The sequence below is a fragment of the Drosophila tropicalis genome, unplaced genomic scaffold (assembly GCF_018151085.1).
Source record: "Drosophila tropicalis isolate 14030-0801.00 unplaced genomic scaffold, ASM1815108v1 contig_158, whole genome shotgun sequence".
In the NCBI taxonomy this organism is placed as follows: Eukaryota; Metazoa; Arthropoda; class Insecta; order Diptera; family Drosophilidae; genus Drosophila; species Drosophila tropicalis.
The window spans coordinates 2657050-2729138 of NW_027172602.1; the positions used below are offsets into that span (position 1 = coordinate 2657050).

General features: G+C 35.8%; 1 protein-coding gene and 2 long non-coding RNA genes across 3 annotated transcripts in view; 2 read left to right on the forward strand and 1 right to left on the reverse strand.

Moving 5' to 3' along the window:
• The first annotated feature begins 4938 nt into the window (after positions 1-4938).
• On the forward strand, positions 4939-47889 carry LOC137587476 (uncharacterized). Its single transcript, XR_011033933.1, has 4 exons — positions 4939-5188; positions 7936-8868; positions 27903-28840; positions 47875-47889. It is a non-coding gene; the product is annotated as an uncharacterized lncRNA (long non-coding RNA).
• LOC137587267 (uncharacterized) lies at positions 15308-16622 on the reverse strand. The gene is made up of 2 exons (XR_011033906.1): positions 16387-16622; positions 15308-16298 (listed from the first exon to the last, which is right to left on the reverse strand). It is a non-coding gene; the product is annotated as an uncharacterized lncRNA (long non-coding RNA).
• A 15994-nt stretch (positions 47890-63883) lies between the features above and the next one.
• mamo (maternal gene required for meiosis) overlaps positions 63884-72089 on the forward strand; it is an 81010-nt gene continuing 72804 nt past the window's right edge. Inside the window, 1 exon segment of the mRNA XM_068303904.1 lies at positions 63884-64034. The gene's annotated coding sequence lies outside the window, so the exon portion shown is untranslated.

Genomic DNA, 72089 nt, shown 5'->3' on the forward strand with positions numbered 1-72089 from the left:
AAAATAGACAAAAAAAAAAAAAAACATTATAAACGTACAGGATAATGGGATTCATGGGCGTAGTAATACTTAAAAACCTTTTTTTTTCGGGGAGGGAGAGGAAGTTTCTTTTCCTTTTTCCCTCCGAAAGATTTCATTACATTACATTGAGAAGAATTTCTCCAAGAACTTTCTTTTTCTCTTTGTGTAGGATCAAGATTATTTCATCGAAGGACTCTTAGGAGACCCCGTAAACAGGATCCAGGGGAATCAGGGGATCATTTTGTTGCGGGAAAAGAAAATTAAGCAGTTTCTTAAGAATTTCTCACAACAGTTTTAAGGATAATAATAATTAAATTTCAATTTACGTTTTAAAAAATCGCCAAATTTTCATAAAAATGTTTCGAAAATGTGTATATAATATCAAAATTTTTGTTATTCGCCAATTTCTTAAAGTGATTTTTGTATTTTAAGCGTTGATCCTTACGGTCCTTGATTTTTTAGTAACTATAATAAATATTATAAGTTTCTCTAAGAGTTTCCAACTCCTGATGAAGCCATACTGAAAGGATAATGGAAAGGCAAGGATGGAAGTTAAGTAAAGTGTCTGAAAGGACATTGCAACGACTTTGATCGACCATGTATCAGGTGAAAAGAGTATTTCAAAGTTTCATAAGATATCAAATTGGGATCTCACTCACTCTTTTATACAATTTGATCAGTTTGATGAAGATTAGAAGATTGTCCTTTATTGATGGGCGATCAAATTGATCCAATTTTCTTTCAATTTCAATGAAAAATATCTCATTCGGCGGGAAATTCAATTCACTTTCTTAGGTAGTTCAAGAAAAAGGATACTTTAATACAAATTAGTGTCGCAAAATGGCCTCGTCTAAAAGGATCTAATAAAATTCCATAAAAAATTTATTTAAGATCTTCAGATTCGAAAGTTGGGGATAAACTGTAATCTTCTATAAAGATTTCATAATTCTATCTAAAAACATCTTAAATATTTGCGAAAGAATAGAAAATAACGAAGTTATTGACAAAAGTCACTGTTTTCGATCGATCGTTCCTATGGGAGCTATATGATATAGTCACCCTATCTTTTTGAAATTCGGAACAGTTATTAAGAGATGTATTAAACTAAGAAATGTTTAATTTGAAAGCAATCGCGTTAAAAGTAACGAAGTTATGGACAAAAGTCACTGCTTTCGAACGATCGTTCCTATGAGAGCTATATGATATAGTCACACGATCTTAATCAAATTTGGCACAGTCGTTCATAGGTGTAATTAATTCACCAATATTAAATTTCATGACAATAGCTCAGCAAGGAACGAAGTTATTATGAAAAGTCACTGTTCGTGACTTTGGCGTTGTATGTATATGATATAATGGTCCGATCCGGCTGAATCCGAGATATACAAACTGTGCAGTATATACATTCTATGAGGAGGACAGAAAGACAGATGGGTAAGGCTATTTCAGCTCGTCTTGTCGTGCTGATCAAGAATATATATACATATGTACTTTATATGTTCGGAAATACTTCCTTCTGACCAAAATTAATATAAATATTCCATTAAATTCCGAGAAAATCAGAATCATAAGGACGAATGCCTTTGTTTTCTGTTTCTTGAAGGATTTTCATATGACATTTTCCTGCCAGGGCGAATTTCGGCCCCAAAATGATCGCCAAGTTTGTTGGATGCAATAGTTTTGAAGTCAATGTTTCTCAAACTGTAACTTCCACTTTTGCCACGATCTCATCATCATTCGTCGTCGTTGCTGTCTCTCTCTATCTCTCTCTGCACACACATAACTAACCAGGCCGATCCCCAATCTGCCCTCCACCTCCCCCCGCCAACTACTACTATTACTCCTATAGCCACCCACCCATCACATGCGCGCAAAAAAAAAAAAAACAGAAACAAAAAATATTTGCAAATTTTTTTCTTACACATTACTTTTTTTTTTTTTGTTCTTTGCACTCAATTTTATTTGCTCGCATTTTACCGAAAAAAAAAGAAGAAAAAAAGTTAACTTGTTGTTGTTGTTGTTGTCTCTCTCGCCGTGTGTGTGTGTGTGCGTGCGAGAGAGAGTGTGCTTTATAAGTTTTCTAATTTTATTTTTTGCAAATTCTTCGTTTTTGTTTTGTGCAAAAAAAAAGAAGCAGAAAAAACGCCAGCGACGTCAACGCCAACTTAGCAGCAGATCTGCTGCCTAAGAGATAGATAGATAGAGAGCGAGCAAGTGAGTGAGAGAGAGAGAGCGTGTAAGTGAGTGAGTGAGAGAGAGCGGGTCAGGTGTATCAATGTGTGTGTGTGTATGTTGGCAAAAAACGCGCGCCCGCAAAAAGCACACACACACACACACACACACGAACGAACGAAAGAAAAAAAGAATTCGCAACAAAAGAGAATTCGCAAAACTCTCGCATACAGTTAGTTGCGTGCGGCTTAGCAACAAAAAACAACAACTACAACTACAAATGTTGCCAGCAACATGCCCAACACACACAGAGGATCTCTTGCACACACACACACACACACATGGACACATGGAGAGGGCCACTCTCTCAACTTCTAACTTTGACCAATGCAACTTTTGCACTTTCCATATGTGTGTGTGCGTGTGAGTAGGCGGCCTGTGTGTGTGTGTGTGTGTGTGAGTGCGAATGGAGCACTCTGTTAGTGATTCTAAATGTTTTTTTTTTGTTTTTTGCATTGCGAATTCTTTTTTTTTTTTGCCCATGCATGTAACTGTGTCTGTGTGTGTGTGTGTGTTTGATTTGGTTTGCTTTTGTTTGGAGCTCAGTGGACGCTGACGCTGCTTTTGGCTGGACTCTGCCTGCCTCTCAACGTCGCCGTCGCCACCGCCGCCGTCGTCGTCGTCGTCGTCGTCTATGTTCGCCTCTGTCGACGTTAAATTTGTAGTTGTTGATTTTTTTTCTTTTTTTTTTTTTTTTGTTTTATTTTTTGTGTGTGTTTTTTTTTATAAATTTTTTTTTTTTTCTTTTCGGTTGCCTCTCAGTCAGTCAGTCAGTTGGTTTGTTCATTCGGTTGTATCGTTTACTCCTCGTCGCTTGGTGTGTGAGTGAACCAAAAAAACGAAAAAAAATTTATACAAATTCGCAAAATATTCGCAAAAAATTCGCCAAATTCAAAACAAGAAAATCTACGAAATTTGCAAATAAATTTGATTTTTTTTTTTTTTTGTAATTTCAATTAAAATCCTTGCCATGTGAGAGGATTTCTAATACGTTTTTGCTAGAAGATTTTCTCTCTCCATGGTTTGTGTGTGTGTGTGTGTTGTGCGTGTGTGTGTGTAGTTATAACAAAAGAATCTTTCTTTTATTAAGATTTTTTTTTTTTTTTTTCATGTTGAATTTGATAAAAGTTTATGTGGTTAAAATTAATAATTTGAAAATGGATCGCATTTGATTTTGCTCCACTTCGACTAGCCAGATACTCTATGAAATTCCACAAATGGACTCTTTGATCCTTCGATCTTTGATTAGAACAAGTGTAAATGCAAGGATATACAAGGGACAAAGATATTGATTCATGGAATTATCAAGCATTTTTGAAAACTAAACTTTGGAAGATGGAATATTTCAAATATTTCTTTAAAATGATCTCCTATACTTTTTTTTTATAACAAAATATTCAATATTAATCATGATATTCGAATATATTCGAACAGTTCTAAATGGAATCCAATTGAATTGTTTAAAATTAGTTTTCAATTTCTCAGAATTTGGCTTAGAAATATTTCAAATTGGTTTAATTTAGTTTTAAATTTCTCAGAATATTTCAAATTGTCTAAAATTAGTTTTAAATTTCTCAGAATATTTCAAATTGTCTAAAATTAGTTTTAAATTTCTTAAAATTTGATTTAGGAACATTCCAAATAGGATTCTAAACAGATCAGGATATCATTGAAGGAGTTTTGGCATTTCATATCAAATTTAGTAATTCAAAATTCCTGTTGGATCTCTTTCTTGGTGTATATATATTATTTTTTTTTGGAGGATCTTATTCCTCTCAGGATCTCAGTTTGAGTGTTGAAAATGAAATTGGATCGAATCTCAAGGTTCTGATCGTCAAATAATCTCATTCTATTTGAATATTTTGAGATTCTTTAATCTCATTTCATTTCTAAAACTTTCTAAAACTTTCATTTGTCCTGATTTTGTTTAGTTTTGAAACGAAATATTGGAATATTTTTTTTAGTTTAGTTTGAGAACTTTTGTTGTTGTTGTTGAGCATTTGAGTGAAGTAGGCGAATGAGTGACTGTCGATGAGTGAGTGAGTGAGTTAGTTAGTGAGGGTGGCCCCACTCCGGCCCGCCCCGCTGGCTCCTTTCTCATCATCCGTTTAGTTAGTGTGCAGCGGCGACGTCAGCGCAGTCGGCATAGAGTTCTGACGCTCTATCTATACGTGTGTGTGTGTGTGTTTGTGTGTGCAGCAGCAGCAGCAGCAGCAAGTGCGTTTTTGTTCGTTTCTCTTAACCCGAAGAGTTCACTCAGCGCGTCGTCGTTGTCGTTGTCGTCGGCCATCGTCATCGCAGTCGCAGTCGCAGTTTGCTGCCTCTGTCGCTGTCGCTTAGCCTAAGCTATGGCGATGCTGCACTGTGTGCGTGTGCCTCTCTATGTCTCTCTCTAAGTGTGTGTGTGTGTGTGTGTGAGCCTTTTGCGCTGCCGCCGTTGACGTCGCCAGTCATTCCTGGCCTGGCCTTTTCTTCCTCTTATTATTATTGTGTTTCGCTGTATTTTTTTGCAATTTTTTTTCTTCTCTATGTTGTTGTTGTTGTTGTTGCTGTTGCTGTTGGTGTCTTTTTTTTTTGTTTCTTTCTTTCCATTTTGCTGTGTGTGTTGTCGTTGCCGTTGTCGTTGTCGTTGTCCCGCCGCGTGGTCCGGCGCAACGAACGAACATATCGAAAACGTATTGAATCATAACAGATCCGCACGTTGTCGCGCACGTACGCAGCTCGCGGACGAGGAGCATCCTTCTCTCTCTCTATACATACATATACATATATGTACATATAATATATATATATACATATATATAGAAATAACAACAAAATTTCAGCAACTCAAATTCGACTGATCGACCGACCAACTCTAAAGCCAATCCACATGAACCAACAATAACAACAACAACAACAACAACAAACCATTCACTACGACAACAATTTGTTGGTATATTGAAAATCCAAATCCAAATCAAAATCGAAATCGAAATCGGCAAATCGCGTCGTGTAAACAATTAATTAATAAAATATTTCATTTTTTTTTTTTTTTGTATTCTAAAAACTTTTTTTCATTTCATCAAACTGAATGCAATTATTTGTTGATTTTTTTTTATAGTGCAAAAATCTGTGTTAAAGTGTTAAAAAAAAGTGTATATCCAAACTAGTAACATTCTATATAACAATACATATATATATACATATATAGATTTGTATGCCTGAAAGAAGAACAAGAAGAAGAAAACATGAGCAAAGTTTTTAGCGTTTTAGCCGTCGGCTAAATGTTTAGTTAAAAAAAACCGTTTTTTTTTTTTAGACTATATTTGTTTTAGGCGTGTGTGTGTGTGTGTGTGTGTGTGTGTGTGTGTGTGTGTGTGTGTGATCGGCATCAACAGGCAGAGTTGTAATTTAGATCCTTATCAATGATCTAAACAGGACTCAAATGCTTATCAAAGTCTTGGACTTTATTTGCCATTTTGCTTTGTGGTTTTTCTTTCAGAGCAGTAAAAAGAGAAATTTAAGGACTTTATGAAGGACGATTTTCCCTAAAACTTGAAAATATAGTCCAAACTCTGCAATTCCTGCAAGTCCTGTGAAACACTCACTGAATTCTCTCCCAAATAGATAGTAGGATCAAGGCAACGTCAATTCTAAGCAAAAGTCCTGCAAGTCCTTCGAAATGCTCACTGAATTCTCTCTCAAATAGATAAGGCAACTTCAATTCTAAGCAAAAGTCCTGCAAGTCCTTCGAAATGCTCACTGAATTCTCTCTCAAATAGATAAGGCAACGTCAATTCTAAGCAAAAGTCCTGCAAGTCCTGTGAAACACTCACTGAATTCTCTCTCAAATTGATAGTAGGATCAAGGCAACTTCAATTCTAAGCAAAAGTCCTGCAAGTCCTTCGAAATGCTCACTGAATTCTCTCCCAAATAGATAGTAGAATCAAGGCAACTTCAATTCTAAGCAAAAGTCCTGCAAGTCCTTCGAAATGCTCACTGAATTCTCTCCCAAATAGATAGTAGAATCAAGGCAACTTCAATTCTAAGCAAAAGTCCTGCAAGTCCTTCAAAATGCTCACTGAATTCTCTCTCAAATAGATAAGGCAACTTCAATTCTAAGCAAAAGTCCTGCAAGTCCTTCGAAATTCAGCCTCAAATAGATGTTTAATATGTCAAATTCTCACAAAGTTAAATTTTAGCTATAATATCCTTGAAAAGTCCTCGTAAAGTTCTCTTTGAGGCGATCGCCAAGAAAATCCCCAAAACAAAGAAAATGAAATGAAATGAAAACAGATTCTAAATTGAAAAAAAACAAAACGAAACTTTTTCTTTATAAAATTTTTAATGAAACTTTTAAAAGGAGTAAAAATTATAAAATATGTGAATTTGTTGCTTAATATTTTGTAGTTTTAATAACTTTCATTGAAGTTTGTTCTAAAAAATCCGAACCATATAACGGTATTACTTTGTCTTTGTCTTTGTCTTTGTTTTTTGTCTTTTGGCCAACTAGAAGAAAAGGATTATTTTGGGCAATTTGTAGTGAAAAGTTTTTGTTTTTTAGTGGCAAAACATATTGCTGGACCTTTTTTCTTAATCACTTGCACACACACACACACAGAGACACACACACACACACACACAGAGAGACAATTGGTGTGTGTTTAGTTGTAGAAATATATTACGCATACGCCTCATTGAGAGTTTGTTGGAGTTGCAGCTGATGTGAGCAGCTGGACTCTAGCTCAATTTACATTGAGTGCAAACAGCGTATGAATGAGTAAAAGAGAGCGAAACCATAAGGGAGAGAGAGAGCACAGAGTGAGAGAGAGATTGGGAGAGTTAGTTGAGGTGCATTTCGCTGCTGCGACTGCTTTTTGTGTTTGCTGCGTTTCGCTCTTTGGTTGAAGCGCGTGCCGCGCTCTTAGCACAAATACACCCACATATGCACCCACTCACACACACACACACGAACGCATACACGATGAGACGAGCGCACGCAAAGCTTGCATGGCCAAAGCCGACTAAAACGAAGCGCAGCAGTTGACGCTGCCGTTTGCTGCGCCGCTCGCTGCCTGCCTTCGGTTTTCCTATAAGATGTGTGTGTGTTGTGTTTTTGCACGTTCTTTTTGGCTTTGGACTTTCGCAGAGATTTCACACGCGATGCGATTGCAGTTCTTGCAGATACTTTCATACGTTCGTACTTGCAGCGCGGCGCAACAAACGGCAAAACCTTTAACAAAATAAAATAATATCAATAGCAGCAACAACAACAACAACACAACATTTTTCACGTTGCCAACAATTCTCAAAGATTGATTAACTAATATATATATTAATATATATATATTAATTTCTTCTTCTTCTTCTCTGGCCAAATCCAAAATTGAATGAAACTTTGTTTGTTATTTTTTTTTTTTTTTTTTTTGGGTTTTTTTTTTTGATCACGGTTTTTGCTCCTGTTGTTGCGCGCGCGTCCTTTGCGTTTCGTGAGTTCAGTTTTCGGTTTCAGTTTTCGGTTTTTTTGGAAAAGAATTTCGAATTTTTGTTTATTTGTGTTTTTTTTTTTGTCCGTCCCATAATAATAATAAAATCAAGTGCATACAAAAACCAACTTAAAAAAGGGAAAAAGAAATCAAAAAAAAAAAAAAACGACGACAAAATATTCATAAATTTTGTTTTTTTTCAAACTTTTTGCAGGCATACACAAAAAATTTAAAACAAAAAATTTTTAAAAATAATTATTAAAAATAAAACAAAAATTTTTAAAAATTAATTCAGAAAAACACACACCAAAAAAAGGAAAAATTTAACAAAAAAAAAAAAAAAAACACATAACAAAATGTACAAGATATGAATAAAAAATAAAAATTTCTAATTAAACAACAACAAAACATAAATAAAAATTTTCTACAACAACAACAACAAAATAAATTATATTAATTAATTAAATTGAAATTCAACCATGCAACAACAACAACTACAACAACAACAACAGCAACTGCAACTGCAACAACTCCAACTGCAACACCAACAACAACAACAACAACAACAACAACAACAACAACAACCAAAGCTGCTCCATTCATCGACAAGTGTGTGTGTGTGTGAACAACAACAACAACAACAACAACGACAGCAACAACAATAAAAACAATTCATCTATAATTTTTTGTATTTCTCCATCTGCCCCCACCCCACCCCCCTCACCTCACCTCACCACCCCCCACACACACGGCCAAAATTCCGTTCTCCCCCGAACCACAAAAAAAAAAAAAACATAAATTATTAGTAAAAATAAAACAAAAAAAAAATTGTCTAAAGGGTTGTGTTTGGCTACGAAAAAAAACCGTTATAAAGAAATTTAATTTGGGTTTTTGTTTAGTAATTCTTTTTTTATTGGATTTTGGAGAATTGTAAAGAAAAAAAAAACCCAAAAACAAAAAAAAAAACACAAAATTAATAAAAATACAAACAAAATTGAGGAAAGGAAATGCAAAAGTAAAGTGCAACAACAACAACAACAAAGACAAACATTCGCAACAACAGCAACAACAACAACAGCAGCAGCAACAACAACAACAACAACAACACGAACAACAACGGCTTAAACTGCGGTGTTTGGCGTTTATGGTGAGTGAAAGAAAACAAAAAAAACTATTAAAAACAAAAACAAATACCAAAATATATTTCAAAAAATAACGGAACAAACTTGAAGAGAAACAAAATTTGTATAGAAAAAAACGAAAAAAACAAATGAAAATTTATGAAAATCACAAAAAAATCTTCTTAAATTATTCACTTGAAGGTTTTCCAAAGGAAATTGTTTTAAATTTTAAAAGGAAATTTTTTACTTTGGCTATGCAATTTGAAATTGAAAATTGAAAATGAGAAGAGATTTTTGTTTTGAAATTTTGTTCGTATTTTTTCATATTTCTCATTACACATTTAAAATTATGAATTTTAAATACAAATTGTTTCTAAACATTCAGAATTTTGAAGGAGTTTTATAGTTAATTTGTTCTAAAAGTTAATAGATTTTTGTTTTCATGAAATTTAAAAAAAAATTATTAATGAATTGTTTTTATAGTTTCATTCTGAAATTTTCCAATTGAAAACATTTAGTTTAGTATACTTAAACCCAGTTAAATTAATAACTAAAGTTAACAATTTCAAAGTTAGTGTAAATTTTTTCAATACCAAGAACGAAAGGTTATTTTTTTTTTTTATATATTTTTAGTCCCAATTTTAGCTTTAGATAAAGCAAATATTAAAAAAAATAGTTTCAATTAGTTTAACATGTAAAAAAAAAAACATTTTTCCAAATTAAAAAATAAAAAGCACTGCATATTTTGTTAGTTCATTGTTAAAAATAAAAGAAATTACAAGACATTTGGAATTATGTTTAAAAAATATATTTTGTACGTTGGTTTTTCTCTACAAAATAATATATAATAAATTTAAATATATTTTAAAGCTTTTTTCAATAAATTTAGTAAATTTCAATTCAATTTACACTTCAAATTTAAGCAGTGGTATTAATTTTTTTGAGGTTTTTTTTACAATAATAAATTAAACACAAATAAGAAAAACTTAACTAAAAAAAACAAAAAAAAAGGGAAACTAATTGAAATTCTATTTAATTTTAGAAAATTTTCAAACATTTTGTTGGAAAACTTTTTATAAAAATTATTGCCAACACGACTTCTAATTAAGATTAGTAACTTCACCTTACTCTTAATTAAGATTAGTTAGTCAAGACTAAGGTGAATTTTTTTTTTAACCTTAACTTAATAAAAATAATTATATCATTTCGGCATTGAAATTCTTTTTCGAATCAAATACTCATAAATGAGTTAAATTTTCCTTTGTCGAGAGAAAGTGGTAACATAGCCAGGACTTCTCTTGTTATCCTACTCCTTCTTCTAAATTCTTTCAAACTCTTTCTTTCACTAGTTTTAACGTTTAATTGCTTGAGAATCTTATTTTTTTTTTTTAAATCAAAGACATAATTTAATAATGAGAGGGTTCAATTTATATTCAATAGAGCTTTCTAAGCAATTTGTAATTGTAGCACTTTATAAGTAAATCGAGGACTGTAAATTGGGGGAAATTTGCGCCTTAAAGTATGCAATAAGCAGCCCAGGAATGCGTCTTTTGAATCTACTGTTCAACACATCGACTCGTTAAACAAATTTTGAAATGGAGTTGAGCCCAAACAATGTCCAATTTATATTCAATAGACCTTTCTAAGCAATATGCCAATTCATAGGTGGATCGAGGGCTGTAAATTGGGAGATATTTGCCCCTTAAAGTATGCAATAAGCAGCCGAGGAATGCGTGTTTTGGAATCTACTGGAACAATCTTTGAAGCAAACATTGTTGATAGAATGCAAGGCATACGAAAAGTTCTAAATTGCATATTGCCTACTTTAAGGGGCAAGTTTCCCCCATTTTACAGCCTACGATCCGCCTATTAAACACTTGTAACACGAATAAAAAGTTGAAGATCTTTTTGTCCTACAATTAGTCATAAAATGTTGTAACGATAATTACCTGGCACTACCACTCCCCCTCCCCCCCACCAATATGCGAGGAGAAAACATGAAATTTAATGGAAATGGAAATAGAAATGACTCCCACTGCCCACTGCCAGTTGTAAACTGTACCACGTTGGACGATGCACGTTGCAGTGGCAAGTCCCCTCATTAGTTGGCAACGCCGCAATTATGTGAATTGTAATGAATTTCTGCATTATTAATTTTTTCACTTTTTTTTTGCGCTTGTGTTTGTTTTGTATTTGTTGTTGTTGTATGGAACATTGTTGCGTCTGCGCCGCTGTCTTGTTGGCTTGCCACCCGCTGCCTCAGCTGCCACAGCCCATCAGTGGGTGGGTGGGTTGGTTTGGTGGGTGAAGAAGTTCAACAAAACTTTATCTAAACCGCAAAAGAAAGAGACCAAGACAAAGCAAGCAAAAGAAATGCTAAGGACAACAAAAAATCTATACACATACACACACACACACACACACACACAGATAGATTAGGCGCCACTTTTATGGCGCCGGAAGTGAGTTTTATTTGAAAATGACTTCCTATGAGCAATATATGTATGTACATACATATATACGGTCTTAAGTGCAGACATTCATTTTCTGTCGATTCTTGTCTTCATTTTCAATTTGATTTTCTGTCAATTTGCAATTTTCCTTTTTGTCATTCCCTTTCTTTTTTGGATGGGTTCAGCAATATTTTTTTTTTTTGGTTTTCTTATACGTTGCACATCCGGTTATTAATTTTTTAGGAAATAAACAAAAGAAACAAATTTGTGCCAACATCAGTTTGGAAAATGGGTAAAGTTAGTTTTTGTTTTTGGCCAGTGTTGGTAAATGCAAGTTGAGTGTATAACAAGAAATGAAATTGTGCGAAATTTTGCTATTAACTAGACTGGAAATAATATACAAAAATCTATAACAAATATCACTTAAGTGTTAAAAGATTCTCAAAACGGGTTTTGGGTTAGCCAGTGTTGTGAAAGTACTTAAAAAGCCACAAACAGTGTTTGCAATATCATTAGAAAATATAAATAACTTAGAAAATGTATGAAAATGTTGTTTTTTTAAAGATTAAGATATTTCTGCTTAAAAAATGCCAAACTAGTGTTGGTAAATGCCACTTAATACACTAAATGAAGCACTAATAACATCAGAGACATCAATCTAAGTAGTTTTTGGGGGGAAAAACTAAACGAAAATCTATCGAAAACTAAAACTCATTTGAATCATTCTCATACAGATAAGACAAATGTTAAGAAATTATATATCTGAAATGGTAAGGTAACATTTTTGGAAGGCAGTGCTTAAAAAATGCCAAACTAGTGTTGGTAAATGCCACTTAATACACTAAATGAAGCACTAATAACATCAGAGACATCAATCTAAGTGGTTTTTGGGGGGAAAAACTAAACGAAAATCTATCGAAAACTAAAACTCATTTGAATCATTCTCAGACAGATAAGACAAATGTTAAGAAATTATATATCTGAAATGATAATGTAATATTTTTTGATGGCAATGCTTAAAAAAGGCCAAACTAGTGTTGGTAAATGCCACTTAATACACTAAATGGAGCACTAATAACATCAGAGACATTAATCTAAGTAGTTTTTGGGGGGAAAAACTAAAAACTAAACCCGTCTAAACGAATCTATACCAAAGACTGAAATTCATTTGAATCATTCTCATTCTCATAACTAATGGAAGACTGAAAATTTTCACAATTTTGTTTTAAATATATATTTTTTTCGATCATTTCTCTTCGTTTTGTTTGTTCGAAAGGGTTTGCTCGCATCCCCAGACAAATCAATATAATCGCAGACGAAAGCTCCAAGCAAACAAACAACCAAAAAATAAAATACCTTTTCTCTCTATGCAGCAGAAGTGAAAAGGAAATCAAAAAAGAAAATATTACGCATTCGCCGGGCATTCGCTCTCATACCATACCAATTTGGCATTTATTGTGCGAGCTCAAAAAACTGCAGCAAATTAAACAATTTTTAGATTTTCCAACAAGCAGACATCGGGAAAGGACAGAGACAGAGTGAGAGTCGACGGTTCCTGTCTGGCTAGCATATACATACATACATACATAAGTAGAATATGTAAATAAATATATATAAATACATATATAACACACACACACACAGACACACATATAAAAACGTCTATATTTGCATTTGACAAAATAAGTGCAAGGGAAAAAAAAGCGTTGCTCGTTCCAACATTCAGCAGGACTTCAGGACTCTCTCACACACACACACAGGGATAAAAAGTGGAAAGTGAAAAAAAAAAAACAACAAAAAGACAGAAACGAAAATGCCAAAACGGAAGGTGAGATACGGTACGGAATGAAAGGCTGGTGCTCCATGGACTCGTCTGATGTTGGTGGCCTGGTCTGGAATGATTCCTAGTGGGCAATGTAATTTGGCGGTGTTTCGGTTTTGGTTGCAGATTGATTTGATGTGCGGGTGCAAATGTTTGGGTAATCTTCATATACATATGTAGATGTGCGAATGAATACATGTGGCAAATATATTTTAGAGCTTTCATTATAATCATTATAATGCCGCCAATGTTGCTTAGTGCCCCTTTCCCACTCTCTCACACTCTCTCTTGTTGGCCAAAAACTCGCACTTCAATTAATCAGACGCTGCGCTGCCGACGACGACGACGAGGACGAGGCAAATGTGTTGCAAGTGGTGTGTGCAAGGAGGAAAGGGAGCTAAGAGAGAGAGAGAGAGGAAGAGAGATGAGTCTACTTCTACTTTACAATCCTTTACCTTCACCCCTTTTTCATTTCTGGACTTTGTTTCATGCCAAAAAAAAAACAAAAAAAAAAATAGATTTTATATATATAAAATATATAAAAAGGGGTTTAAAAACAAGATGTGTATAATTTTTGTGTGTGTGTTTTACTATATACTTTCTTCTATGTCGGTGTTTTGTAGAGCCTTTGTTGTTGCTGGGGCTCAACTGGGACCGAGACCAAATAGTAAACGGCCAAAAAAACGTTTGCAATGTTGCCTATTTTTTGGCAAACATTTTATTTGAAATTTGTTCTTGGTTTTTGTTTTTTCCTCTACTCTCTCTCTCTCTCTCTCCCTCTTTCCTCTCACTATATTATATGCATATATAAAAATGTATTTCTCGTCCTTTGTCTAAAAAAAAAATAGCAAATGTTGGTACAGTTTTTTGGTTTTAACATCAAATGTGTAGCACATTCTTAAGGGGGGCGTGGAGTGGTGAGGGGGGGAGAGGGGGGGCATCATCGTCAGAATCTTATTGAAAATTAAGAGAAATTTATTAGCTTCAAACGACTTTTCCATTATAATTATAATATCGATTTAAATAATAATAACTAAAGAAAAATCGATAACAAATTTGATTTTAATTTAAAAATATATCGATTAGTTAAAAATCGGAACAAAATCGAAGAGAAGTTTAATAATTATTATATTTAAAAGTTGGTCAATAAGTTTGGAAACTTTTGTTAAGAAAATTATCCAAACGATTATGCAAAGAATTGATATATTTATCGATATTGAAACGATTATTAAAGAAGAGCCAAACTAATGTCAAGATGACAAAAGTAAATTTCATTTTGGAAATTGTTTTCCCAGGATTTTTTCGAAATTTTCACTACTTCAAAAGAAAGTGAATGAGAGATTGGTGAAAAAGTGTCAAGTTCATTTAGCTCTCATTTCATTTTATTAATACTCGTATTCCGGCCACAAGACAAACACACAGAGAGTAAGACAGAGAGAGAGAGAGAGAGAGTAAGAGATCAATTATGATATAATTATCTGCTGCACACTATTGACAACATCGGCCCAACGAGAGTGAAGCAAACTGAAATGCGCACATGCGCACAAGTGTTGCTTGTCATTATGTTAATTGCATTTAAGCGGCAAACGGGAAGACCCGGGCCCGTCTCGGCCCGGCCAGTTGCAGATGTAGGAAGCAAGACGACAAGAGGCTTGAGTCTTGAATCGAGTCGAGTCGAGTCGAGTTGAGTCGGAGCCGTGTTGCAGTCGCTTTTATTATATTAACTCGCTGCTGCATATAATTGATGATGATTAAATCAATGCTACCGCAATGCGCCTTCCCCACAATCAAACAGACAGAAGGACAGACAGACAGACAGAGAGACAGACAGACGGACAAGACTTATGTGAGATTTGGTACATATAGCCGATTGCAGATGGAAGATAGAGAAGCATGTTGGCTCTTCGTGCCGCTGCTTCTTTCTCGTTTCGTTATGAAGTTGCTGCTGCTGCTGCTGCGGCTGTTGGTGGGGGCCAGTTTCAGATTTCATCATCATCAGCAGCAGCGGCGGCAGCTCCCAGCCGCATCAAGGTGCTTTTTCATCTCTTCATTCATTCATTCATTCATTCAGTTTTTGGCTGCCCTTTTTTCGCACTTTGAAGGCTTTGCAGCTGCCGATGTGTGGTTTGTTTTTTGTCTCCTTTATTTGTTTTTGGGGTAGGACTGAAAATCGGTCAAAATATGAAATAATTATAATATAAATATGAATTTCATTTAATTTTGAAAAGAGTTTCAAGTTAGTTTTCTCTTTCTCATAAGATCAGCTCTGTTTTGAATGTTCCTATCCCACAATTCCTCATGGATGTGTTCTTTATCATGAGGATATCAAGTTTGACATATTCTGTTCGTCCTTTCTTTTCGGTATATTCGAAAATCCATTACGATTGATCAACATTTGATATTCCATATTCCTAACAAAGGGAACGGGGGGGATTGTAATTTGTAATTTTTTGGTGGTCACTTTTCACATTGGTCAAATGCAGATGTTAATGGAAGTTTGTGTTTTGTTTGGTTTTCACTTTGAATTTCGTGCAACATTTCTCCTGTTCCCCGACTGAGTAAGTGTGTGTGTGTGTGTGTGGTAAGTGCCCCATACCTTTAGCGACGGCGACGGCGACAACGACCACTGCCATCTAGTCTAGTCTGGGTCCTTGCGTCTTGCGTTCTCTCATCATTATCATTTTGCAGCGCAAATTGTGTTTTTTGTCTGACTACGCTTTACGCTCTAAATACGCCAAAGATAATCAACGAAAACAAACAGCGGCAAGCGGCAAGAGGCATGAGGCATGAGGCATGAGGCAAGCGGCAAGTGGCAGGCGGCAGGCGGCAACGATGGCGACAGGGTCAGGTGTATAAATTGCAACAAAATTGAAAGGGGGAAACTCCAGAGTCAGACCCATGGCTCGTTGGCTTTATACTTTGGGTTTGGGTTTACTTTTTTTCTTTCTTCTTTTTACCCATTTTGTTGTTCCTTTTCATTTTTGGGCTGGCTGTGTGTGTGTGTGTTACTTAGGGTCCCATCATATAACCAAATGTCTCGCAAGGGTTGAGCAAATGCACGCGGTGGCAACAACGATGACGGCGACGACCGAAAAACTGCATAAAGCCAAGAAACAGTATTCATAAAATGGATTCCATCTGTTTGTTGGTTGGGTCAAGAGTAGCAAGGGCCGAAAAGTATCTACAAAAATATGAAATAATAATATTAACATCAGACAGACAGACATCCAGACAGACAGACAGACAACCAGACAGACATACATACATACCTGTGGCTACAAACACACACATATACATATGTATTTATATATGACTCTAAGCACGCACATACTAGACCCAGACTTCGGACCCAGATCGAGCAACCAACCAACCAACCAACCAAAAGAAGAATTCGAGTTGCTCCTCAATTGAAAGGGTGTAAATGCAATGTGGCAAACACGATACAAAGATAAAAGAACACACACACATATAACAGTTAATCCTATATACTCAGACAGAATAATGAATAAATTTTGATATAAACCGAAAAGCGATCTTAATAAATATCAGAAAACATACTTCCATTGAGAATTTAGACATGGGGCATATCCATAAATGAAGTAATTGAGCCTTAAGAGTAAAAAAATAATATTAGAAATGGCAATATTACTTGAAGAGTAAGAACATAATCTTAATTTCAGTGAAATAACATGAAAAGAGCAAACATAACCTCAAAAATATACCTAATTTAAGCTACAAAGTAATAACATAACCTCAATCATGGTAAAATAAGAAACATAACCTTAATAATGCTGTAGAAAAAGAGTTGCATTAGAAACATAACCTCAATAATGCTGTAGAAAAAGAATTGCATTAGAAACATAACCTCAATAATGCTTCTGAAAAAGAGTTGCATTAGAAACATAACCTCAATAATGCTTCTGACAAAGAGTTGCATTAGAAACATAACCTCAATCAAAGAGTTGCATTAGAAACATAACCTCAAAAGTGCTGTAGAAAAAGAGTTGCATTAGAAACATAACCTCAATCAAAGAGTTGCATTAGAAACATAACCTCCAAATGTAAACCAATTCAACTGATGACAATTCCTTAAAGCCCAAGTCGATTCGTAATATTTACAAATTTACTCAAACTTAGAGCTTAGATTGCGATCTCAAACAACCGATTTAAATATTGCCCTGGGGTGGGGAAAAACCGTTTCATAGAGAACTTCAATTAAATCTCTTTGAGTCATGATTTTGCACGGCATTTAATTACATTGATTCATTATGCATCAGTATAGTCACGATATTGCATGAATCTGATGATTATATAGAAAAGTGAAACAGGTTTTCGCGCTTCGTTTTCAACTGGAAACTTATTTTAATAGGCAAAAGCTAATAAAATCTTCATGGAATGCATAAAAACGCATTCTACTTCATCTCATTTTTTTTTAGTATTTTTTTTTTTTTGTAACGAATTCTAACAGAAGCGCCTCTCCCCTTTCCCGATCCCAAAAGAAGAGATTGCAATTGCAAACCGGTCTCTGTGTGCTCTATGTGTGTGTGTGTGTGTATGTGAGTGGGTGGCAAATGTTAAAAATTCGGGGGAAAACGCATGCATTGCATTTTCGATATAAAAAAAAGAAAATTAAAATGAGCAGGATAACATCTACACAGTTAAAATTGGGACAAAATAAAAACCACAGGGCCCAGAATGCATTTGGCTGGCAACGAAACGTTTAATACCCTAACTTTATTCTAATGATTTTGCAAACATTTGAGTACCAACACAAAAGTAATCATTTGGTGACCCCGACGTTTTAAAATTAACGAGTTTTATTGAAGAAACTACAAAATTCAATTTTTGGTGACCCCGACGGTCTCTTAGAGACCTTAAACGTGATCTTTTTATAAATAAGATGCCAAGTTCTCTTGTATGTGGCTTGGTTGTGCTTTAGAGTCTCCTTCTGTAATGAAAGAAGTTCTTGGTCACAGGACAAAAAACAAACGGGTGGCAAATATACGGGTGTTGATATACTCACAAGGATATGGCAATGGCATGGCATCATCGCCATCAGCAAGCTACTTCTCCTTCACCTCATCCTACCCTGCCCAGTCCTGCCATGCACTTCCTTCTACAGCTGCTCCGGGTCCTGCTCCTGTTGCCGCGCTGGTGGTGGGTTGAAATGTGCTCCCGCTTGGAATTTTTCACTCATCAGTGTTGTATTTTAGCCGCTTTCTTTTTTTGTTTTTATTTTCGTTATTTGTTTTGTTTCGTTTTCGTTTTTCTTTTCATTTTTGCTATTGGTTTTTTTTTGTTTTTTTTTGTTTGCTGCTTTTGCTTTCTGCACTTTTTTCGTCATCGTCGTCGTCGGCATCTTCGTTTTATTTTATGCAATATAATTCGTCGCCCTTTTTACTACTTCATACTACACTTCTTATTCCAGTATTTTATTTTGTTTTTTGTCGTTTTTCTTTCTCTGTGTGTGTGTGTGTTTTTTTTTTTTTTTTTTTTTTGGCAATAAGCTTTTGCCAATGCCCCAGGGTTATATTTGCATTAGCGCATTGCAAAAAATACGAGAACAAGGAGAAATGTGGAAAGAGTGAGACCAGGACGAGGACGAGGACGCGGACGAGGATGACGAAAACGTGAACCAGGAATGAGAAGTTGGCGAGGAGCTTGTAAAACGAAGTAGAGTCAACGTAACTTTACCCTCATTCAAAGTGAATTTTTCATTTATAATACCCTCGCATCATAGAACAAATTTTTGTTGGGTATACTCTGTATACGACAATTGATTCTATTCATGGCAATTGAGAGGGTATCTTAAAGTCGGCACTAGACTATGATTAGTTTTTTTGTGGACAGGCTTTGCAATTTGAACATTTTAAAAAACAAAAACTAGAGAGAGAGAGAGAGCGAGAGAGAGAGAGAGAGTGAATACTGTTGTACAATCTAATAAAAATAATAAAACTAATGTCTACACAGACAACAAACAAAACGTTAAAACTCTTTGCTACTCATCGTTTAGGTATGAACAGTTTTCGATAAATTTTGTTATCGAACAATTTGCGATAAGTTGTCAAATGATTATCAGATTAATGGCGATTCTCTGTCTCTGTCTTTAATCTGCAAAAAGGGCCAAAAGGAAAGACATCATGAAATTTCAAATACAAGTAATATAGACAAGAAAAACCGAAATGATTTGTGCCTAATGAACTTTTTATTGATCTGTTTTGGTATAGAAAAAGAAAAAGAATACTTTAGAAATTGAATACCCTACCAAATTCGGTTTTAAAATGATTTGTCTTGCCTTTGATTTAGTTGGAACACAAGACTTGGTACAAAATTTTGAAAAAAGGATCTAATTAAGAACTGAATAACTTCTTTGATAAAAGTTCAAAAAGAGTCAGAATTGTGTCAGGATTCTTTTGAAAGGAGTTTTATAAATGATATTTATATTCTCACAAGGATATAACTAAAGTTTCTGAACCAAAGAGATGAGTGATCCGTTAAAGTAAAGAAATATATATCTACATATATATATATAATTCGTCATACCGCAACGAACACCCTTATCTTTTGTGAAGGGCCCCACTCTGTTTTGTAACACATTTCACTAGACACACACACACACACACACACACATATACACACAACCTAAAAGGGCTATAGTATGCCAAGAACAGGACAAAGAATGAAAACCCCCTACCTAAACGACACAGGGAGACGATTTTACATATAATATATACATATATATATCGAAATATATGTATATATAAGTGCATGTGCATGTGCATGTGTGTGTGTGTGTGTGTGAGAGTGTGTGTATGCATGCATATAAATTTCGTTTTTTATTTGTTTTGCCTATATCGCATCGCAGTGTATCGCATGTATTTTTCGGTCATTTTTGGCAATTTTTTTTTTGTTGTTCTTCTTTTCTTTTGGCAAGTTTTGTTTTTGTTTTATTATTTTCGGGGTTGACTGCAGTTGCATCCTGGTGTGTGTGTGTGTGTGTGTGTCCTTCCCTTTTTCACCGGCTATGTGTGGTGCGTTGTGAAGTGGAACGTGTGTGTATGTGTGTATTACCACTCGAACCGGGACGTCGGGCCCATCATCGTCATCATCATCATCGTCATCATGACGCAAGGGAAGAAGCTTTTTTTTTTTTTTAATTTTTGGGCTTGCATTTTTTAGTTGTTTTTTTTTTGGGCATTTCATTTGTTGTTGTGCAGTGGCAGCACACACGCACTTCCGGTCAAAGTGTTCTCCTCTTCCCGGGAGTTTATTAGCCCCGACAACACGATGACGATGACGATGACAGTGAACAGCAGCAGCAGCAGCAGAGGCAGCAGCCGGCGTTGCCGTTATCGCCCATCATACAAAACCGAAAAAGGGACAAAGGACATGCGTCCAGTTGGGTTTTTTATGTTGCCTTTTTCTGTTTTTTCTGTTTTTGGGACTTTTGCGCACTTGTCGCGTTTTTATTTCTCCCTATGAATTCCTTTATTTATTTTTTTGCATCTGCTTAATTTTTTGTTTTGTGTCGTTTTTTTTTTTTATGGCGGAATTTAGAGATGATCTTGGCTTGAGTCCTTTGAGATCGTTGGCCAACAACAAGAAAACAGTTAAGGGGGAATTTTCTGTTTCACTAAACTAATATCCCATCGTTTATTGCTTTTCAGCCCTTTTGCACTTTTGGGCTACTCGAAAAATTGATGGCCGGAAGAGGACTACAAAATTTTACTGGCCATCATTCATATCGTTTCTATTATAAATAGATCCTACTGAATTGAAAGTCAAAGGAAAGTCCAAGTCCCTTCAGGGATTCAGAAGTCGTAACTCTCATCTCTAAAGAGCAGAGACTTGAAAAGTTTTTGGCCAGTCTTATAACAGAAAATGTTTACTTAGATCGACCAAAGCATATTAGCCTTTATTGTGGTTCACTTTGAAGTGAAAACTGGCTTACTGTTTGGCTGGTAGGACTTGCATTCCCTTACTCGCTGTCTCTCTCTCTCTCTCTCTGTTGTATTTTTGTCAAAGGCTACGCAAAAAGAGGGAGAGAGAGAGAGCTTATCAGGCCCCAACGGCTGCTATTGCTGTGACAGTCAAGACAAATCGACTTTGACAGTCGGCCATGCGCCAACGGCATGCGAACAAAACAACCACATTATCATCTTTAATCATCATCGTCATCATCATCATGTGCAGCTGAACTGGTGCACCTTGTGTGCGTGCCACAACATCACCATCGCATCGCCGTTGATGATGAGGATGACACAAAAGAGACGAAAGTCAAGCAAATGTTAGTCCAGCGCAAATGAAACAAAGCAGCAACCTCTTCTTCTTTTTTCTTTCGCAATTCGCAAGCATTGTTGAAAGACTGAGGGAAGAGAGACGCAACTATACTATTGTATGTACGGAATGTTTGCGTATATATCTGCCGGATATATTTGTACTTATCAAGAATTTCCCAAATAAAAGCAGCCAATCATAAAGTCTATGAGATCATGTTTAGAAATTCATTTTAGAGGTCTTTAACGTTATTTTAACCACAAGCTGTTTGTTTATCGATAACCATAACATATAATTGGAACAATCGGAACTTTAGGAAATCAATATAATATCCAATTATTGTTAAATCAATATATAAAAGTCTTAAATCAGACAATTTCTATTCAAAAAGTTCTCAAAATGTCTGTTATTGCATACATTACGATTACCAAATGAAACAGTGTTGTGTTCCTATTTATCGATAACCATAACTTACAATTGGAACAACCTGAACTTGAAATATTGTTAAATTAATAAAGAAAAGTTCTAAATCAGACAATATCTGTTCAGAAAGCTCTCAAAATTTCTGTTATTGCATATGTTATCGATATATAACGATTATCATATGAAACAGTGTTGTGTTCTCATTTATCGATAACCATAACTTACAATTGGAACAATCTGAAATCAATTTAATATCTAAATATTGTTAAATCAATATAGAAAAGTTTTAAGTAAGACAATTTCTGTTCAGAAAGCTCTCAAAATATCTGTTATTGCATTTGTTATCGATATATTACGATTATCATATGAAACAGTGTTGTGTTCTTATTTATCGATAACTATAACTTACAATTGGAACAATCTGAAATCAATATAATATCTTATTATTGTTAAATCAATATAGAAAAGTTTTAAGTAAGACAATTTCTGTTCAGAAAGCTCTCAAAATATCTGTTATTGCATTTGTTATCGATATATTACGATTATCAAATGAAACAGTGTTGTGTTCTTATTTATCGATAACTATAACTTACAATTGGAACAATCTGAAATCAATTTAATATCTTATTATTATGTTATCGATATATTACGATTATCATTTGTTTGATTTGAGATTGAAATAGATTAGTGTAAATGAAAATTTGTTTTCTTTCAAAATTTGAGCTTCCCTTTGTAGATATCTATAAGTAATACACCATAACACACATTTTCGATAGTCAAAGGTCTTGGGTAAGAGGTGTATTCCTTTGGATGGTGGGGGGGCGAGAGTTTTTATTTTCACAGTTGATTAGTTTTTGTTTTTAACATGCTGTGTCGTCTATGTGTTTTCATATTACACTGTCTGGCATCATCAGCATTATGAATGCTGCTGCTGCTGCTGCACTTGGACGACCTTTCACTATCCCCTCCAGCCTCTTGTCGCACCGCCCATCCACCCACTCTCTTTTAGAGCGTTACGTCAACCAGACCTTTTGTCAAACAAGGCATTGTTTTTTGTTGCAAAAGAGAAACCTTTTTTTCAAATTGCGTGAGACGACGTCGACGACGACGATGACGACAGGATCAAAAGCGCTTTTTGCGTGCATCTAATTTTTTTTCTTTCCTCACTACATTTCCCTCTCCTAAGATGAGAAACAGAGTGTGTGAGTGAGAGAGAGAGAGAGAGAGAGAGAGCGAGAAGTGCGTCACAAGTGCACTTGAAGAAGAAGAAGAAGCAAAAAAAAAAAACGCAATTGGGACCCCTTTCCCATCATCATCATCATCATCATCATCATGGTCTTCCGCCCCCATATCGTCTCTTTGCCCTCTTTGAGTTAACGCTTTGTAGTTTTTTGTGCCTTCGCTTCCTTTTGACATTGCCTACTTGTAGGCGCACTAAAGTGCGTTTATGCATAATTTTGTAGGGTCTCTCTTGTCGGCTGCTCCTTCCTAATTGCATAGCACTGGCACTGCCAACTGTTTGGTGAGTCGGAGCGGTGGATGGGTTGCTTGATGATTTGTCGTCTCAGAAAGTTTTCCAAGTTTTTGCAGTCATAAATTATTATTAATTATTTCTTAGCCTACCTCCTACTTTCTTTTGTATGTGTATGTGCGTGTGTGTGTGTGTGTGTGTACATATATCGATTGCATTTCGAAATGCCCAAGTGGCAAACTGATGACGACGATGTCGACGACGATGACGATGATGATGATGATGTGAATGTGTCGCCTAAAATGCGTGCTCAAGTGTGTGCGAAACAAGCGAAGGCGTAGCTTTGATATATGCAAAAGACAACAACAACAACAATAACAAAAATCCCACCAACTACTCAATTTGTTGCAACGACTTGCCAAATACCCTTCGAATCTATACAAATTTGCTATTAAATATTGCCTTTTCTTGCCATTGATGGAGCTAAAGGTAAACATTCCCGGAAGTTGAAGAAAAGGTCAATGCAAAGGTCTTAAAGTTTTCCAATGAGAGTGTTTTTGAAGTCTGCTTAATGAAGATATGTTTCGTTTCGTTTTTGTTTATAATCATTATTATATTGTTGCAATTCTGACCGCCCCGAAGTGCTGATTGAGCAGCGGCTGTAAGCAACAAAACTGGACAATGATACAAGATCAAGATGGTGGGAGGTAGAAGTGCACTAAGGCGAGCCGGGGGATACATACATACATACATATATACATACATACATATATATATTTCTTTATAATCGTCTTGGTTTCATATTCTTAACCCGCTGACGTTGACGATTTGATGCAGAAATATTGTTGCCTTCTGCTGCATTTTCTCGTATTTGCTGCATTTTGCCTATGTGTTTTTCCAGGAATTCCGTCACTGATACATTTGTATATTACCACACAGATATACTATATATATATATATATATATATGTATAAGTTATAACTTTTCAAACCATATTGTTCAATTCTTTTCTTAAAATTGAAATGCATTTTATGCAAATATTGCAAAATCATGAGCAAAATCATAAAGAAATGCGGGGGAGTTGGGCAATAGGTTGAGGGAATGGAATGGGATTGGGGGGCGTAAAGTTCTCAAAGTCATTGTACTTACTTTGCAAATGGCAAAAGGAAATGAAGTGCAATGCAGAGCATAAGGGCTGACTAAAAGCAAGAAGCCAACATCATAAAATTCTCTCAGAATATTTATTGATTTCTTATTATGAAATCAAAAATGAAAATTTACATAAAAACGACATTTAAATACACTAAACTATATGTTTTGTAGATCTTAAGTAAGCCCCGATAATCGATATAGAACGAGAGAACAGATTTCAGATTTTGATGAATATTTCAACTAAATTTTTAGATGAGAAAATTGAAGAGTATTAGGATATAGTTAAAAGTTTCTGAATTGAATTTATCCCTTTGCTGGCCATAATATACCTCGTTTTTTGGATGCCATGAACACACAGGGTATAGACGCATATCATATCACGCATGTATTATATCGTGACATGTGCCCGTTACTTGTTTTCTTTATTTTGTTGTGCCTCGTTTTGGTTTTTGTTGTATTCTTTGAGCGCACAAAGTTCTAAAGTTTCATAAATTCAACGAATTTTTCGAAAAACTAAACTCTCTCAGCTGAGACTTGGCTGAAATCGAAGGGGGCTCTGGCTTTGGCTCCTTCCACGGGAAATGCACACTGATATGGGTAAGGTCTTGGTCGATGGTCGAATAATTAATAAAACGCGAAACATGATGATTCGTGAGTGACTTTTTTTCGAAATACCCTATAAAGAATAAGAAAAAATAAAGGGTATAAGAGAATTTGCAACTATTTAACTGCTATCTAATAATGGTTTTGTTATGCCTTTACCCCTGTCTCTCTTTCACTCACTTTGGATAGGATAAAGACTTGTTATTGTGTGTGTGTATGTGTGTGTGTGTAAGAAGTCGCAGAGGGAAAGAGAAATAATATTTAGACCTTCATTATTACATAAAATTTATTGTCAACATGGCGCTGGGTTGTCACGCATGCGAAACAATTGCATTGAAGTTGCAACGCCTTGTCCTTATTGCTTATCATAACTAGGCAAGAATGCATTCATTGCGGAACAGAAGCTAGGCCTAACAGACAGACAGACAGACAGATAGGAGGGCAAAGAGACAGACGGACAGGCAGCCGCAATCAATAAGACGTTGAGGAACATTGGCAGGCCAGGAAAAATACATGAAATAAATGGAGAAAATATGTATGTACTTAACAGACATGAGTATGTCTTTTCCTTTGGTAGACAAAAGGAAACGAAATTTAAAAAAACGAAAACGAAAAAGAATGTCTGCAATGACATGTGAAGGACCTAAGAATCCTCTCCCCCATTTAAATGATGACATTTCCTTCTATGTATACCTCATGCAAGTCCTTTTTAGTTTCAAAGTGATAACTACTTAACATCAGATGAATAAGCGATGTGAATACTTCGGTCCATGAGTCAATGATATTCGAATGTTATACGAACTGAGCCTTGACAAAGAAACTTTATGCAAACGAAACAAAATGAATAATTCAGTATAAACAATTAATTGAATAAACAAATGACAAATGCAGGCTCCTATACGCATTTTTAGAGTGTTTTGAATAAAACAATTGAAAACAGAGAGTAATCTGCCAATAGTCAGAGTGTTTTGAGTATGAATGAATGAATGAACCAATCGAAAATTAGAGTACTTTGAACATAATCAGGGTGTTTTTAGTATGAATGAATGAAACAATTGAAAACGATGAGTAATCTGCCAATAGTCAGAGTGTTTTGACTATAAATGAATAAAACAATTGAAAACAGAGAGTAATCTGCGCATATTCAGAGTGTTTTGAGTATGAGAGAATGAACCAATCGAAAAGTAGAGTCCTTTGAGCATGTTCAAAGATTTTTGAGTAAGAATAAAATGCAAAGTGCCCTGCATATACATATATACGTATGTATATAGTGTTTTGAGTATGAATGAATGACAAATTTTCAAAATGCAGAGTGTTTTGAGTATAAATGAATGAAACAATTGAAAACGGAGAGTAATCTGTGCATATTTAGAGTGCTTTGAGTATGAATGAATAAACCAATGGAAAATGTTGAGTCCCCTGCGCATAATCAGAGTGTTTTGAGTATAAATGAATGAAACAATTGAAAACGGAGAGTAGTCTGTGCATATTTAGAGTGTTTTGAGTATAAATGAATGAAACAATTGAAAACGGAGAGTAATCTGTGCATATTTAGAGTGCTTTGAGTATAAATGAATGAAACAGTTGAAAATGTGGAGTCCTCTGCGCATAATCAGAGTGTTTTGAGTATAAACGAATGAAACAATTGAAAACGGAGAGTAATCTGCGCATATTTAGAGTGCTTTGAGTATAAATGAATGAAGCAATTGAAAACTAAGAAGACTCTGCGCATATTTGAAATGTTTTTTATTATTCATACGCCACCGATGAAAATCGTCAAATCATTCGTTAAGGTCGCTTGTTTCCTTAAGAGTAGTATTCATTCGCCTTGCTCTGTATTCATCAAGTTTCAAACACTGAAATAAATATTCAATATCGAATGTTTATAAAACTATATTGAAAGGTTTTCAAAGTTAAAATTCTCAGTCTCTGCTAGGGGTTAAAAAATATGTTAAGCTAACAAAAAAAGGAAATGCAACATAAAGAGTTAGAAAAATATGCACACACACACACACATAGTACATACAGACAGACAGACAGAGATAGGAGAAACTTAAAGTAAATAGCATTTTAGACATTTAAGCAGCAAGTCGTCAGTCTGTCTGACTGACTGACTGTCTGACTGTCTAATGGAAAGGGCTTCTCCATATTGTTTTAACCTTAGACATCGGACTTAGACTATCCTATGCAGACTATGTATGTATATTAGTTGCTGTTTCCAGCTCCTGTTTATTATGTAGCAACAACGTCTGTAGGTTTGACCGAGGTGAGTTTAAAGAATATGAGAACTTTTAATAGTAAGAAATTCTTCAATAGATTGGTTAGTATTAAGGAGATCCAAGTGATAAATTTATGTACATATATCCTTGTGATGTCATTGCATCTCTTGGCGTTTTGCTAGATGAGAGCGAAAGAGAGCGAATGAGATGCAATTAGACACTGATGACGTCACTTGTGCAGAGCTTGAACTTTTACCGTTTCACTGTGACTTTTCAATGCCATAATTAAGCATGCATACACACACACACACATGCAGAGATCCTGTAAAACTTTACCAAACATTTCCTCTGTGTATGTGTGTGTGTTTGTGTGTGCCTGCTCAGACAGTTGGCAGACATTTTTGAGAGTGGTTGTTGTTGTCTACACTGCTTCTTATTGCGGAAAGCGGTGTTGGGTATTTAGGGTGGTTAAGTTAAGTATGGGAGGCGTGGCATGGCTTAATTAAAGTGCTAAAGTAGTGAAAGTTTGTTCCTTGTTTTTGAATGTATTTTATGTGTAGCCTACATTTGGGCGTTATGAAACTAAATTGAAACTCAATCTTACTCTCTCTCTCTATCTCTCTCTCTCTCTCTCTTGCAGCATATTCTTCAAAATTCAAAATTTCAACAAAGAAGAAGAAAGCGTGTAAAACTTAAAGAGGCAAAAATTAAAAGAAAAACCAAAAAATCTCGGCTAATTGAAAGGCATCAAAATCAACTCGAAATCACGCGCTTCAATTCTGGCAGGGCTCTCTGGCTATTATAGAACAAACAAACGAAGTAACACACACACACACACACACAACTAAAAGCTCCAAGACGCTCTCAAAGCACACACACATACACAAACATTGAAACACTTGAACAAGGATGAGAAATAATTAAAAAGCAACCAACTGGACCAATTAAATGATTAAACAACAAAAAAACCAGCAGCAACATCATCAACAACAACAACAACAACGTCAAAAACTTTGGTAACAACAACAAAATTCCAAAAATTTCATTCAAGGAGCGAGCTATTCCTCTCCCTCATACACCCACACACACACACACACACATTCTCTCTCTCTCGGACTTAAAAACAAAACGTAAATAAAATATAAAATGAACAAACATATTTAGGATTCTAAACAAAACAAAACAAAAAAAAAAAAAGTGTTAAAAAGCACAGTCCAGAAGTAAGAAGGAAAGATCCTTTCTGTGTGGAAAATTCAAAAAAATTAATATAAAATTCCAAAAAAATAAAACGCAAAAGCAAATTTCATAAATTAATTAACACGAAAAATTTAAAAAGAAAATTTAAGAATAATAAATAGCAAAATCAAAAGTCATTAACAACTCACAACAACAACAACAACAAGGAACGATTGCAACAAGAACAACAACAACAACAACAACGAGGAAGGACGGCCCCATCACCCCCACCCAACGCTATCCCCCACCCTCCCCCACCACACACTACAAAATCAATTGAAAAATTGAAACTTATGGATTGCTGGACGGGTAACGCCCGACTGGCGAGTGTTTTAGTTTAAGGTAAGTGATATTAAGTTATATTTATAAACAATATTTAAAAAAAAAACATACATAACATCAAAATTTATCGATAACACATTCGGTTTAAGGATCGTTTATTGCTTGCCCTAAGAATTCTTTATCAATAATTAAATATCGAGTTTTTTACCCTTACGTTTTATAAAATTGGTCAGATGTTTGTAACGTACAGAAGTAGACGTTTCCGACCCCATAAAGTATATATATATTTTTGATCAGCATGAGAAGCTGAGTCAATATAGCCATATCCGTCTGTCCGTCTGTGCGTATGCGTTTTACTCAGCCATCTTATGAGCTATTGAGATGAATCTTGGTATTTGAGCTACTTATAACCCAGGTGAGATAAAGTATGAAAATCATTAGGATCGGATCACTATATCATATAGTTCTATACGAAAAGTAGATGAAAGAGTTTGAGTATCGCTATGAAATTTACATTTATAATAATATTGAATACAAAACCTCAGATTCCCAAATTTGAATCTGATTGGATGAACAGAACACAAGTTAAGGTCAATATAAATCGGCTCTGCCGTCAGCGCTGCCTACAGAGCACATGCATACGCAACGCTACATAAACTGTATGTGTATGCGTGCGTTGCTTTGCTTAGAAAAAGAACAAAATTGTAGTAAAGAGTTGAATTGAGTTGCAGAAAACAAATTTTGAACATATAAGCTTCGGCATAGAATTTAGCATTTTTAGAGTGGAAAATAGTATTTGGATTTGCATTAACTAATATAGTTAATTGCTAAAGTGGCACAAATTCAGTCTTTAGAAAATTGGTCGGACTGATTTTAGATATTCATGTTTTTATTATCTTATTGAAATTCCATCTCAACTTCAGTTAAACTCAATTAAACTCAGGTTATAACCTGCTTTGGCCTTATTTGATATGAGTGTTTCCTTTTTAGCCTTTGAGCCTTGTGACACTTTGACTTTAGTTATTCGAAACAAAGAACCAACAATCTAGATCTTTTCTTAAGATTTTCCTTTATAGTCCTTTGATATTTTTCATCATCTTCCACAAAGATCGCCTTTGTTTTTGGTTTGACTTTTTCGGCATTTCTGGACAATTTTATTTGGCATTTCATATTATATATATGTATTTGATGTATGTATTTATGTATATGTTATGTATTTGTAGTTTAGTTACGACTTTTGCCAATTGTAAGGCATATAAACTTCAGCCAATGCAAAGTATTGTATTGTTTTTTGTTTTGGTTTGTTTTTTGCCGTCGATTTTTAAGCATTCACTTCCCATTGTCAAAGCGCAGACGTCGCTGACTTCCGCTTCAGTAGAAACCTCTGTTTTGTTGTTGTTGCTGTTGTTGTGTCATGCCATTTTTTTTGGTTTTTTTTTGTTGTATTAATGGACCCGGCGTTGCGTTTTCTGGTACTGACCTTGGCCTTCACAAGAGATTTCCAAAAATTTCATTCCCTACCGAGGGGGAATGGCTGGGCTTTTGTTCCATTTGATGCGAGACATTTTATTTGAAATGCTTTGCAAATATTTTATTTGAAATTTCGTAAATAATTGTTTAAATTTCACAGCTTCAACCTTAAGTAGTTGAATTTTAGTTTAGTTTCTTTCAAATTTCAGTGAGAGAAAAAGTATGAAGTGAAAATGGAATGTATCATTGGCAGTTCTTCAATACATTGAGGTGGCGCTCCTTCCAGTATAATTATCTAGAAGGATATCGATCTTCCTTCTAGGAGATTTAGTCGTCTTTCAAATATAAACAAAAAGGATCTCTTTCTTGGTGAAGAAGAATGAAACCAACTAAAACTAAATTTACATATGTATACGATTATATTCCAACGGTATGGCCAGACAGTCATGTCCATGGAAATGTAACGAAATTCTCATTCCCAGGGGCATCTTTTGTACGTTGAACAAATGCATTTGCTCATTAGCAACACGTTAGCACCGTTAGAAGAAAAAAGAAAAGATGAGAAAAAACGTTAACGCCCAATTGATGAAATGGCAATAGGGGAAAACCCACAGGAAAAGCTATTTCAATTGATTGCCATAGAAAAGTAGTGACACAAGAACAAAAATAATGGTGAAAGACATACATACATACATACATGCTAGAAAGAGACAGGCGGACAAATGTGAAAGAAAGAAAATATTCAACTCACAGCACAATTTATGCTGCAGCGTGACAAATCAATTTTAACTTTAACTGACTATTAACTATTATTCACTTTTACTATGACCATGATGACGACGATGATGACGACGATGACGACGATGGGAAAAGAGAGCGACTGTTGACAGAGAAAGGTCGTTTCTTTAGCTGCTGGCGGTATCTTCTATTATTTTCTAAAGATTCGCACGCTATGCTTGAAAAATCCGTTATTCATAGTCATAAATATACATACACATACACAAGTACATATATGCATATGTATGCGTATAATGAAAAACCAAAACAAATCATTTGTTTAATAAAGGATCTAAAAGTTTTGTATTTCCGCCTTTCGTTTCTATACAAGTGGCTAGAAGTGTTTGTCCTTAAAACAATTGTTAACTGAATGTTGTTTAGTTGTTTAGTTGGTTCATATTCATTTATGTATGTATGTATGTTTTGTTTTCCGCATGCACAGTTGACTAGGTACATAGGTGCATATTACGCATACGCCATGTATGCGTGTCTGAGATTATAATAATTGTTGATTTATGTACAATTTGCTTGCTTATTGTTGTTGTTGTTGTTGTTAGTTTTTTTTTTCTTTCTTTCTTAACACACGCGCTACGCTGCGTTTCAGACGTTTTTATGCAATTGCATTAAAAACGAGTGTATGTATATCATTAAAGTAAAAAGAAGTAAATCAAAACACAGCACAACAACAATAACAAAAGGGAGGGAGGAAGGGAGGGTAGGTAAAGAAAAAATTATTATTGCAGTTTCTTTTATTTCAGTTTTTTGTTTTTTTTTTTTTATCGAAAATGCGTGCTCAGCTCAGGTGAGGCGATTAGCTTGGAGGGTGGCGCCCATCGAACACGTAAAAATGTTTAGTGAAATGCAAAAAAAACAGAAAAAAGTGAAAAAAATGCAGGTACATATTATTTGAAACGTGTCTTGAGTTGAGTTTTTGTTTTGCTTTTAGAGATTACGGAATGGTGAAAAGCCGACGGCAACTGTCAAATTGTGAGTGAGAAACGAGTGGGAAGAAGAAGAAGTTGCTGAAGTTGAAACGTTTGGAAATTGAAACCCGGCGATTTGCCGTTCTTTTCGTTTTTCGTTTCAAAACTTCTTGCATTCAAATTCAAGGTTAAGGGAGTTTGTTGGAAGAGAAGGGGTTTGGCTAATGGCTTGCAGTGATATATTTTAATTTAAGAGAGTTTTAGAATGCAAATGCACACAGAGAGAGGGAGAGAGAGAGACGCAGTGAGAGCTTGCGCATATGATGACGTTGATTTAAGCTTCCTCTTCTTCTTCTTGCCACTCAGCTTGCATGCATGTGCATGGTCACCCTAAGTAGAAGGTGATGAAGAAGATGATGGTGGTGGTGGTGATGATGTGTGCGTGAGAGAGCCTGTGCGTGCATTACAAAAACTACAAACGCAATTATATGCATTGCCGCCCCCACCCGCATATAACGTAACCCCCCCCGTCCCATTCACTAGACACTCCCGGTTACCACACTCTCGCTGTTTACACTTTCTATGCCTCTTGCACTCGTTTGTTCGCCCACTTTCAATGGGTTTCTCTCTCTTTCTCTAAGTTCGTCCCTTTCTCGCTTACTCTGTTAGATTTCGTGTAGTAGTTATTGCTGTTGTTGTTATTATTGTTGGTATTTTAGTTCGGCGCGCTGGCGCCATATTGCTTGCATTTTTGCGGCACTTGTAATTGCATTTGCCGTGCGTCAATTATTGCGCATTTCTCAGTTGCGCTGTTCAATTTTTGTATATGTATATTGTTGTTGTTACTCTTTTTATCTGACAGCCGCCTTCTTATTTACATGACAACAGCAACAACAACAACTACAACTATTGTGCATTTTGTTTGTTACCTTCTAATGCATAACACTAAAAACAAGAAATTAGGAAAAAAAAAAACGAAAAAAACCAACCATTATGTCCGAGTGGACCTCGTCTAGGTAGCCAGGAGGCGGGGGGAGCCCAATTATCCATACTTAAAAGTTAATATTAGGTGGTTAATAACATCTTTCGTGAATACCCTATACCAAGACCGAACGTGGTCTACGATTCAGTGAATAGAATAAACTCAACTGAGAGAAATTAAAAGACTCAAATCATTATTCATTCATAAAAGAAACCGTTTCAAGAGTTAAACTTTAACTTTGTGGCCAAAATAACTCCAAATATCCCTTAAGGATCCAATTGTTCTAAGGAGGATCTATTCGACAGTCGAGCAAAGTCTTGGTTTTGCTCATCAAAGAATGAATAATCAAAGATTCGTTCACTAAACTCAGTAACTAAAGATCTTCTCTTCCAATTGTTCACTTGTTCTTTTTGCTCACTCTACTCTGAACAATCTAGTGAGCAATTGAACAAGTGAGCAGTCAAGTAAGTGAACAAAATGAGTGGGTTGACTTACTTTGAAATAGATCATAGATTTTCATTAAGCCTTTATCCTTAAAAGCAAGTGTTAGCACTTTAATTTGAGTCACTGTATATAAAGGTTAGCAGACGTTAATACACACTTAGTTCAAGTGACTTTTTTGGCTTCGATTTTTGAAAAAGTAATCAACTTTTTCCATAAAATTTCATATCAGTCCGATAAACGTCCCCATTAAGTATATAATCAGATATATTCTTGATCAGGATCCATAGCCAGATCGATCTACATGGAACTCGTTAGTTATGTCTTTGAATTGATCTACTTGAAACTACTTTTGTGGGTTAGAGTGATTTAGATTTTTGTCAGTTTGTTTGGACAACTTTTTGGAGTTGCCAGATCAACAAGACTTGATGGTTGACATGCAAATCCAAGTCTCCTCCCCCCTCCCAATTGGCAGCAATTAGCATTTCCACTGCAGATGAAGCTTGTGTGGCTGTGTGTGTGTGTGTGTTGTGTGTATTGTTGTACCAGGTGCAGGTGCCATTGGTGAATTTATCTGATCGTGTTGTTGTTGTTGTTGTGGGTACAGTTGCGCCGCCCAGCTTTGCGTGTTCGCAATGTCTATCTGCTATGTGCAATTGTGGATTAATTATAACCAAGGACCCACAAGATACAAACAAAGATACTAATGAACAAATGCTCTATGTTTCGTGTGTGTGTGTGTGTGTGTGTGTGTGTGTGTGTGCAATTTCCGCCCAACGGGCCATAGAACAAGGTTAATTCAGTTAGGCACTAGAGACACTAACCATTAGTTGCTATATCTCTATGTCTGTGTATACATTTTTTTCTTCTTTTTTGTTTTCGTTTTCATTTTTTTTTTTTGTTGTTTTTGTTGTTTTAATTACGCTCACTTACATAACAATTTTCATATAATGCGACACGCACGTAAATATGTATTTTAAATTGAATTGCCTGCAACACACATATACACACACACACACAGACACATCACACATATGCATTATTTAAACAATTTGAAAAACTTGTTAACTTTTGTGAATTTCATTTCAATTCGTTCCATTCCGTTGTCTTTTGGGCTACAAAAAAAAGTTTCACATAAAATTGGAATCCGGTTTTTTTTTTTTGCCAATTTCAGTTACTTTCTTGAAAAGAAAAGAAAAAGAAAAAACCCAAAATAGACATTAAATTTAATGAGAAAAAAACACAAGGTTCAAATAGTCACTAGATTAAGCTTAATTTCTTTTCATAAATTTCCATTACGATATTTTTAATCCCTCATATTTCATATTTTCTATAAATAAGTTTTGGATCTAATTCTATGAATTACATATATGAGAGTGTGCAGTCCTCGGCAGATGAGTTGTCTAAGTGATCCAGTCATCTGGGCAACTGAACAACGAGGATCCGAGTTCGAATCCCAGGCTAGTGTATGGATGTAGTTTTCGTCTAAGCCGAAGGCCTGAGTTGCCAGTGCTTGTAAAATATAGTTAGGTTGATCGTTTACAACTATATCCTATACTTATAATAATAAAATATGAGAGTGGCAACTCTATCAGCTGTTTGGAATACAGAAAGATGGAGAGAGAGAGAGAGATGGCCTCTTATTACTTAAAATGTGAGCAGTGGAAAGGACACATCGTTCTCACTTATGGGTAATCGTGGGAATAATTTGTTTAGTATTAAAGATTAAATGTTTAAACTTACATTCTTAGATATTTTATAATGTTTCCGAAACTTAAAGAAAGATATTTGATTAGATTAGATTATGATCTTTTTGAAACTTAAGCCAGATATTTAAAAAAGTTTTCTACAATTTCTGATCAAATACGAATAGAATACTCTATCTTTATGAAATGAGATCGTTTTCTGTGCCCTTTGGCTAGCAAAATCTTGACTAGTCCCTAAAAAGTATCTTGTAACTTCTTTCAAACCCAAGAGCCAATAAATTTTCATATTGTTAATGTTTAGCATTATTTAAATTTTAAGCCCAAAAGTGGGTCTTTTGCGATTCTACTGTACATAGATCAGACATAGAGACCGCCTGAGTAGTGACAATTAGAAGCTAAAAAACAAAAGCAACAAAAATTTCACCAGTCAACCAACCAACCACCGCACCACCACCACCAAAAAAAAAAAAAACCATCAAACAAGCAAGCTAACTTTTCGCCACGGCCTCGGTTGTTGCAAATTTCCCATGACTTTGCCCCGTGAAAGAAGAACTTTCGAAAGTTTGCCAAGCAAAAAAAAACAAAAAAAAATGAAACAAGAAAAACAAAAACAAAAATATATATATATATGTATGTATATAGATGCATAAATTTGGCATAAATAACTCTCTTGGACACCCCCCTCACACGAAGCCGACGACGACGATGCTGAAGCGTTGAAAAATGATGGCAACACAAATTGCCAGCGATGATCATTTGGTGGAGGAGGAGGAGCAGCAGCAGCAGGAGAAAAGATGATAATAATAAAGGAGACAAAGAAGTAGGAGGAGGAGTAGGAGTAGGAGTGGGGCTTAGGCGTGAAAGATCGATTGTTCGTTCTGGTTGCGGGCAGGCCTCCGCCTAGTGATCCATGGTATAATGAATCCCATGAAATGCTTTTAAATAGTTTATTCGCTTTAGTTTGTATACTAATTCTAATACAAACTGCACGCAAATGCAGTTAACTGTCACAGACAAACCAAAAGAGAGAGAGAGAGAGGGAGTAAACGAGAGTGAACTTCCAAAGGAAAGTCATGAACAAACTGAAAACTAAACTAAAGATTAAAATGTTTCTTAAAAAAAAGTGAAGAGAAGTTAGGAGAGAGGACAAGTGAAATCAAATCCCCACATTGCGTATACGTAATTTACATAAAATTACAAGAGGTTTTAGAATTTTAGCGAAAATAATAGAAGAGAATGTCGGACTAACAGAAAATTCTGTGTTCTTACAATAAACAATTTCCAATTATTTTAAAAGAAATAACTAAAAAAGAAAAACCATTTAAAGGAAATGAAAGAAACTATAAGAAAATCTCTTTTTTTTTTAAGGTTTTTTTCTTCTTGCCCATTTAATATTAATAATTTGCGATTTGAATTTGTTTCCATATCCAAATTGAACTTGTTAAAAGTTAATTTACAATTTGAATAGAAAAAGAATTAATAGAAAATTAGATTTCGATTAATTAGTTAGGCTTTAAAATCGAATTGGTTAAAAATGAAATAGTTTTGTGGCTAAATTCTAACTTTTTTTTTTTTTTACACACAAATTAGGCAAAAGAATAGAAACAACAAAAGAAGAAGATGAAATTGCGAGTCTATTGAACTCTTTTGCACAACTATAAAATGCTGCCTCTTTTTGTTTTTTTTTTTTTTTTTTTTTGCACACCATAAAGAAAGAAAAAAAAAACCCCAAAAAGGTTCATTGAACTCTCGCACAACGAATTTCTGAGTGAATTGTTGTTGTTGTTGTTGTTTTAGAGATCAACGACACGCACAATCATAGGCCAAACGACACACGCACAAAAAGAATGAAGCAAAAAAAACAAAAACAAAATTCGCAAAAAAAACACACACAGCCAAAATACAAAAGTTAATGAACTCTCGACGTTGGCGAAAAATGAGACAAAAATGTACAACAACAACAAAAAGTGCGTAACGATAAGCGCGTACGCACAATAAAAAGAAACAACAACAAAAAAATGGCAAACAAAATGTTGCCAAAAAACACACACGCACACACACACATACACAAAAAAATTTCTGCCTACTTTTTGTGTTGCTGGCAAAAAAAATTTGTTGCTCTCGCAACATTTTGCTTCATTTTTTTTCAAAGTCAAGTTGAAGAGCGGCCAAAAATTGTGTGTGTGTGTGTGCGTATGAGTGATATTTATTTGCGAATTCTCTACACATCTCTCTCTCTCTCTCTCTCTCTTTCTGTTGCTCTCTTGTTAGCTATAATAATTTTTGTAATCTTTTTGATCGCTTGCTCTTGCTCTCTCTCACTCTTTCTATATTTGCTTACGCAATTCATACATATGTTTGGCAAACATGTTTACACACACACATTATCAAAGAAATGAAACGATTATATATATTTTTGGGCATTAAACTTAAACAATGTGAATAAGTTAAGACGAATTGAAGAGCACTCAATGGGGGCCCAAAACCATAAATTATCAAACGATGATCTCACATTTATGCAGATATGGACTTTCTCTCTCTCTCTCTCATCCTCTTCTTCAGGAAGGAATTGTGAAAGTTATCCCTTAAATGAATTGCCAAACTGACTACAGGAAGTATGAGTTGGCCAAGAGTTGTATGTTGGCTACCTGGCCATATCAAATACCTGGCCAACTCGAACACATTGAGAGTTTGATCTTAGATATAGAGAAAATAATTTATCATCTGCTGTTTAGCCTTATGAACTTTTGCAAAAACAACTTTCCGTCATTAATCAGTAAATAATTCCTCATATTTGACATGTACATATATGAACAATTTGACTAGTTATTAACCAAAACAACAACAACAAATAGTAAAAGAAACAGAATTCAAATTAATAACAATAGAAAATTTCGCAAATTTGCAAGTTAAGCACATGTTGTTATCTCCGTTTGTATATCTGTCAGTAACTAGGTCAGAGAGTAGCTAGACACACACACACGCATACACGCATTCACGCACTCACGCAAAAATAAATAAAGAGAATACGCAAAAAAGACGAAACAAGAAACAGAAACCGCAAGCCGGCTGCGTAGATTGCGTATACGCAATGTGTGTCAAGGACAGATATGTGCGATTTTTTTTTTTTTGTGTGCCTCTGCCTTTGCCTTTGCCTCCACCCTTCCTCTTCTCGCCACTAGTTTTGCTTCCTCTTCTTCGTCATCTACACTTTGATGATTTTTAATGTTTAATTTGCCAAAGCTACGAACTACGAGGAATGAGGAATAGCGGGAGGAGGAAGAGAGTCAAGCGAGTCGTTGTTGTCGTCGTCGTAGCTAAATTTAAACGACGCCTGGCCCCCAGGCCGCTGACTGGCTGGCTGGCTGGCTGGCTGGTTGGTTGGCTGGCTGGCTGGCAACACCAACAACAACAATAAGGCACCTACTGAACTAATTTGTTCAGCGTCTGTATGTGTGTGTGTGTGTGTGTGTGTGTACGCTTAGATAGCATTGAATTTCAGCTGTGTGTGCGACGACCAGCCGCCCCAACAAACCCGCTAGAAACGTTTCGTATACCCCATGGATTTTGCAAACTATATATCTATATGTATATTCGCAATTCACGCCCACGGTCAAGCCAAAGGTCAGGCTCGTCAGGCAGTTCCGCACACACACAAGACTCGACTCAAACTCAACTCGACTTGGCGGCAGCTTAAAAAACACACACACACACACACTCATTAGTTCTCTCTCCCTCACTCACTCACCCTCTTCTCTATAACTTTTTGCCTACTATTTTTTTTTGGCGATTTTGAAATGACACCAAACGCAACTCGAAACACACTCACACACGCACACACACACACAAAAATACATTGTGGGAAATTGGCCAAGACTTGGCCAACCATCTAATTGAAGTGAAAACTTTGTAAATCTACATAGATAGCTCGGACTTACGAGTACACAAAACCCAAACAAATTCAAATTGAAACTAAACTAAGAAAATCAAATCTATAAGATAGTTATCTGCATTAAAATAAATCAAGGTCGGAAAGAATTTGTCCTCCAAACGATTTATCAAATTATTTTAAGAATGAAAACAATTTTAAGACTTCTTTTCATTTCAATATTTTCAGTATTTTCGTTTGTTAACTCTCTCACATATCGAAGTTTTAGTATTTCACTAACCTTAATACTTAAATTAAAAACTAACATTTGTTTATTATTCATTGATGATTGTTAAAAAGAGGATTTTGAGTTTTTAACAACGATATTTCTAATCAATTCCAGCATCCCATTTGATTAAGACGATATTTTTGTTCAAGTTTCAGAACGATTGTTTGGCGATTGTCAACGAATTATAATCGATATTCAAGTCGTTAGGAATTCAGTTAGATCTCTTTAGGATATCGATATTTTAGCCTTATAATAATCGAAAATAAACAAAAAATACAATAATCGAAACTTTTTACTTGATTTGTTAGTAATCGTTTTCATATTGTTTAATTATCTCCACATTTTCCAAGATTTTTGAATGGGTTTTTATACTCAAACTACTTAAAAATCAATTTTTGGGTCAATAATAATCGAAATTTCAACTTGATTTCTAATTAATCGATTAATAATTTATAATAATCGGAAGTTCTCCAAGAATTTTTAAACGTTGTTTAGTTGATGTAGGTCAAAAATAGTTTATTCTAGAATTTAAAGTGATTTTATTTAGGCCAAAAAGTAAGAGAACTTAAATTAAGCAAAGTTTTTTTTTTTTTTATAATGATTTGCTGTCTCTTTCATTTCAAAAATTCTTCTTTTGTTGGTTGCCTTTTGCCTGTCTTTCGGTCTCTCTCTTTCTCTGTTAACTTATGACAAATTTCCGATTGGGTCTCACGCACGCAGCTCAACTCATTTATTTGCGAATTCTCATTTTATTTTTTTCTCTCTATCTCTCTCTCTGGTTTTTTTTTTTTGCATGGATCGCGGAAACGAAACAAAGCGTTGTTAGTGTGTCTATGTGTGTGTGTGTGTGTGTGTGTGTACAATATGCGAACGCATTGCGTAATCTGCTCACTTTGTGACTTGACAACACACAACAACAACAACACACAGTACACACAATACACACTGGTGGCAAAAATTATTGTTGAAGAAGAAGACGACGAAGAAGAAGCAGAAGTGTGAGGGAGAATTGTGGACAGCAGCAGCAATAGAAGAGCGGGAGGAGCAGGGAGTGGGAAGGCGGGTTATGTTAGTTGCCTGCCTGGTTAGCGTCTCGTCTACACACATTCACACACACACACACACACACATAGACATACATATGTAAAAGCAGTTAGAAGTCAAATGGCGCTGTCGAAATGACAACAGGCAGCAACAACAACAACAGCAGCAACAACAACAAGCAACATGTTGCTGCAGCTTTCTATCTTTGTGTGCGTTTGTGTGTGAGCTTTCCTTAGCTGTATATTTTTTTTGATTGTTGTTGCTGTCTGTTTTTTTTTTGCTGCGTTGGTGCTGACTGTTTGGCCTCTGATAGTTGTTGTTGTTGTTGTTGTTGTTGCTTTGCTCTGTGCGTAAGCGGCTATAAATTTAGCAAGCCCCAAGAAATGAGTTGAAGAAGAAGAAGAGAGTGTAGAAGTGTGTGTGTGTGTGTGTGTGTGTGAGAGTGTTTGTACATAAATTATGAAAGATTTTTTGCAAACATTTGAACTGGTTTCTTCTTCTTCTATGTATTATAGTTTTTTTTTTTTTTTTGCTATTTATAAAAGGGAATTTCAATAAATTTTGGTTCAGTTTTATTCATCTTTTGATAAGCCAATTAGAAAAAACTGAAATTAGCTCATTTCATCAGGAGGTGAAATAAATGAAATAGGAGTTCAGAGAAACAGAGAGGGCTTAGTCATGGATGAATCCACAGGGAAGAGACCTGGGGTCTTCAAATTTCTCAAAATTTTTGCACGTTTTTTTTAACTATTTAAATTATTAAAATGTTAAATTAGATATTTTATGTTAATTTAAATGAATTATAAAACCTATTTTATTATTATTATTATTTTATTTTTTTTTTTTTTTTATTTATTTACAATTAAAACATAATTTTTATACCTAAATGAAATTTCAACAGCAAATTTATCTATTTTATGATTTTAATGTTGTATTTATTTGTTAAAGCACGCTCAAAAGTATGCTATCTGCATGAAATTGGTTTTAGCCCTTCAAGTATAACAATTTCAGGATATAGCAATAAGTTCAAGGCAAATTTTATTAATTTAGAAATAACATTTTCTTCAAAAAGAACAATTTTTCTTATTTTTAAACATTTTGAAAAATAAAAAACCCAAAAAATCCTAAAAATAAATGATTTTCAAAGTGTCTCACAACTCCCAATAAATTTTTGAAACTTTGGCAAATTCCGTCAACGATTGGAACTTTTCTATACTTAGTTAGATTAGTTAAAAATCATTAAAATCACAAGCAAATTCAAATGCATTTGACTTCGGCGGAAACAAAGTCTATTCTACCTATTAGCAATTACTTATCATGCAGCCCTCGTGGCCAAATATGACACGCATTTATGGATATATTGTATTTGCACATGGCAAAACAGAAAACCAGAAATAAAGAAAGAATGTGTCAACGTGTATAGGCTAAAATGATTCCGTCAGCAGAACCAACGACAAGTAACTACTGCAACTTATGTAAGATGTACATAAGGATGTACATACAATGTAGGAGTCAACTCTTGTCATCTCTGTTAATTGATATACAGATTCATCAAAGAGAAGTAACTGGAGGAAGTTCTCAAGAAGGGGAACAATAGATTCTTACTTTAGTCTATGTTTGGTAGCAAATTCGAGTGAGTACATCAAAAAGTGTATAGAAAGTGCGACAAGGCCTAAATGCTTAGAGTTTTTTGGGTTTCTCGTGTTTTCGTTCTTTAGCGTTAAGCTAACATCGAAATAACAGCAAAGTTTTTGTTTTATCTCTTTTCTCACTTTTCACTCTTTGTCTTCGGGCCACAACGCATAAAAAAAAGAAGAGAAAAAAAATAAGCGTTAGGTTTCGCCTATTTGAGAACTACTACTACACAACAACAACAACAACAAAAAAGCCTAGCTATTTGGAAATTAGGTCAAATGCTTAACTGGCGCTGCGTGGCGATTCGCAAAAAAAAAAATACAAAAAATTATGGGGGGAAAAAAAGCTAAAGCTATTTTGTCATTTCTTTTTTTCCCCCCCTTTTGCCAATTTCGTTTCATACTCTTTCCCCAAATACACACACACACACACACACACACATATATATAGATAATTATTCCATTCCGATCACTTTTCAAGATAGTGTTAAGAAAAGATTTGAAATTATATGTCTATTTCTTTCGTTCTCTCTCTCTCTATGGATCTTTCTCTGTAAGGGTATCAAATGTTCGTTATAATAACTTAACAACTGAAACATCTGGTTTTAGCTTTGCGGAACGTTGTAGCTTTTAAATGGCTTATTGGGGTATAGTTGTTGTTGTTGTTGCGACTGCTAAACAAAGGTTCATCAAACGTACATCTAATGGCATAGATACCAGACAAATACACCATATGCCGAAACATGAAGGGAAAACCTAAATTCCAAATTCTATCGACAATTAAAATACTTGGCTAAAAACGTTAGAAGTAATGCCTTTTCGATATCTTCATTGAAAACTATCGATAGTTATAGTTCCAGTTGAATTTGCGATATTCTTCATTGAAAACTATCAATGACTATCGTCAGCTAACCAAGCTAAAAGCCAAACTATCTTCAATTCCTTCATTTAAAACTATCGATAGGTTCAATAATAACTATTGACAAATCTAGATGTGAACTGTTTTCGATATCTTCATCGAAAACTATCGATAGTTATAGTTCAAGTCTAGCTAATTAGGATCAAAGCGAATTGTCTGCGATATTTTCAATAATAACTAGTGATAACTATCTATCAAAGTCAAGCTAATCAAGCTAGAAGTGAACTGTTTTCAATATCCTCAATATTAACTATTGACAACTCTAGACGTGAACTATTTTCGATATCTTCATCGAAAACCGATAGATGTAAAATAGATAATGATCGTTAAACAATGGAGTTCAGTCAAAAGACGTACCCACATTTCTGTCTTATGGTGATTCTAAAAGAGTTGTTAGTGAATACAAACATTTATTTACTTTTAGTTACTCCTCCTTTGGTAATATGACGCCTAATGCCACTCAATACGTTTGCATTTCGACCCGATCGATGCTTTTTGTCTTTACCCAATTGCTTTTTGTCTTTGTGAGAGTTCTTGTTTCTTTTGGTGATTTTCTTCTTGTTGGATTTGACTCTTTTCATCTTTGGACCACCTCTTGCCCCGTCACCACCAACACCCAAACCATTCCGACTACGAGTTTTCATCAATTCAACACTAGACTTAACAGACAACAAGAGATTTATGGACTTAGCCCGTCTCAAATGGCGTTTTGATTCGGGAACTCGTAGTTCCGGCGGAGTTAGTGTACGCACTCTTCTCGATGTTCCTGGCAGCGTTTGTGATTGTATTTCATCTGCCGTCTTGGTGATCTTTTTTGGTTTCTGTATAGCAGTTCTATCCAACGATGGTTCACTTAAGTTATCATACTTTGGCTTTTTCGCCGTCAACTGAGCACGTAATTTACTTATCTTTTGCGGTGGCCTATACGATTCCACCGTATACATTTGGCCGCCATTATTGCCCACAGGTGCACGTCCCAAGGACCAACGGCCATTGCGTTCCATTTGAAATGCACGATAGATAAGATGACGAGGCACTGGAATTGGTAGCTCGGCGTGACGTTGCTGAAACAAATAGCAAGGTTCATTCAACAAGGATTAAGGACGACTCTGCCGCCGACTCTTACCGAATTGTAGAGAGCTCTCTGTCTCATTGATAGTGTTGGCCATGTCTCAATTGCCTTATCCATGCCCTCATCAATGCTGCAATTGTGCATAATGCAAAATTCTCGAACACAATTGTAGAATTGCAATGGATTGGCATCTTGTGGCTTAAATTTACCCAAAGCTCGAATCAAGCGAGCTCGTTGTTCGTCTTTATCCAATTTTTCTATATGCAAATCATTTGAATTTGGAATTGCCGCCATTTCGCTTAGCACTCTCGGATTTATATTGAAATGGAAACTAAAGTTTTGGATTCCTCCTTGTACTCCTTGATTGGCCAATACATTGAAATTTTATCGCAAACAAAAATAAAGAAGAAACCAGAAAAACAAAAATAATCAAAAAATTTTATACGTTTCTACAATAAAATAAAAGTCTCGAATGGAATTTTTGTGAATAAAAAGTCAAGAGCAAAGCTGACTTTGTTGAATGTTTGAAAAATTAAGCCGCCTTCAGAAGTATGCAAATTGTTTTTGTTCCATTAAAGTTTTTTTTGTTTTTTCTTCAAACATTTAGTTGCATTTTTCATACATACATGGATAGATAGATAGTTATGTTCCTATTCAAAAAGCAAACAACCTCTCTCATTCTCATGCTGACTCTGACTTTAATTCTGATTCTTTTGCCCTCCGCCACTCGGCACCCCCTTCCTCAATCGGTGACTCTCTGTTCCACCCTGATTTCCTATAAAAAGCGAGCAGAGCCATAGAAACCTTGTTGATTTGCTTGAGATTGCACACACTACTTGAGCGATCGTTGTTAACCTTGAGACCGCCTTTACTTCTGCTCCCTCTTCCCCTCTTCCTACTCCATCTTCAGCTCCCTGCTTGTGTCTTTGTCTCTCGCTTTCGCACGCCAACAATCACATGGGTGGGTTAGGAGTTTGGAAACATGACGACTCTCAATATACCCTGTACACAATTTGAGAGAACGTTTGAAAATTGAATACAATAAAACATAAATTAAACGAAAAGAAAGAAATGAATTGTAAAACAAATAAAGACTAAAAAAGAACTAAAGAAAGAAAAGGAATAATATAACAAAGAAAGACAAATAAAATAAATATAAATTAGAAAAGAAGTAAATCACATCAAAGCAATTAAAAGACTTAAATTAAACTAACAATGAAATAAATAAATGAATAATATTGTCGTTCCATCTCACTCGCACCCCCATGATCTAAAGGAAAGGGAACACTTTTTCTAATTAACTATTTTTTTTTTTTGGTTTTTTTCCTTCTTTTTTCTATTAATAATTTATTAGATTCAATGATGATTGATGACCAAACTTGTGGTTGAAAAGCAATTAAATTGGGTGTATTGGATATACTCTTTCTGTGTGGCTATGTTTAAAGGGTATATAGCCACATAGTAAAATAACAAAATTATATACAAAAGTCCAACAAGTTTTTGCGCGTGCGCAACGCGAAATGCAGCAACAAAAGCGGCGGCCAGTCTAATATCCATATACTATATACACATAAATATATATATAAACATATATACACGACACATCGAAATGTATAATGATTTGGCAGAGAATGCGGAGTGAGTGAGAACATAAACATGATAAAAGCCAATATCAAGGGATTTGTTTTAAAACTTTATTCATTATACTAACTAACTAACCAACTGACTAACTATATTGGAATAGTGAGAAGAATTTCCAAATGGACACATTTTGTTGTTGTTTCTACGTTGTTGTGGGTGTGTTTATCTACGAGAAAAATGGCTGCCAATTGGGTTCAAAAAAAAAACCACTCTATTTTCCCCCCGTACTCTCCTTCTTGTCCCAGTCAGGCACAATCCCCTCGATAGTTGTATATATACAATAATAGTGCGGAAGCATGTGCTAAAAGGGTAGAGAGAGAGAGAGAAAGAGAGAGAGAGGAAGAAGTTTTGCTCTATCTCATTTCAACTTTGTTTTTTTTTGTTGTTTTTGCAACCCTTACCGCCGACCTGCGTGACTGCGGCTTTACCCTTCCTTCTTTGCCATATATTTACCCCTAAAAAGCATTTGCCATTCGCCTACCCCTAAAGAACATTCGTGCGCCGTTTGCTCAGCCATTAAATGCGTTAGGAAATTATGTCTAAATAAATATATATGTACTACTGTGTGTGTGTGTGTGTGTGTTTGATATAAACCAACCTATGTATTGAAGTATATAAATGTATGTGCAGACATGTATTTGTATTTGTTTTTTTTTTCGAATGTATTTCGAGTTAGTTAAAGTTAGGTACAGTCATGCTTGAAGGATTTAAAGCATGCCACGCCCATCTGTACAAACAAAAGAGGGCAAAGAGTGATCGCTTTAGCTTTGATTTTCAGAGTCTCTTTAAGGTTCTTCTCATTATTTATTTGAATCTTTTTTAGAGTTTGGATTGAGTTAATGATTGAATTCCTCTGACTGTCTTTCTCCTAAACTAATCTAATGAATTGATTGAAAACTATTTGTAACTAACTTAGGTAAATGTTTCAAGTCTCAAATAACAAACTTTGGAATTCGGAAAACCATTTTGATCGAAGACTTACCAGAATGGTTTAACTCTCTTGTAAACAAGTAAAAGTAGTTCAAAAACGAATCAAAGATCTTTAAACCGAAAAGGGACCTAGACCTACATATGTCTAACTGATACAATCTTTGATATTAAATCATAGTTGGATATAGAGACTAACTCTTAAACTAACTAGTAACTAGCTTGGGCATATGTAAGTGTAAATATTTCAATATTTTGATATAACACATCCATCTATTTGAAGTGATATCTGCAGCTAAAGGTTCTCAAATATTCGATTGATAGGGAATTGTATATAGCATTTGTTACTAAGGCTCTTTGCTCTCTTTGGGCTGGGCTTAAGAAACTATTTTGCAGTGTTTCTTCGTCTTTTGTGTTGTGTTTCAGTGCAAAAACTTTTGGTGCCTTGCGTGTGTCCTTTTCTAGTCTAGAATGCATATATATATATATATATATGTGTTTGTATGTTTGTTTCTTGTTTGTGTAGACCGAGTTATACCAAATATTTGGGCTATTTTCAATATACACACACTCACACACACACATGCCAGGCACACTCATCCATTTCTTAGCAACACTTACCTGGCTTCTTCCTTTATATGTTTTTCTTTTTGATATCGTTTAGTTTACTTTTTTTCTGTTACTCTACAAGGAATCAAGGAGCGAAAGAGATGAACTGAATTGGGGGTTATCAAATTGTGGGCGCAGGAAGTACACACACACACACACACTCGCACACACTCGCATAGAACAGGCAAAAGGCGGCCATTGCTATAAAATTATACACACACACACACACACACATACATATTCGACTGCATAGTTGTGTGTGCGTGTGCGAGTGTGTGTATGTTTGTAATTTTCCCTTTCCATGGCGAATCGCTGAACCGTAGAGTGTGTGTGTGTGTGTGAGAGAGAGAGAGAAGGCAAATGAATATTTGCTTCTTCTTGTATAGGTTTACGAAAATGCTGTAGAAGGGAGAGAGGTGTAAAGGGTTGGCTCCATAGGTCCGAATCATATCTGGACAAAGGGGGCCAAGCATTCCCTCTCCCCTCTCTCTCTCTCTCTCTCTGTCTCCCTTCCTCTTTTGTCGTGTGAAAATATGTTTTGTTTCATTTTACACTATTTGCATTTGCGTAACAAGTGCAAAAGTTGACACAGTTGGGAATGTGTGTGTGTGTGTAAGGAATGTGTGTTTTGTGTTGTTGTTGGTGGGTGGCCGCCATTTTGTTGTCCAACTCATCCAATTTCTTTTTTGTTTTACCTCATTGCACTTAATGAAATTCTTTTTTACCATGTTTTTCCTCCGTACTCACTCTCTCTCTCCCTCTCTCTCTCTCTCTCTCTTCCTTTCATTGCAGGTGAGTTGCATTTCCCGCTCTGGACACTGTTTTCTCATTACTTTCCTGTTGTTTTTTTGCGTTTTTTTTTCCGTGTTTGTTGTTATTATTATTAACCAATGGATTTTGCCTTCCATTTGACGTCACCCTAAAAAATAATAAACAATACAAACAAAAATCGAAGGTACTTTTATTTGTATTCTATAATAAAATATTTCAATCAATATTCAATTTACTAAATTATTTCTAAAGTGATTGTGTCTTTAGATGAGGAATCCATTTTTGTGTCTCTTTTTTTTTTTTTTGACATTGATGAGTATTCGTTTGTTTTTTTAAAGTAGTTTTGTTTTTATAGATTATTCTGTTAATATTGTAAACATTACCACATTGCTAGTACTTTTTTTAGAAGCTTAGTTCCTGAAACTCACAAGTTATATATAGACAAATGGCTCATGTCCTTCTCAGTTCCAATTGTAATTCCCAACCAGTTTTAGCGTTGAATTCGTGAATGCTTTGCTTAAGAGAGACGTTACTTAACATTTCAAAGCTAACTTTTCGAAAAAAATGATTATATTAGATCGTTTGTTATAGAAAACTTATGAAAATTAGAAAACTCTCAAATATTTTTGTAAATTGATGACCCAAAAGGGTCTTTGAAACCCTTAGATGACACTGTCCTGTATGTGAAACAGAATCCTCTCGTTTATCTTTGCTTAAAATAAGCTATCAATATGTTTTATCAATACTTTGAGTAAGACAATTTAGACTTTAGTTTGATTATTTAAAGGATATATGTATATACATACACAGATTCAGTTTAATTCAAGTCGAATAAGAAGAACACAAATGACATTTGGCAAAGGAAAAATTATAAGAAATGAACAATTGTAGAAAAGCGAATTCTCTAGAACAAATGAATATACATACATTTGTGTGTGTGTGTGTGTATGTGTGTGTGTGTATGTACATAACAAAATCGTGCAAAAATTGCAATTGCATTAGGTTGAAATTAAGACTAATATCTAAATATCTAACGAGGAACGTGACAAGAGGTTCCCCCAGCTTCAACTTCAACACACACACACGCACACACATACACACACATGTGGCTGAAAGTGTTGTGCTTGTGGCATGACGGAATGGTTGCTCCGTGTTTTTGTTACTGTTGCTGTTATTGTTGGCCCACCTGCATCCCACCCAGCAGCACAGCAGAGAACTAGAGAGCAACAGCAGCAAAGACGTTGCGCAGGCGCGCACCTACACTTTTGCCCTGAAAGCTACTTGGCAACCTCCTACTGACTCCTCGAAAGTTGAACTCCATCTTTCGTTTGTTATTTTGATTTTTTTTCTTCTTCTTTTTGTTTTGTTTTGGTTTTTCTTGCGCGTTTCGTTCAACATTTATACCCTATAAACTGTATAAGCCCTTACCCATTGGACATTCATTTGGGCAAACGAAAGAAGAGAGCAGAGAATGGCTTTAAACAAGTCTCAATTGCCTGAGTCTCTGAGATTCCAGTTATAAGTATCGATAAATATGGTTAATGAGAATATAGTGAGTTTAAATATATAATAATAGTTTAAATAGTTTGTTATGCAATCTAATTGTCTTTTTCTTCATGTCTTTAGTTCGATAAGAAGTTATCGCATTCGATTTGTCATCTTCGATAACAATTACCTTAAGTCACGAAACGATTAATAACTGTATGGAATTGTTATTTTAATATTCATTTTTAAAAACTATTAATTATATCGAAATTAATCTACTAAAGTGTATACAGATTGTTGGATTTTCAAAGTTTACTGTGGGTACATATGCATTTCGATGTGTGTGTGTGTGTGTGTGTGTGTGTGTGGTGTGAGTTTAGTTCTGTCTTCTTTCTTTTGGCCAAGATGCTGAAATTATGATTGTTGTTGTTGTTGCTGGTGTTGCCTGCACGCGGAGCACGCATTTTCAGCGTGAAATGCAATTTCTGCGCGAAAGGAATTTCAATTGTGTTGGTGTGAGACGACTAAGACTGCAACTACGGCGACAACAACAACAACAGCAACTAGTAACAACAACAACAGCAACAACAACCAGTATTCATCTGTAGACCTCGACTTGGACCTCAAGTCCGTATGTGTATAATTTGGCTTGATGCAGTTCAAAAACTCCCGCAACAACAGTCAGTCCGTCAGTCAGTCAGTTAGTGAGACTGACAGTTCGTCTGTCCGTCACAACGTCACTCTGTCAGTTAGTTAGTCCATCAGTCTGTCTTTCTTTCTGTTCCCATTCAGTTTAGTTCAGTTCAGTTCAGTTCAGTTCAGTTCACTCAACGCACGACGCTCACGCAAATCACGCAACTCAAATTGTCTTCATCTTCTCCCCTCTCTCTCTCTCTCTCTTTCTCTATCTCCATCTGTATGTTTCTTCTTTTTTATTTTTTTTTTGCCTCTTCCCTGGGGTTTTTGCAATTTCATTTGCCCCAAACATTCCTTCTTCTACTGGATGGCTAGCATCTGTGGACTTGCATCTCTCTCTCTCTCTCTCTCTCTCTCTATTTGGCCTCCTCGTTTTTAATGTTAGTTGAACTTGGGGGCCAAAGCAAATTGTACTAGACGTTTGAATCCATTGTCCGTGTTGGTCCAAAGAAAAAAATTACCCAACTATGACTTGAAGTGAGAAAGAGAAGAAAGAGATTGCCGAAGATCGAATTGGAGCATAGCAAAAGAGTTAACCAAAATTATAATCGCTTCCTCAAAGTTACACTCAGATATTATTTAGCAAGATATACAGATTCAGCGATCGACATAGATTATTTAACACTTCTTTACTCGAATATCGAACTATATATTCTAAAATCCTGCATATTTTCTTACCCACCTAAACTAGTTGGGAATTATTAAGCGAAGAAGCTGAAAAGAGTTTTATTTCGAAATGGGTCATTGGAAATGCTTTTCCGATAAGCATTAGCCAAATGATCCCAAGGACTATGATCATAAGTTCCCTTTAAAGTTCTTCCCTTCGATTGACAACAATAATAACATTAACAGCAACAAACACTGGGACGACAAGAGCTTGGCATTTGGCCGTTTATCACGTATCGCTGTCAAAGTGTCACTTTAGCTTACCGCGGGGCCTATGTAACGCCAAAAGATATCAAAAAACAAAAAAAAAACGCATATATGTATGTATGAAGGTGGAGTTGGACTAAGGAGCAGAAGGGAAAGCACTGTGCGCACGCGTAATAACGCATAACAACAACGGCAACGGCAAAAAAGAGAGAGAGAGAGATAGAGAAAAAAATCACGTTAATGACAGCGACGACGACGTGCCTTGGACCCCAAAGAAGTGCCTCTAAGGCATGAATCTGGTCTGGCCAACGTCGTCTCTTGCGTTCCGCCAGGTAGCGGCAGGCCACGGGCAAAGTCAACCGCTGTTTTGTCACATCATTATCAGTTGAAGACTTGGGGGAGAGAGAAAGATGATGAAGGGGTGAGGGGTTGCTTCTGCTGCTGTTGCTGCTGGATGCATTTTCGACATTATTGACATGACAGAGACTTTGTAGCAGGTGTGAAGGAATTCGCCAGCTCCGACACTAAATTATGTTGTGTGGTGTGGCGGCATCGGCACTTTGATTGGATTGAAGTCACACTCTTGGACGTCTGTGAGCACTAAGTTGACACCGAGTGTGGCATTAATAAAGCCATCTAGCGGTAAACACTTGACAACAAATCATCATCAATTGTCAGCTATCATAATGCGATGATGGCAAAAAAAAAAAGTCCAAGAAATTTATAGAAATCATAGCCATCAAGAGGTATCTAAAGAAATTGCACGGAATAACAAGTCTGAGTAACTGAAATTCATTTTGTTGTCCAGTGTAATAATCGAGGGCAATATCAATTGAAACATTGGACAAGTCTATGGCCAAGTTGAAGTGAAGTTGATGAAGTCCCAATGCAACGAACAAAAAAGGAGCAAAAAAGAGAAACAAAAACTGAAATTCAATTGTGCAGGCATGCCACAAAGAGCCACAGAAGAACCAGTGTGTCGTGGTGGTGGTGGTGGTGTGGTGGTGGTGAGCCTTGTGGTTGTTGCATGAATAATTCATGCCAACAGCAGCCATAACATGAGATCTCTCTATCTCTCTCTCTGGCCAGTTAATAACTGAATGTATGTCGGGCCGGGCACAAAAAAGTGAAAGCTCATAAGGCAATCAGTCAAAACGTCATCAATAGAATTAAGTAATCAACTTCACCAAGGGGAAGCAAGACTGACCAAGATCTATCAGTAGCAGCGACGACCACCAGACACAATGTGTCCGAGTTCGATGAATGCCCAAAGAGGACAAAAAAAACAGAAAAAAACCAAGTGATTTTGGTCTCGAAACGAAACGGACCACCAACAAAAAGACCTAAGAAAATGTAAGAAAAAAAAAAACTAAAAGACAGACCAAAAACTGTTGCCACTTGCTGTCTTTTTTGTTCTTCTCCATGTTTCTGGTTATTATTTTTAATTTTTATGCAAGTTTTTCACCATTTTTTTCACAAAAAAACCTGTGGAAAAGTCCAATGGAATGTCCTTTCTATGGACTAAAGCTAATTGTCTGTGTGTGTGTGAATATTAAATAATGGAAAGGACTTCAATTAGAGGGATACTGATTGAAAATAATCTAAAAGGATGACAAATTTCTTATATTCTCACAAAAAATACTCATGCCAGTTGACGTTCCTTTTATGTTTCACCTGCATTTTCACATGACCTCTTCCCACAACCCTTTTTTCCTCTCGATTCCCAATGCTCACTTATGTTAATTTGCTTTGACTAATTATATGACCCAAGCCCAGTTTGCAGTTGGCAGTTGGCAGACTACTACTGAACGTGGCCAATTCACTCACTCTATTTATACGTTTGCATGTCTGCCAAATGCCAGAACCTGTAAAATAAATAATTAAGTAATGTGCGCGACAAAAGGCAATAACCCCCCAACCCATGGAGAGGACCACGACTCCTTACAAACACGACATTCCTTACAGGTATGATGATATAAGGCTCCTTGGCCGATTGCCCTTTCCCCTCTGTGGCCATAATTATTGCAATTATTTTAATTGCAACTCGTAAACTAAGGAGCAGCACTAAAGCGAACAAAAATAACAAAAAAAGAAAAGAAAAAAAAAACCAAAAATTAAACTTGAACAAAATATAAATATATTCATGTGTATAACTTTCAATAAAACAAATTTTAAGGTTACATTTCTGTTTATATCCTTAACGGAATCGATAAAACTTAAATTTTATTGTAAGTTTTCGAAATTTTTAATTTAAACTTTAAGTTTAAGCCAACTCTAGGTCAAACCTAGCCTTTAAATTTTTGTTTTCTAAAGATCATTTGGTGCCAAAATGGATTGTTCTTAAGTCTCTATTTACAGTGTTGGAAATGTACGTATAATTTTTGTCAATTTTTAGAGTCTTGGCATTAAAAGGATTGTTTCTTTAGATGCCGCAATACATTTTTTATAGATCTTAGGGTAAAAAGTCCTTAAAGTTAAGTTGAATCGCTGAGAATTTATACTTACTTATTGGGAATTGAATCTGCATTGGCAGACTATAATCATTTGTACCCGAAAAATACTTGATTATACTCATTACAATCAATTGTAATCAAAAAGTGTTTCATACGTTCATGGAGATATATTTTTCTCTTTGGTTTTGCATTTTGAAGGAAAATCCTTTTTGATGTAATCCTAAATAAACACTGGTTAAGTTTATAAGCGACTAAGTAAGTCCAATCGATTAAAATGGCTTGAGAAAACGTTATGTTGTAAGACTTTCAAAAGCCAATAACAACAAAAGTGTGAGAGACTCTATGACAAGGCTGAAAGGCGGCTGACAAAAAGCCAGGCAGGTAGATGATGGGGATTGGAATGGAGAGGAACGCGATGGGGATGGGGATGGGGATGGGATTGGGGTGTTACCTTCGAGCACAGTGGTCGCGTTTCTCTCAAAGGCCACATGGAAACGCGTGGGTGCACAATAGAGTTGTTGCTGTTGGCTTTCAATCGCTTGTGTCTGTCTGTCTGTCTTTCTGTGTGTGTATGTGTGTGTGTACTGCGCCGCTGGATTTTGACATTTTCTAACACGCGCGCCTGCCAAGCCGCATAAAAATGGACATATTATAATGTCATGGCGTCCTCGATTTGCGCCACTGCATCCAACCAGACACACATACACTCACACACACACACACACACACACACACTATAACTAAACTGAATGAATATCTTGGACTTTGAAATACCCTTTATACAAAACGAAGTCTTATTGCCTTCTCCTCTTCGAATCGGCTTAATATACCCTTCTTTTCACCTCGATGAGTATGTATAGGGTAGACCATCAGGAGGAAGCGTGGGTGGGCGTTGCATAGATCGATAGACGAAAGGACGGCGCACAATTTTGCTCAAAAAGTTTTGTGTGCCGTTTGTCTATCTTGTCGTTGTTCTGTTTTGACATACATATTTGTCGTTTTGTCGTTTAGTTTATGTTCCTTCAATAATACAAAAACAACAACAGCAATAACAAAACCTCCATTTGACGACTTCTATTTCTTTAGCCTCATCCACATACATACATAGACCTATATATTTGAGATGTCTAGCACAACAAATCGCCATGTCAACTGGCTAAATTGACATTCAGATAATAATCTATCTCTGGAACATTTTTAAAAAAAGTCTTAGAGATCTTTTTAATCGCTTTAATTATTAATTAAGCTATTGAAAAGTTTCTTGCTTTTTCTTCCAAGTTCAAAACACTTTTAAGTGCTTTACTTTCTCTTAAAGTGAATTCTTTGATTGTCTATTGCATACTTTAGGGAACAAATGTTACCCATTTTATATCTGTAGATCCGTACAATGTTCATTTTGATCTGCTATTATAATATTTTATTCATTCATTCATTAATCTAGATGAAATAGAAGTTCAATCAATCAGTTGAAGATTTTTTATGTATTTTCAGTTTTTTGTTTAACAAATGCGTAAAATTATGTTCAGTTGTTGTTTTTTCTTTTCATTTTTCTTTCTTTCCCTTTGATCTGGGTATCGTTATCCTACGCACTTTTCATCTCAGCCAGCTACAAACTTTGACTTGACTTGTTTTCTAGTTGGCCTAGACAAGACACACACACACACACACACAAACCGCAATTGCCTCTCAGTTGTTGTTGTCTTATCAGATTGTTGCAATTTTTCCTGTTGTTGTTGTTGTTGTTGCACAGGCTGCACCAAGCCACAACGTAAACAAAAAAAAAAAAAAAAAAGTAAAGATCTTTATCAAGCTTTAGGTACGCTTTGGTTAACCCAATCACACAAACATGGCAGAAAAACATGTAATGAAAATTATGACAAGCCAAAAAAATGCAAAAAATAGTAAATAAACAAAAAATACAAAAAGAAAAAAAAAAAAAAAACGAGAGCTGAAGAGAATATGAAAAATTATAATTCAATGGAAAATTGCGCCCACACACGCGTCGGTTGTCTCGAACATTAGGTCTTATCGTAATCGGAGAGCGGAAAGCGTTGTCGTTCAGTTTATTTGTAATACCCTTTACTCTACTTCACTAAAGTGGGGTATATTCAATGGCACTTGAACTAAATTCCTCACTAGAGAGTTATTATATAACTCTAAAACTTGAAAAACTTTTCAATTTGTCTTTAACTTTTTGAAAACAGTTGAAAAAAACACACATGAAATTCAAAAAGGATTTCGAAATGAAGGATGTTCGAATTGCAGTAGAATCCAGAATCTCAAAGGACCCACGATTTTCATAGTTATATCTGGACGACCTACTAACCCGAGGCCCTTTCATATAAGTTTGTATTGGGAGCAAACAATCACTCATTGAACTTTAGTCGCTATAATCGGACACTATAAGTTCGTAGTCGTTATAACCGGATTCTTCTATGCGTAAACATAACTGTACTAGATTTACATCCTTTAAAGAGTTCTCTACGATCTAATTTGTTTATTAAGGCTCATTCATTATCTCTGATTAAGATTCGTTTAGTTTTCTTTTTGATTTTACAGGGCATAAAAAAGTCCAAGTGGAAATGGTAATTTTAACTTCCTTGCAGTTTTAAATGTTTTGTTTTAAAGCAAACACACAAATTTATGTCAATACACACACACACACACACACACATACATTTATGGGGATTAGATTATGATTGTTGCATGAGAAACTCAGGTGATTCGGCCAGCAAATCGTTAACAATTTGCAACATATAATTAACATAATTTCTAACCGATTTTTAATTGAATTAAAATCTGCCTACATACATATTTATATATATATATATTGAAACTCGTACAACTAAATCTAACTTTATAATAATAAATTACCGTCGATTGATGATCGTTAGCAGTGGCAGCAACAACAAAAAGCGAAAGTTGCGTCGCTTACCAAATTAACCGCATAGATATCGGCATCAGTTGGCCAGCTATAAAAAGAAAAACAAAAAAAATCTCTTTCAGTGAGCGAAAGGTTTTTTTTTTTTTTTCTTCTTTGCGTTAGTCAGTCATCCTGTTTTTTTTTTTGTTGTGGTTGTTGCTGTAAATTAAGATCGTGCGATTAGCGCTGACAGCGAGCGATCGAGCAAGCGATCGATTCGCTGGGAGTTGAGCTTTCTACATTTTTAATGAGCATTTCAGCTCGATGCTGGAGCCACCGTCATCACCACCATCCACCATCCATCGATCGATCCGTCGATCTGTCGTTTCGTCGATCGTGAGCCGATCTCGGTGGCATTTTCCATCGACATCGACTCAAGAGTGTCCTAGTGTGGGTGTGTTTGTGTGGGTGGGTGGGCCTTTTTGGATCTACAGATCATCATCTACCATACACAATTATGGAATGCACCGGTTTGACGGCCATCAGAGCACATCTTTGCCACACACACACACACACACGCACATAAGAATTTCTAACGGTATATGTATTAAATACCGTTTTACTGACATTACTTTGTCGACAAATTTTTCAAAATCTAAAATGGATACGAGACAAAAGGCAAAATTAACACAAAATTTGTTTAGTTAACATTTAAAATAAATATTTAAACTTTTGGTGACCCCGACGTGGTGAATTTTTTTGTTTAGAGATTAAGGCATTAGGGTATTTTTGAATTCGATTTAGCTAGAAAACAAAGAAAAAAAAAAAACAAATTTGCTTTTTGGTAACTGTTGTGCGGGTGCGGATGTGTGTGTGTGTGTGTATGTAGGCATATACCGGTAGATGACTTCGGCCATGTCGCGTTTTCTGGTCGATCGTCGACATTGTCGACCCAACCTCCGTTTTCTGCGTTTTGTATGTTATGTTAGGCTCGTTGTTAATTTGCGTTTTGTTGCATTTTGGCCCTGGCCAGCACCAGGCATCAGGCATCAGGCATACAGTTGATGTGGCTGTTTCTGTTTCTGTTTCTGTTGGTATTGCTGTAGTTGTGGTTGTAGTTGTAGTTGTAGTTGTTGCTCGTAGCCTGGCAAATTGTTACACGCGCTGCCTGCTTTGATGTCTTTATGGGTTTTGAATTTGTGGGCCCCGTTCTTTGGCCTGGCATCACACAATCGTGACTGCAATTCGCAGGGTTTGGCTCAAATGCTCAAAAGATGCTGGAAGCAACAACAGAAAACGAGTGAGAGAGCAAGAGTCGAAATGGCAAATAACATGGAGTTAGAAAGGAAAGGTGAAGAGAGTTGTTGTTGTTGTTGTTGTTTTTTTTTTTTTTTTGTACTCTTGCAGAAGACATAATCAAATGTGGACAAAATTATTGAGCAATTTAGTTTTACTTTATGGAGCAATTGCAGTTGCAATGGCGGCTCAAGAAGGCCTTTACCTCTCCGGTCTGGCCGAGTGCCCAGTATCGCACAGTTTGCCATGAAATTCTCTTTTCTTTTCTTTTTTTGCATACTATGCTCTAATGTCTTCGTTCTTTATGCTTATGCAGTGAAATTGCATTAATAGATTTTGAGATTCACAAGTTCGCAATTTTCAGTTTCCATCTCGCAGGGTTTCTTTTGCATTTAGTTTTGATTGAAATTTATGTTGGATATTTATGAAAATTATGTAGATAGAAGGTGAGAGAACTGATGACCTAAAGGAAACTATTGGAAAAATTGATTTGCACAAAGTTATTATTCGTGATCCTATTCCATCCAAAAGCATAGAGGAGGGTAAATATATCTGAAGTTTTTCAAATGCAAGTTAATCAAAAATGAATTAAGCAACTCATCAAAAGTCTTAGGATCAATGAGGCTCATTAACTTTGTATGTACCAAATGAAGATGTGGTCAAGGTAGATGTATAACTGGATTGTTAAACTCCTTTCTAGAGTGTGGCTTATGAAAGGCACCCACATGCAAGAGAGCAACAATTTTGATTGATAGTGGCAGTGAGTTGGCAATCTGAAAGGCCTCAAGGATTCAGAAGGAGAGAGAGCAGAAGGTTGAGACCATGACAAAGTGGTTTGTGGTCGGTCGTGTTGATGAGGTTCGTTCGTCTTTTCGTTTTGTCTTTGTGGGCAATGTCAAATGTCATAATTGAGGCCCCTGGTCCTCCAGGGAGTTAGTTTTTACACATTTTAATGTCATCTGTTGGTCCAGTTCGATCGTATTTGTCAGTTGATGTGCAATTTTGATTTGCATTGAAGTTGGCCTGATCCACAGGTTTTAGTTGTTTGCCTTTTTCTTCTTCTTCCAGTACTCTGGCTGTGCTGGAGTGAAGGAACCGCAGCTTTGGCTGCAGCTCGTTTTGCCCTTTGGCCAAAAACTGTCGCAACTCATCAATTTTCATTCACTAGGCCCATTGGGGTCCCCACACAAAAATACACAGATGACGATGATGATGATGATGATGATGGTCCTCTTGGACTTGGTCCATGTGGTAAAAAGAGGTCCATTATTCACGCCTTGGCTTTCCTCAGCCTCTGCCCACACCTCTCACTCTCTGCTTGTCCATTTCTGACGTTAAGCCAGAGCAATGAATGCTTTTAGCTGAAAACTGAGTAATTGAGTGACAATTAAGTTATTTCTATACGAACAAGGCTCTTGGTCACTCGCTGGCTTGCTGGCTTGGTCTTGTTGCTTGTCCGGAACAGGCTTCGTTCTAGTCTTCTCTGTATGTATATACCTAGATATACATATTTGTTTGCAAGTTCTTATGAAATATTACCAAGTTTATACATATCTCAATTATGAACGCCGCCACCGCCGCCAAATGGCACAGTGGTTCAAAACATTTGACTTTACAGTGGTTAACTTCCAATTGGAGCCTTTAAATTTGTTGATCGATTGATCAATCTCTTAAAGCTATCAATAATTGTTTGTTAATGCTTAAACTGGTTGGGAATTACAAGTGTTGAATCAATTTAAATGTACTTTTGTGCAGCTTTTCTGTTTGCTTAATTTGTTACCACGGTTTTATTCTTCTCTCTCGCTTGCTGAGTGAGATTAATCGCAGCTTTGACAGGCTTCCCCCGTTTGAAATGTCTCAACACGAATACAAATGCATTTATGTACATACATATGTATGTGTTCTTGATTTTTTGCCTCCCCCCCTTCCAACCCTCGCACTCTTTTGTGCCCTCTGTTACATGATTAAGCGTGTGATGTGCTGGTTGATGGTTTGCTGGGCTTGCCGCCTTTGACATTATCACCAAATGCCGCCAAGTGCAAGTCAATCACCTTGAGGGCTCGCTCATCACATCACATAGTAAAGGACGAGACATCCATCTATTTCTCTGTTGTTGTTGCTGTTGTTGTTGTTGTGGGGAGTTGAACTTTAACATCGCTTATGTCAAATTACATATGTCTTCTTGTTTCGTTGGCGAATTAAGGGCGTGCCTTTGCCATAGAATTTTTGCCTCATCTTGTCTATGCTTCAAGTCAACTGATTTATGGCTTAAAGAAAGAAAAACGCATTTTGTGTTGGCTCCATGGCGACGTCGGCTTTAGCGGCGCGTCTTGTTTTTGTTTACCGCAGAAAACGTTGCAATTTGGTGATGGTTTTTATTTTTCTTTCCTTTTTTTGCGCGTTTTTTCTTTTGGTGAAATATTACGCATACGCAATGTGGACGAACACTTATTATGCCGAATTGCACAAGAATACTCTGTGAACAACAAACAATTGCATTAGAACAACATGCGAAAAAAACCCAGGGCTCTGGCTCTTTAGCCGAACGAAACATGAAGTAAAGAAGAAAACAAAAACCAAAATGAAATCGGACAAAAAACAACAACAAAGTGCAGGAAGTGGTTGTCGCTTACATAAGACGCGTGTGTCGCTTTCGCCATACGCGCGCGCCCACACACACGGCCAATGCACAATGCACAAACAGTGTGCACAGTGTGTCAAAATTGCACAGTAATTGCATTTGGCTAGAATATTTTGTTGGGACAGAATCAGGGACTAGGTCAACGAGTAAGCGGAGTTAGTAATTTGTTTAATGAATGTCTCTCTCTCTCTCTACCTCTGTCCGTTTAACTCTATTGAAATGAAACTAGAACTAGAAAAGTTTTCTAAAAATTTGTTTTTCTCATCATTATTATTTGCAAACCCTTTTTACCACTGTGACTGAGAGAGTGCAGTTGTATACGTCAAAGAGTTTGTTCTCTTTTTCGCACTCTCTCTCTCTCTCTGTCTCTCCCACACTCTCTTGTTGTCTGGCCCCCTCTGTCGATATGTGTGTGCGCTTTGCTGGTTTGCTGGTGGTGGTTCGCACGATCGCATCGTGGGGCAATGCGTTGCGTTGCGCATCAGAACAACGCTCGACCTTGACAGTGAAAATTCAATGCCAGTCGACAGCGACAGCGACAGGGAGAGAGACGATTGCAAAGCGTTGGCAATTGTTGAGCGCAAATTGTTTCTATTTTCCTATACCCTTACCCGCCTTCTGGATACAATGATGTGATCAGTCGATAGCAATCGATGTTGTCATTTGCCCTTTTTCTTGAATTTTGTTCTCCCCTTTTCAAATGTGGTTTTTTTTTCAATTCTTCTTAGAGTATTTCAATATCGGTGTGTTGTGATCGATTTTCTCTCTCTCTCTCTATCGCTCGTGTATGTGTTTATTTGTTGTATTTCTACATTAGTTTTTATTTTAGTTTCGTTCCAATTTGTGCATAAACTCAAACATTTTTGCGTACGAGAATGGGGATTGAATGAGTGCAATTTGCTATAGTTGTTGTTGTTGTTGTTGTTGTTTTATAGGTACATTCTCGGACTGACCTTGAACATTTCTTTTTATTTATTTATTGCAATTGCAAATTGACGGCGTGCGCATATTGAAATTACGTACATATGCCCATTGAACGTAGTTTATGACCAAAAAGGAAACCCGCAATCTGAATCCGTCCAAAATAAGTTGTGGGCCAAAAGAATGAGAAGAAGAAGTGAAAAGCTCCATTAACAAATTAGCCAAATTCTGATCTCAGAGGTGTTTGGCATTCTCTTTCGTCTTTTATCATTAGAAAAGCTTTTTTTTTTAAAGTTATTTCTGATAAATATCCTAATGAAACATAGTTATCAAACGGTGACCCTTAAAGTATGCAATAGATTACTAAAAAACTTTTGTTTTTGTTGCCAACATTGATTATATACACTTTCAAAAGAGATCAGCAGATTTTTTATATATATAAATCCTCTCTAATTATTAGACAAAGTAAGTTTTAAGGCTGATTGAGATTGAACAGCGACCCAGAGTCTAGAACAAGTTGTGAATCACAAGAGCAGTTGGCCTATTGAAAGCGAAACGGAAATATAATTGTGAAATAATTCAAAATACTAGATAGCCAACCTTAGTCCACCCCCCCTATTCCCACATTCCCACATTCCTCACCATGCTCTAATGCGTTTTTTTTTTCTGTGTCTCTAAAAATTTTTGCAAAATAAGAAAAGAAGAATAGCAACAGCAACAGCAACAACAACAACTATTTTCGTTCCTTTTTGCGCAACTAAGCAAAAAATAACCGCATTTGTATAAAATCGAAAGAAACACACACACACACACACACAGCACAACACATTTGTGTGTTGGCAATGAAATTTGTTGGCCAACATTTTACGTGCGAAATTTGGTTTTATTTTTGCGTTTGTTTCTTCTTTCATTCTGACGTTTGCTGATTTCGCTAAGAAAATTTCAACAATTTGTGCACTTTCTTTTGTTTGTTGGCAAACAGTTTTGTTGTGCGGGGGCGGTGTTTCGGTGTTTTGTGTTGTTTTGTACGACGGTATTGTTGTTGGCAGCAGCTGGTTTTGGCTGACTGCCTCTGGGTTAAGTTTTCAAGGGCACGCGCGTGTGCAATGCCAAAGCTAGAAAGAGGCGTTTGCTGAGATAGTGGGCGGGATGGAGGGGGGAGGCTAGTTGGTTGGTAGCTAGAAAGGAGAGAGAGAGAGAGCAAGAAGCTAAAGCAACGCTAGTGGATAAGAGTGATTGGGAGAATGGGAGAGTGGGAGGTGGGAGATGGTTGGGAGTGGTGGGAGGTATGAAAAACGAACGAAACGATGCATATTATACACGCGCTCTCCGCACGTCTAACGCGATCAGTTACACTTGCCAGTCGCACACACTTGCACACACACACACACACACACACACTATCCACTAGCTCTTTCGCACGCGTTTGGCCTTGCACTTAAGTTTTTTTTTTTTTTGCTGCTGCGTTTTTATGTCGGCGATGCCAACGTCAACGTCTCGGTGCACTGCACTTCCGCACAAAGCGAACGAAGCTAACGCCGACGCCGACGCGCCGTGCCGACAACCGAACAGCTGACGAAGCATATCGTTTGCCCGCCAGCTTCCTCTGCCCTATACATTAGTAAAACGACTTCTAGTTCGAATGAGTCTATCAAGCTAAAAGTGAAAAGTATCCAAACTCGAAGAACTCGAGAATTCATTCAAACATCTCTGAAAATCGCATACATCTTTATAAATTTATAGGAATTCTAAGTAGTTTCTAATATTCCACCAAATTGCACAATAAAAATAAGATCTAAAGGGTAAAAACCACTTTCTGAGATAAAGTTTTACAGATCCCTTGCCAATTGATTCTAGGTTATGTAAAATATCTCTAATATGCGCTATAGCTAGATTTTATGCTAGCCAAACGGACAGCACTGATTTGCACATGGCAGAACCAATCTAGCTCTGGCTGCAGTTGGATTGCCGCTTGCAATAATCGCTGCATGCCTCTGTCGCTGTTGCCGCTGCTGCTGCTGCTGTTGGTGATGCAGTTGTTGCTATTGCTATTGCTATTGCTGCTGCTGCTGCTGCTGCTGTCCATCGTCAATTTGTTCCCTCTGTCATTACTCGTTCTCATTTCGCCTGTGCTGCGGTTTCAGTTGTCATTTTACTACAGCCGCTGTTAGTTAGTTAGCTATTTGTGTGCGTCGTCAACGTCGTCGTCGCCGTCACTGTCGTCGTCGTCGTCGTCGCTGTTGTTGTTGTCGTTGTTGCTCAGTGTGTCGTTTGCTGCGTTTTTTTTTTTTTTTTTTTTGTCGCTGACGTTGCACACGAAGTTGGTGGTTTTCATTTATTTTGCATTTTCCCATTCTCCGCTGAAGATCCCAATTCGTTTCCTCAAACAAAAAAATCCAAAAAAAAAAAAAAAAAAGATTAAAGAAACAACAACAACAATAACAACAACAACAGGACGCTGCTGGATCCGTTTCTCGCATCTCTTGTCGGAATCGCATTGGCAACGGTTTAAATAGTTCGGTGCTTTTGCCTTCTTGTCTACGTGTTCAAAACTCTGACTGAATTCCTGACTCGCGTTTTGCGTCGGCGCATATTTTCGTTTTCCTTTTTTATTGTGTTTTTTTTTTCAATAATTTTGTTGTTTTTTTTTTTATTGTGATTTCCCTTTATATCAAATAGAACGCAAGCAAGCAATGAACAACGTTTGAAAAGGAAGAGAAAAAAAAGGGGCAGAAAGAAAATGATTAATATATATATATAGAGAAACAAATGTAAAAAATTTGAACAATCATTTGAAAACGATTTGCTCATTTTTGTGCAATATTGTTTTTATTTATTTTTGTTATTGTTTTGTTTGTTTTTTTTGTTTTTTAACAGCAATTTATTATTGTTGTTGTTGGTGTTGTTTTGTCATCGTGTTATACGCCTGCTGCCTGCTGCATAAGCAAACAGGGTGAGTCAAAAGCAAGAGAGAAAGAGACAGCAATAACGTGTGTGTGTTTGAGTGTGTGGAGAGGTGGTGAGGGGGTAGGGTGGTAATAGAGCGAGAGCGTAAGAAACAAACGAAACGAAATTAAATACAATACACATGGCGTATACGTCATTTGGCTTGCATGTGCCTATGCATCAAGTATACGCAGCGTGTGAGTTAGCGAATCGAATGAAAGTGTGAGGTGTGAGGAAGCGTTATGCATGCATACATATGTCTAAATGTATATATGTGGGTATATTTATGTGTATATGAACAATTCTTAACTATGATTTTTGCCTTGGTTTTTATGAAGATAACTTTTGAGATCAAGAAAAGGGAATCGGATTATATTTTTACTACTGTTTCCTTGTCCTTTGACTGACACTTGTTGGACTGTGGAAACATTGACAAAGTTTTAACCAAAATAGACATATGATTTTCTTATTGGTCATCTATAATTGCCATAAAGAGAGAAGACTTTTGTGTGGAAGCAAATGAGACTATACCATTTAATTCGTTTTCCTTTTTTGTCTCAACTTAATATAAACAAAATTAACATGTTAAATTCACAAGTTTCAGTCTAGACCTTAAATAGAATCTACAAATTACAAGAGACTTGATAAGAGACAATCATTTCTGTTGCCTTAGAATGTTTTAGGATCACTTAAGATTTCTGTTTTGGCTTATAGAAATTGTTGGCTAAGCCCTTGCCTGCTTACGTCTCTTTCCATTAGAAATTACCTTATTACATTGGTAATTAAAGAATAACTTATTTACATCTCTTAATGATCTCTTAGTATCGTGATGCCATTCCAAAAAACATTTCAACATTCGATAAATCTTAATGAGGAGAATTGAAATGCAATTCGAATGAAAATTTATTATGTTATAAATCTTTTACAGTTGCCAAGTACTAGTTGGCACTTTTTCGTTGTTGTTGTTGTTGTTCTTTTTAATGCCTTGTAAAAGTTTTGATAATAAAAAAAAATTTGATAAGAAAGTGATCAAGAAACAATATATGTATACATATGTATGTACTAGGTATCAAATACTATAAAACTAAAAATTGATGTGGCTAGACTTTCTGTCCCCCCGCTACCATAAAATGCCAGCAAAATGCAAGCAATTAGGTTTTCCTATCTACCAAATAATATACAATTGTATATATATATAACATACATATGTACATATGTATATTCTTATATATGTATGTATTTTTGTTATTGCCGGCTCAAGCTTTATCATTATTATTTGCATATATTTAGCCATTATCAATCGTCGTCAAATACGAAATTCAATTAGAAACAGAAAATCACAAAATCCACTAAAATGAAAACAAAATAAGAACATGAAAAGAAATGGTTTTGCATTGCATATGCGGGCGAGATATACATACATACATATATACTTACCTATACATAAGCACATACATATATGTATATTGACACAGCAACCATGAAAGCAAACGGCATAGGTGCTTCTCTGATAAGGCAAAGGCAAAGTGCGAATACCGCTTTAAGGTGGGTGTAGGCGTCACGGCAAGGGAGTGGAGAAGGGGCAGCAAGGTGGGGCATGCGTGTGTGATAAGAGAAGACCAGACCTCAGACCAGACCAAAGAGAGACATAATATACAAAAACACCTCAAATCGAATTGTGAAACGTGAGCTCCACACAAAAAACTCTCTAAAAGCATCTGTAATACCAATACCATTATGACGAGATGCACTCTCTCATTGCAACTGCACCTTTTTCTGCTTCCAATACATTCTATATTCTCAGATATATATATATCGATTCCAGAATCTAGCTGCAGATATGTAAATTAGGATGAAATATGAATATGCAAACGGCCATAACTTGAGCAAGTTGATGCAGATCAAGATCATACAAATATATATATTTATCGGTTTTTTTCTAGCCTTAGTTTCAGCTCATGCATTTACTCTCTCTCTCTCACTCTCTATGTCTCCCTCTATTGTCATTCGTCATTCACAATTATGGGTGTGTGGGAAAGTGGGCGGAGTCATGAAAAGTAAAGGAAAGAATAAACAAACAAACAAAAACACACAAAATAGTGCGACAACCCCCATACATACATACATACATATATCCATTGGCTCTTGTCGTCGATTGCATTGCCTTTTAAGTTGAGTGTTTGCATCAACATTTTGTATACCCTTTCAAATTGCAAGTTGAAAGGATCAGAAGAGAGTGGCATGTTCTATTTACAATAGACGCTAAAACTAGTTGAGAATTATAACCAAAATCTATTTGAAAATATAATCTTTTTTATAAACAAATCTTCTGAATACTAGTAGAGTATTCAATTCACTTTGTTTTCCAAAAAAAAATTCGAAATTTCGCTAGCGATTTGTTTGTTATGCTGTTGATTTAGTTTTTCGCTTTTTTTTTTTTTTTTTTTAGTTGTAATTGCATTTGCAGCTGAGGCCGAGTTTAAATTGAATTGGATCACATCTTCAAATACCCCAAAAACCCCTCTTCTCTCCACACCTTCACCTTCTTCTGCTACACATACATATATAAATTGTTTGGCCACGCCTTCAAGCTGTTGTTGCCTTTCTCTTAACCAAATTACCAACGCAAAACTCTATATGTATATATAAACATATATATAGGCGATATTTGAAAGTTGTTGTCGCCGCTTACAATACATAAATACTTGAAACTAATACAACTACATATACTTATATACAATGGAATGCCAACAGAAAAGAATTCAATAGCTATTTGGCCATGAAATGAACGCTTAATTGCACATAAAATACGATTTCTAAATGTATTGATATGTCTTTGGAATAGTATCCTAGTTTAGTTTGGTCTGCAAGTCAAATTCATGATGCCGCAGGATGAATGCCTTCAATCAAGTTATTGTTGTGGCTTAGATTGCGATCGATTTGTGAATTGCGGCTTAATTGCAAACCGAATGGCAAGTCTTTAGATCTTACGTATATATATATATAGATCCAGGCCTTTTATCGGCCAAATAAAATGATTTGATTTCTCATTCAATTAATGTCAATTTTGTTTCTTTTTCTTTTGCAGGTGAGTTAACTCTAAAAAAAGATTGTTACTACATACTACATTCTTTTATGTATATTTCATTTGTGTAAGTACAACAAAAACAAAAACTCAAGTGGCTTTTGGCTGTTTCCTTAAGAAGGATGCGTGATAACAGTTGCTTATTTGATATTAACTTTTGCCGCCAGCTGAACATTTAAGGCTCGTGTCAAAAGGAGTAAAAGTAGTAAAGAAGAGTAATTCTTCAATTTGGTTGTCTTTCTTCCTGTTACCTGCTGGCTGACTTTCTGACTGGCTGACTGACTGACTTCGAACCCTTTGTTTAAATTCTGTTTTTGGCAGCTGTTTCTGTTGACCCAATTTTGTGTTGTGGAACTGTAGATTTCTATCAGTTAAAATGAAATACAAAATGGTTTTTTTTTTAGTTAAGTGCGGCAGATGCATTGGGCAAATTCCATTTGAAATGCTTTCATTCGTTTCATACCGTTAGTTTCCGTTAAAAGTGAAAGTATAACGTAAATAAAACTGCACCTACTAAACAGTTAGTTAATCGATTTAGCGGTATATTTTCGAGACATACTGAAAGGAACAGGAAGGGAAAGGAATGTTATGAAGATCAAGAAGGAAAAGGTCAAAGCCAAATTTCAATGAGTTTTTTCCAACTGATAATAGAAAAAACAATTTGAATTTCCTTTATTTGTCATTCACATCGATTGTTTATAAATTTAAAACTCTTTAAGGAGTTTGAATCTTTTATAGAACAAATTGAAAAACACTTTTACATCAATATAAGGCAATTTGTTATCTATGTTAATTTACTTCCATAGACTTTTTATGACGCTGCAAAGCAATGGGCGGAAATGTGAAAATTAATAGGCCAAAGAGAGACAGAGAGAGAGAGAGAGAGATGGAGGGAGGGAGATGGAGGTTGGTACAGGACTAAAAGCAACTATCAATCATGTTATAGAGCATATACATACATATGTACATATACCTGTATATAGAGTATAGTAAACGGATCTTTGGCAAACGAGGCGTTATGGCTTTTAAATGATGCATAATTTGTAACTCTCTAACATGGAGTTGGACTCCTTCTTATTAGATTTATACATTGACAGAAGACATGCCAGAAGGCAGCGGACGATTCATCTTTTAATTACCGCGTTGAAAGCGAACACACATACATACATACCTACATATGCATACATATATGTGTATGTGTATATATATTTTTCATTTGGTTTCGTGGTTTTGTTGCTTTATCATGGCCAACATGGATACATGAAGTGGACTACTCCTCCTCTTACTTTGTGTGGCATGCCATGCCATGCCATGGCTTTGGCTTGGTTTGGCTTCGCTTTAGCTTTGGCATGGCTTGGCCTGGCCTAACTTGGCCCACGCATGCCTGAGCAATTTGGTGTTGTAGGCTCGTGCACTAAAATAAATCTACGGCGATTTGTTTGTTTGCACAAGCCGCGGCAGCAACCAGCAAGCTGGTCCGTTAACCGCTGGGGGCAACACTAAATAAAAGAGCCTGCTTAGTTATCCCCTCCCCCACGACGCGCCACTCATTCACCACCATATCCTTCTTCTATCACACTGTCTCTGTCACACACTCTTTGCTTGTGTGTGTGTGTGTGTGTGTACCCGTTCCCCCTTATGCTGCCTCTGCTGGGTGTTATTTATCATAAAAAATTGCTCAGATTTGTTTTGCGACGGCAAAGACATGAGGATCATTTGTTAGAGCAACGGCAACAACAACAACAACAACATGACACCAAAAAAACAAAAAGGTGAAACAACAAAATAAATAGGGCCGCCTCTAACTGGTGGCACAGTGTCGAAAGTCTTCATACTTACAATGTTGCTCTTCGATGGCCAACAGACGTTTTTTAATGACCTTTGACCTGACCTTATTAGTGACAATTGGTGAGGAGTTATATCGATAACATTCGTTAATCTCGAAATTAGAAATATTTGAAGTAATATTCGACTATTTTACAGGGTATATCACATTCGTTGCCCCAAAAGTTCAACAATAATAATATACAATAATCTGTCAAATAATTTATTAGTGTTTGTTGACGATGCTTGGCAGAAGAATCTTTTGCCAGTCGTCGTCTCGTCTCTACTTGTGCTACTTGTGCTCAACTTCTTCTGCTTCTTCTTCTCCTTATTGTCTAAAGTTCACTTCAGTTGCACAATTCAAAGAAAGGCCAAGAACTGCAGTTAGAATACCAACTTTAAGCATCGACCTTTATGATATCCTAAACTACATACTAGATTTCGTATACTTCCAACTCCTTAAACTGAGTTGAAATCTCAACATACCCAAACCATTTATCGAGAACCTCCATCGAGGAATAGAAATTTCACATTTTTCTATTGATCTTTGTTTCTGTTTTTTTGGGGGCTGCCTCCTTTCTGTTTGTCATGTTCTTCAGTTTGTGCCAAGGCTTAGTTACCTGCGTGTGTTATTGACTTAAGCGCAGTTTGAAATGTTTTTCATCATCATTCAACACCCCAGTAAAACGAGGGGTATATAGATTTTGTGCCAAAGTTTGTTTCATTTTCAAAGACAGTTTTCTTGCCTCCTCTTGCCCCCTTTTAAAACAATGTAAACCATTAGATGAAGTGCCTTTCGTTTGATATATTGCATTCGAAAGTGTTCTAATGCGATTTGTTAACTATTTTTTTTTTCAATTGTTTGCTGGCATTTTGTTGTGTGTTTCTTTGTATTTCCTTTCCCCAACCCAGAGCGGCACCCGGCTGACGATCGACATGCATTTCCTCTCACATACATACTTACATGCCGACCAACTTATTCTATGTGGGTGTGGGTATACGTGTGTTTGTGTGTTTGCTCTCAAACACAAACGATTAAATTATCTCAAGGTTGCACGCGCGCTATGTGTATGCATATATATATAGTACATAAGTGGGAATTTATATATATTTTAGGGTGATCCGAACATTTAATTATATCTTAACAACAATTTAATTGTTTAATTGTTTTCTTAGCGAAAAAGAACAGAAAACTTTTTAAAATTGATCATTCGATCGAAATCAGTTTTCACATTTATAAATTCTAAAATCAAAATTAAAATGTAAAAGAATTTTTATTACATTACATTTGTTTTTAAACATTTTTTGGGTTCGCTTTGAATTCATTTCAATTAAAATTTATTTATTTTAGTCAATTTTTATTTCACTTCACAATTTCATTTATTTTTTTTTATATTTAGTTAATAGTTCTTATATATTTTAGTTAATTTTGTAAATAATTAAAAGCAAAATATATTATAATTTGAACTTATTGAACCTTAATTTAAAAAATAATTCATTTTAACATAAAAGTAGTAAAAAATTCTTAACAAGAAACGTCTATTTAGAGAGGGAAATTCGTTCTCGAATAAAATTTAAAGTTTTTGGATAAAATCTCGATTTTGTGGGAAAGTTTTCCCCCCCGATTCCCCTCCCGAACTTTTTTTTTTGATATAATTTGTTTAGAAAAAACTACAAAAAGTTATAGATAAACTAAGGGCCGACCTAATGTATATATAAATAAATAAGTATGCGGGTGTGTGACAGACTCTGTGTCAGTGTGTGTGTGTGTGTGTGTGTATAGGAATAAAACTGCGAAATAATGATTATATACTGTTCGTTTTTAGTACATATGTTTTGTTTAATTTCCCCTTTTTCGTTCCGTTCCGTTTCTTTGGCTTTTAATGATCTTCTATGTGGCAGCGTGGCAACGTATTTTGGCTAAAATTATCATTTAACTTCAACATGTTGCATATGCAATCGACTGGCTCAGTCAGTCAGTTAGTTGATTCTGAATAATATTTGTAAGGCAACATTCCTAGCGGTAAGACGCATCCTATCAGTATCGTTTAGATCATTAGGAAGATCATCAAGAGCAACACTCTTGGCCATGGCACAGCAATCATATAACTAATTGCATTTCCATCAATAACATCAGGAAAACTTCTACCTTTTCCCACATTGTAAGACAAATATGCCAAAGAGCAACACACCAGCAGTTGAAGTAGTTAGAAAAAAAGTAGAAGAAATAATATCAATCTCACTACTAGCAGCAACGGCAATTGTTGCCGCATCATCAAAATATTTCAAGTACAATAGCCAAGTGTATATCAACAGCAACATCCAGCAGCGGCAGCAATGACAACACCAATGTTGCCAGAGCACCAACACTACTACTACTACTAACAACAACAACAACAGCAACGACGACGTATTTCCTTTGGGCATATTTAATAAATACTTCCAACACACACACAGAGAGAGATAGACACACAACTTGACACCTACGTGTCAAATGGAATGGCAACAGGGCGGTCCCTGCAACTGCAACTGCAGTGCAAACGTGTCTTAAAAGCCTTGAGCCAAGCATTGGACATCACCAGGGATATCATTTCGATCACGTTCTCAAGTAGAATGTAACCAAATTTAGATTAACTTTTTATTAATCTGCCTCTAAGTGATAGACAGTTAAGGGTTACAATATTCTAGTACCTTTTGCTCTTTTGATCCAAAGATTCTTTTAAAGTTAATACAAATAAATATTTACACTCTGATTTACTTTTTTAAGTGGTTGTTTGCTAACGATGGGCGTGCGTCAGCAACAACATGTTGCTGTTGCTGCCGTTTTTTTTTTTTTTTTTTTGTATCATTAGTCACAAGAAAAACTAAGTGAGAGGAGAGCTTGGCAATCAGCAGCTAAAAAATGGGGGCAACAAACAAAAAAAAATGGTAAGAGGGGAGAGAAGTAGTAGGGGGAGGAAGAAGAAAACGGCACACCAAATCAATTGCCATTGCTGTTGTTGCTGCTGTTGCTGCTGTTACTGCTGTTGATTGTGTCAACAGCAACAAGAGCAACAACAACAATAGTGTTAAGCCTTGGCATGATTTATGGCAATTGCAGTGAGCTTTCCTTCTATTTAGCTTTCTTTTAGCCAAGGCACCCACACAAGGATG